The sequence below is a fragment of the Camponotus floridanus genome, unplaced genomic scaffold (genome assembly GCF_003227725.1).
Source record: "Camponotus floridanus strain SB8 unplaced genomic scaffold, Cflo_v7.5 scaffold1, whole genome shotgun sequence".
Classification (NCBI taxonomy): domain Eukaryota; kingdom Metazoa; phylum Arthropoda; class Insecta; order Hymenoptera; family Formicidae; genus Camponotus; species Camponotus floridanus.
Genome location: NW_020229214.1, coordinates 7,464,107 through 7,527,365, shown reverse-complemented (window position 1 = coordinate 7,527,365; position 63,259 = coordinate 7,464,107). Strand labels below are relative to the sequence as shown.

General features: G+C 31.2%; 7 protein-coding genes and 1 non-coding gene across 10 annotated transcripts; 3 read left to right on the top strand and 5 right to left on the bottom strand.

Moving 5' to 3' along the window:
• Nucleotides 1–14,278: 14,278 nt before the first annotated feature.
• Nucleotides 14,279–16,094, top strand: LOC105257618. The gene is made up of 3 exons (XM_020029481.2): nucleotides 14,279–14,626; nucleotides 15,006–15,274; nucleotides 15,852–16,094. The coding sequence occupies exons 1-3, from the start codon at nucleotides 14,416–14,418 to the stop codon at nucleotides 16,047–16,049; spliced, it is 678 nt and encodes a 225-aa protein (XP_019885040.2). The 5' UTR covers nucleotides 14,279–14,415; the 3' UTR covers nucleotides 16,050–16,094.
• A 258-nt stretch (nucleotides 16,095–16,352) lies between these two features.
• LOC105257619 (insulin-1) lies at nucleotides 16,353–20,698 on the bottom strand. Of its 3 annotated transcripts, none has more exons than XM_011268353.3 (3): nucleotides 19,947–20,698; nucleotides 18,194–18,443; nucleotides 16,353–17,360 (listed from the first exon to the last, which is right to left on the bottom strand). In XM_011268353.3, exons 1-3 carry the CDS (start codon nucleotides 20,276–20,278, stop codon nucleotides 17,271–17,273), a joined length of 672 nt encoding a protein of 223 aa, XP_011266655.1. In that variant the 5' UTR covers nucleotides 20,279–20,698; the 3' UTR covers nucleotides 16,353–17,270. The 3 variants fall into 3 exon arrangements, with proteins under 3 accessions (XP_011266655.1, XP_011266658.1, XP_011266656.1); XM_011268356.3 differs by having other exon boundaries at nucleotides 18,361–18,443; nucleotides 19,947–20,695; XM_011268354.3 differs by having other exon boundaries at nucleotides 18,349–18,443; nucleotides 19,947–20,693.
• A 10,955-nt stretch (nucleotides 20,699–31,653) lies between these two features.
• LOC105257620 (ras-related and estrogen-regulated growth inhibitor) lies at nucleotides 31,654–34,992 on the top strand. The gene is made up of 4 exons (XM_011268357.3): nucleotides 31,654–32,522; nucleotides 32,769–32,991; nucleotides 33,113–33,299; nucleotides 34,775–34,992. Exons 1-4 carry the CDS (start codon nucleotides 32,393–32,395, stop codon nucleotides 34,952–34,954), a joined length of 720 nt encoding a protein of 239 aa, XP_011266659.1. The 5' UTR covers nucleotides 31,654–32,392; the 3' UTR covers nucleotides 34,955–34,992.
• Nucleotides 34,993–35,074: 82 nt separating this feature from the next.
• LOC105257621 (Bardet-Biedl syndrome 2 protein homolog) lies at nucleotides 35,075–38,516 on the bottom strand. Its single transcript, XM_011268359.3, has 11 exons — nucleotides 38,267–38,516; nucleotides 38,058–38,177; nucleotides 37,803–37,991; nucleotides 37,520–37,702; nucleotides 37,012–37,234; nucleotides 36,702–36,913; nucleotides 36,366–36,536; nucleotides 36,196–36,300; nucleotides 35,805–36,117; nucleotides 35,418–35,672; nucleotides 35,075–35,341 (listed from the first exon to the last, which is right to left on the bottom strand). The coding sequence occupies exons 1-11, from the start codon at nucleotides 38,489–38,491 to the stop codon at nucleotides 35,247–35,249; spliced, it is 2,091 nt and encodes a 696-aa protein (XP_011266661.2). The 5' UTR covers nucleotides 38,492–38,516; the 3' UTR covers nucleotides 35,075–35,246.
• A 263-nt stretch (nucleotides 38,517–38,779) lies between these two features.
• Nucleotides 38,780–40,127, bottom strand: LOC105257622 (ER membrane protein complex subunit 10). The gene is made up of 4 exons (XM_011268360.3): nucleotides 39,874–40,127; nucleotides 39,529–39,792; nucleotides 39,039–39,305; nucleotides 38,780–38,961 (listed from the first exon to the last, which is right to left on the bottom strand). Exons 1-4 carry the CDS (start codon nucleotides 39,955–39,957, stop codon nucleotides 38,869–38,871), a joined length of 708 nt encoding a protein of 235 aa, XP_011266662.1. The 5' UTR covers nucleotides 39,958–40,127; the 3' UTR covers nucleotides 38,780–38,868.
• A 1,029-nt stretch (nucleotides 40,128–41,156) lies between these two features.
• LOC105257623 (soma ferritin) lies at nucleotides 41,157–44,164 on the bottom strand. The gene is made up of 3 exons (XM_011268361.3): nucleotides 43,708–44,164; nucleotides 43,136–43,360; nucleotides 41,157–42,439 (listed from the first exon to the last, which is right to left on the bottom strand). The coding sequence occupies exons 1-3, from the start codon at nucleotides 43,804–43,806 to the stop codon at nucleotides 42,248–42,250; spliced, it is 516 nt and encodes a 171-aa protein (XP_011266663.1). The 5' UTR covers nucleotides 43,807–44,164; the 3' UTR covers nucleotides 41,157–42,247.
• On the bottom strand, nucleotides 42,562–42,633 carry Trnaa-cgc. Its single transcript has one exon. It is a non-coding gene; the product is annotated as a tRNA-Ala (tRNA).
• A 1,401-nt stretch (nucleotides 44,165–45,565) lies between the features above and the next one.
• LOC105257624 (tetratricopeptide repeat protein 17) lies at nucleotides 45,566–51,997 on the top strand. Its single transcript, XM_020029482.2, has 16 exons — nucleotides 45,566–46,071; nucleotides 46,144–46,397; nucleotides 46,516–46,627; nucleotides 46,701–46,927; nucleotides 47,038–47,325; nucleotides 47,399–47,736; nucleotides 47,825–48,038; nucleotides 48,123–48,366; nucleotides 48,457–48,681; nucleotides 48,841–49,021; nucleotides 49,502–49,660; nucleotides 50,095–50,255; nucleotides 50,423–50,580; nucleotides 51,033–51,258; nucleotides 51,333–51,596; nucleotides 51,680–51,997. The coding sequence occupies exons 1-16, from the start codon at nucleotides 45,961–45,963 to the stop codon at nucleotides 51,833–51,835; spliced, it is 3,318 nt and encodes a 1,105-aa protein (XP_019885041.2). The 5' UTR covers nucleotides 45,566–45,960; the 3' UTR covers nucleotides 51,836–51,997.
• Nucleotides 51,998–63,259: the final 11,262 nt, after the last annotated feature.

Here is a 63,259-nt window from a genome sequence, read left to right as displayed (position 1 = left end):
ATATAGAGTATGACGCTACAACCTTATTCTGAAATATTTGCGTTGTGTTTAGAAATATATATATATATATATATATATATATATATATATATATATTATAATTTAAAACATTACATGAAATACACGCGCTGGAATTACATATATATATATATATATATATATATATATATATATATATTCTATGTGTACATAAATACAGATATATTATCTCTTTTCGAAAGATATGTTAACATTGAAAAATTTAAATATAATATATATTTAATTAATTGATTCATATCTATTTACGTCGTATCACAAAGTAAGAAGTTAAAATTTGACTTCAATCCCGAAAAATACTGTGATCTTCCAATGTAATGTTCAAAGATAAAATAAATATTTTTCTATACATTCAATGTCATATTTATATATTTTTATTTACAAAAAAACAAAATGTCTGGAAATGTTGTGGAATAAAAACCTTTTTAACCGTATTTCTATAAATCTTTTTAATTAGCAGTAAAATGATCTTTGATATTTATCAATCATTTTTTTTAATTATTTAAAAATTTAATTATTAATACATGTATAGAATTTGTTAAAGTAATCACTGTTTCTTCTGAAGCTTTTATAATTAAGCTTCGAAAAATATAGATGTTGCAAAATATTTTAAATATCTCTTCCTTTATATAAAATATAAAGAATTCATATGTTCTATTCTAATATAGTCAACATTATTTATATACTTTTATTATAATTTTCTTACCAGCATAATATTTTTATGCTTAATATTTTATATAATATAATGTACTAAATTATAAAATTTAATATAATTACAAAATAATATTATTATTAATAAATAGATTGCACACTGTCTTTTAGTTTCTAATTATTTCCAATCATTATGCATTTCTATCCAATATATTCTCTTCTTCGAGTTCTTGGATTATTATGGTTTATTGTATTCCTTTGTGTTAAAATTATAAGAATTATCATCATTTGTCATGTTTATTTCTTCCTATGGAGTCCATCGAAATACTTTCTATGGACATTTGTTCTCAGGTATAGATATTCAAATCACTGTAGTTGCCTTTTTCTCGATTATTGTCCCTTTTTCTTTTATTTTATTTAAAAATATTAATATAATTAATATAACAAATATTTATATAATTTTGGTATTTCTCTTAGTCTGATACTTCCCCTTCGACATGTCCGGCATGGATGACTCTATCAATAACTACGGTCGGTATTCATAACTTTTATATTTAGGATCATACTTAAAATTATCTTAAATATAAGAAAAGTCTATACGAATATCGGTGTATGTTACCGCCGGCATAGCTCTCAGACTCATTAGAGTACTCAAACCTCCTCAGCCAGCAAATGCCTTCGTTAAGGTGGAGATATCATCGAGAAGGCAAATTTTTTTATTTTCTTTCAATACAGAATTTAATACAAAAAGTTAATGTAAAATATAATATTATATAATTTGAAATGTAATACAAAATAATTTAACAATCCTTTTTTTTTTTTTTTTTTTTTACGTGGGGAAAATGCTCCTTATGCACACCCCGGCGGGACCTATTTAGCGGTCCCGTCGGGGTAGTGTTGGGCTCTCCCCGCCGCCATTCTAACGGCGAGGCCTACCAACTAAAAACCCCACGCACCTTTCCTTCGTCTTCCAACGCTCGAGTCCCCGGAACCATGTGCATAAGGAGCATTATATGGAGTAGCCTTAATAAACTACTATCCTATTTCTTAAAAGGAATATTTAAAAAATTTTAATGATTTATTTCATTTTACTTCTTTAATTTATCCAGTTTAATAATAAAACATTATATTTTTATTATAAAAACAATATATAATACATACAATTAAATTTCTATTCATATACAATATATATTCATAATATTCACTATATTCAATATTATATACATTCAATATATATTCACAAATATCTAAAAAAAATAATTTTCTTAATATCTTTGATATTAAATTTTAATAATATAAGCTGTTTAGATAAATTTATATAAATAAAATTAATGAAATACAATTAATGAAATTACTCTTAAAATATATATAAATATATAAATTTTATAAAAATTATTATTTAAATTAAAACTTTAAATACATAAATACACAAACATATATATATAAGTAAATAAACATATAAATTTTATATAAAAATTATTATTTAAACTAAAACCTTAAATATATATATAAGTATATAAATATATAAATTTTATAAAAATTATTATTTAAATTAAAACCATAAATATATAAATAAATAAATTTTCTAAAAGTTATTATTTAAACATATTATTTAAATTAAAATTTTTTTTAAATTTTAATAATAAATCTTTTTCTATAAATTCTACTCATTCCTTATTTTAAATCTTTCAATTCCTAAATTTAAAAATGACTTATAAATTCATAAATATACTAAATTTATTATCCATATTACTAAAAAAATAGCTTAATATATAAATTTGTATTTTAAATTTTTTATATACATAAAATTTCGTATTACATAAAAGTACATAAATTTCGTATTACATAAAATTTCGCAAAAAAATTCGTATACTATAAATATTATTCAGTGTTAACAATTTAATTTTCATCCTTATATAAATAAAATACTTATAAAAAAAAACGCTCAAAAAATATTGACCTCTTAAAAGTTCATAATATTAATAATATAATTATTGAAATATTTATTAATCTGTTTTCTCTAATATTATTTAAACTTACATTTCCTGATTCTTTAAAAGAGCATAATATAAAATCAGCTAAATTAATCACATAATAACCCTAACAATCCTCTACTTTTTGAATGGAAAATTAAAAAATCTTAATGATTACCTAATAGCCCTAACAATCCTATTTCTCGATTAAGTGAAATTATTCGAGGAAAGCCTATCTCTAATCACGTATATTTTAATTACGTGCCCTAATTACATTCTCTAACCGCATGCCCTAACCGCGTGAATAAATGTCCGACATTACGTACTATTGTACGTAAAGCTTTTCTTCAGGCCAGTTGAACTTACTTTTCGTTGATTCTGGCCACTTTCTCGCTCGATCTCTAATCAGAGATCGAAAAAGGAGATAAACACTCCTTCTTTTGCCGATTAATTACCGGCAAATGAGCGTAAATATTTCACGCTCATCGTAACGATCGCTCGATTTTACGATCGTTTCTTAAATATTTGAATATAACTTTATTTTAACTCAAATAAAGCCAAATTACTACAAATTTCTATATACTATATGTTCTAATAAAATATAAAATTCATGTATGTGTATAACTTTTATAATATTACAAACTATTTAATTAATTAATCGTTTGGCTTTATTTTAAGTTAAAGTAAAATTTAAAAACAATATCTACAAACAAATTCTACAATGGATGAGCTATGATATAAGAAATTAGAATAAAATAAGTGCGCGTTATAAGAATAAAGTAGTATCAAAAATTGATAAAATTGTTAAAATTATTAATGCGTGCTCTTGATTTAATAAACTAGTCAAGTCTTTACAAAAAAAAATTTTCTTTTCTTGATTCTCCTTTTTAAATTAATACTTCAATATATTTTCGCAATAGATGCAAAGCATTTCGAAAGAATTTATTAAAAGTTATTTAATTTAATCTATCCTAGCTCATCCATTTTAAGGCAACGGACTTACTCTACAATTCACAATCTACAATCTACAATCTACAATCTACAATCTACAATCTACAATCTACAATCTACAATCTACAATCTACAATCTACATCTACAATCTCTACGAATCCGTTACCTTAAAGTTAAATAAAAGTTTTTCTCACTCACCGACACTGATGCGCAACAGCGGAGTTGTTGTTATCGAAGCTAGTTGTCTGTAACATACAAATATAAAATTCATTTATATTAATGCTCACAAAATGCAATCAATATTTCAAAAAATTTTTATCACGCGGAATTTTATATCCGATGTGTAAAATAATAAGCAGAGATAAACACGTGTGGAAAAATTTTAAAACTGTTTTTTAAGAAAGTTTTTTAAAAAGTTTTATATAACTTTTATAAAAATCTTTCTTTCTAATTTTCTCTTTAATTCATTTAAATAATAAGATCGAATTATTATGCGTACGATTTATAACAATTGATATACAAATAATAAATATTCACCATCAGGTTGCTCCGCCGATGCAAGATGCCTCTCCCAGGCCTCCTCCTCCTCTCATGTTGTTGACGCGCGATACTTTCAACGGCACTCCCGCACTCACGAGCGATATTTTTATATCGCTATTTTCGTTATTTTACGCGCGATAACTAAACGGCACTCCCGCACTAATTCGGTATTCGGATTAAAAATTTGGTCGCGCGATGTATATATTTAATTTATATATACTTTGTCCGACACTCCCGGTTTCGGTACGAGCGAAAATCCCATTTCATTTCGCGAGAATCAATTTCGAGCCAACAGGTCGGGAATGCAACGATACAACGAGCAAAGATTAGGCCCGAACCGGAAAGAAGACGAAACGATTGACGGAATAGAGGAAAATAAAGTTCACCAGCTCTTTTTCGCGCATAATTATCCTATCTCGTATCGAACCTGGACCCGCTAAGCACGATTTCAGGTGACCCGCACGGATGCTATATCACTAGCGCAGTACACAAGGCTGATAGACGGTAAAAGAAGAGGATACCCACATTTTTTAAAAGCTAACATTCAGCAATTTAGAAAATGGGGAGGCAACCCCTTTTACCGAGCGAAAATCGCGCCTAGGGGAATCCACTCGACTCCTCGACAGGGTTAACACACGCTAGGCGTGTGGCTGTGTAGAGTAGACGAGCAAAGAGAAGGGACCCATTGACGACCATTTCGAACAATCGATGGAGTTCTAACCGATTCGGGCCAAATCAATTGACGAAGCAGAGCGTGTTCATCACTAAGCCGATCGAACGTGAAGCTCGAACCCGCGCGCCCATGTACATTTTGTACTGGACATACGTTCTGCGCGGCCGGCATCACCAAGTGCCACGTTGCACAAGGCGCGAGTACGTCGCAAAGCAACGACTCGATGAAACATCCCAGTTAGTTGGCGTCGGAAAGAGAAACTCGTTGACAAAAACGAAATTGGGATTTTGAAAACGCGAAAACGCGATAACGCGATAATACTATAACGCGAAAACGCGGTTACGAAGCGCAGCCGTCCGCAGCACGTTGACGGCACCGACGCGAAAGGGTACTTAGCTTCCCTTTCAAGCACCTTAAGATTTATCATAAGTAGAAAAATTTAAGATAAATCTCAAGACACCATCCAAGTACTAAGCCCTCCCACCGCGACAAGGTGTACCCCATGGGAGGGTTATATTATATATAATTTTTTTTATATATAATATAATATAATATAAGAATTGTAATTAATAAGCTCTCTATAAAAAATAATTAAATGGAGTGAGAGTAGAGGCTTTGAGAGCTTTTAGTATGAAATAAATCAGGGATAGTTATATATTAATCCAAAATAATTACATAACATGATATAAATTTAAGTAAAATAAAAGCGGTAAGTATAATATAAAAGTATATATAAACAGGCTTAAATGATAAACATGTGCAGACGACGTTTCGACTTGTTTTCAAGTCATCTTCTTCGCAAGAAAGTAGGTTCGCAATGAGGTTTAAGATAACTGTATCATTCATTGTTAATATCATACAATTATGTTGAAATATATTTAATTCTAATATTATATTCTAATATTATAAAGAAATTTTATAATAAGCATCGATGATCGAAATATCACAACATAATCTCTTATCCTCTTTTATGCATAATCTCTTGTTCCAATTTTTAATCGCGGTAATGAATGATTGCGATTCGATAAAGATTTATTGTTGCAATACAGTTTCATGTCGATAATTAATTTTTAATTAATTAACATTTATTAATATTCATAGCAAATTATGTTTCAAGACTAATCATAATCGCGTTTAACAAAAAAAATTATAATATACGAAGCGTTTCTCACCACTACTTTATTACTCGAGAGTCACTGTGCGAATGATGACAAAGCGGTAACGTATAGCGTCCTTGTTTATATTTTATATTGTTAAAGTCGAACGTCATGTTATCGATAATTAGCTGAAATATTTTATAAATTGTAAAATATACATTAACGCAGAATATTAAGCTAATCAAGTATTTTAATTTACTAAAATTGATTATTTATTAAACAATTTATCACGGAACCTTTGTTATGCTAATTATTTGCATCTATGAATCGATTGTTTTACTTCGCGTTCTCTCAAATCCCAAATTAAATTTAGATTATCAAGTAGAACGATAAAGTAACACGGATGAAATATATTTGTGATTCTAAATATTAAAATAATTATTGTCCGTAAAAATCGCAATTATCAAAGTGATTATTTAATATTTTAAATCCCTATAATTTCATCGATTTTCGATTAAATTGTATATTTGGAAAGATTGAGAAAACTTAAAGCATTGAATAGAAATAGATTTAATTCTAATATTATATTCTAATATTATAGAGAAATATTGTAATAAGTATCGATGATCGAAATATCACAACATAATCTTTTATCCTATTTTACGTATAACCTGTTTCAATTTTTAATCTGGGTAATAAATGATTGCAATTTGATAAAGATTTATCGTTGCGATACTGTTTCATGTAGTTAATTAATTTTTAATTAATTAATTTTTATTAAAATTTATAGTAAATTATGTTTCGATACTAATTGTAATCATGTTTAGTAAAAAAATTACAATATACAAGGCGTTTCTTACCAGTACTTTATTACTCAAGAGTCACCGTACGAATGATGACAAAGCGGCACCGTATAGCGCGCTACTGTTTATATTTTATATTGCCAAACTCGAACATCGTGTTATCGATAATTCGTTACCAAAATATTTTATATATTATAAAATATATCGTAAAATATTAAATTATGAAAGTATTTAATTTATTGATTAAAATTGATTATTTATCAAACAATTCACGCAGTCTTTTGTTATGCTAATTATTTGCGGCTATAAATCGATTGTTTTACTTCGCGTTCTCTCACATCCCAAATTATATTTAAATTATCAAGTAGAACGATAAAGTAACACGTATGAAATATATTTGTAATTCTAAATATTAAAATAATAATTATTGTGTAAAAATCGCAATTATCGAAATAATTATTTAATATTTTGGATCCTTATAATTTAATCGATTTTCGATTAAATTGTGTATTTAATTAACAAAGATTGAGAAAATTTAAAGCATTGGTCGAAATATATTTAATTCTAACATTATATTCTAATATTATAAAGAAATATTCTAATAAATATCGATGATCGAAATATCGCCACATAATCTCTTTTATGTATAACATGTTTTAATTTTTAATCGCGGCAATGAATGATTGCGATACGATAAAGATTTATCATTGCAATACAGTTTCATGTCGTTAGTTAATTTTTAATTAATTAACATTTATTAATATTCTTAGCAAATTATGTTTTAAGACTAATCATAATCTTATTTAACAAAAAAAATTATAATATACGAAGCGTTTCTCACCACAACTTTATTACTCGGGAGTCACTGTGTGAATGATGACAAAGCGATAACGTATAGAGCGCTACTGTTTATATTTTATATTGCTAAAGTCGAACGCCGTATTATCGATAATTTTGCTGAAATATTTTATAAATTGTAAAATATACATTAACGCAGAATCTTAAGTTAATGAAGTATTTTAATTTATTGATTAAAATTGATTATTTATTAAACAATTTATCACGGAGCCTTTCGTTATGCTAATTATTTGCATTTATAATTCGATTGATTTACTTCGCGTTCTCTCACATTCGAAATTATATTTAGATTATCAAGTAGAACGAAATATATTTAATTCTAACATTATATTCTAATATTATAAAGAAATATTCTAATAAGTATCGAAATATCGCCACATAATCTCTTTTATGTATAACATGTTTTAATTTTTAATCGCGGCAATGAATGATTGCGATACGATAAAGATTTATCATTGCAATACAGTTTCATGTCGTTAGTTAATTTTTAATTAATTAACATTTATTAATATTCTTAGCAAATTATGTTTTAAGACTAATCATAATCTTGTTTAACAAAAAAAATTATAATATACGAAGCGTTTCTCACCACAACTTTATTACTCGGGAGTCACTGTGCGAATGATGACAAAGCGGTAACGTATAGAGCGCTACTGTTTATATTTTATATTGCTAAAGTCGAACGCCGTATTATCGATAATTTGCTGAAATATTTTATAAATTGTAAAATATACATTAACGCAGAATCTTAAGTTAATGAAGTATTTTAATTTATTGATTAAAATTGATTATTTATTAAACAATTTATCACGGAGCCTTTCGTTATGCTAATTATTTGTATCTATAATTCGATTGTTTTACTTCGCGTTCTCTCACATCCTAAATTATATTTAGATTATCAAGTAGAACGATAAAGTAACACGGACGAAATATATTTGTGATTCTAAATATTAAAATAATAATTATTGTCCGTAAAAATCGCAATTATCAAAGTGATTATTTTATATTTCAGATCCCTATAATTTAATCAATTTTCGATTAAATTGTGTATATAATTAACAATGATTGAGAAAATTTAAAGCATTGGTCGAAATATATTTAATTCTAATATTATATTCTAATATTATAGAAATATTGTAATAAGTTTCGATGATCGAAATATCGCAACATAATCTCCTATCCTCTTTTATGTATAATCTGTTTCAATTTTTGTTCCCAGTAATGAATGATTGCGATACAATAAAGATTTATCGTTGCAATACAGTTTCATGTCGTTAATTAATTTTTAATTAATTAACATTTATTAATATTTATAGCAAATTATGTTTCAAGACTAATCATAATCGTGTTTAACAAGAAAAATTATAATATACGAAGCGTTTCTCACCACTACTTTATTACTCTAGAGTCACCGTGCAACTGATAACAAAGCGGTAACGTATAAAGCGCTACTGTTTATATTTTACATTGCCAAAATCGAATATCGTGTTATCGATAATTCGTTATCAAAATATTTTATATATTATAAAATATATTGTACATTAACGTGAAATATTAAATTATAGAAGCATTCTAAGTTATGGATTAAAATTGATTATTTATTAAACAATTTGTCACGGGGCCTTTCGTTATGCTAATTATTTGCATATATTATTCAATTGTTTTACTTCATGTTACTTCATTTTACTCCGTATGTTCCAAACTTCCTTTCTTCTCTTACGTATCTTTCGTTATTTCTTTTTGTGGCATTCACTCACTTACGAAAACACGATTTAATTATAATTAATCAAATACGTGGCGCACTTTGCACGAAACTCTCAATAATCATACAAAATAATCATACTTATATACGCACTTAAATGATAAAAGAGCAACATGAGATTTACCTTTACACGAGATTAAAATTTCATTCGCTACTTGCTACAGCAATGCGTATGCTACTGATACGCATATTATATGCTGTATAATATACGAATTATAAGAATGAAAATATTAAAATAATAAATAAAGTTGTGATAGCAGTCATTTAATTAATAATTAATTTATGTTCACATTTTAGAAAAATTTGAAGTTTAGTTGTTTGATTGTAACGCAAAATATTAAATTGTAGAAGTTTTTATATTTATAGATTAATTAAATGATTATTTATTATTTAAACAATTAATTAATATACGAAACGTTTCGTATCATTATTTATTGCTTGAATATCACCGAGCAAATGATAGCAAAACTGTAATATATAAACAACGCACTACTGTTGCCAAAGTCATGATTTTATTGATAATTCGTTGTCGAAATATTTTATGTACTATAAAATACACACGCGTAGAATATTGAATTATAGAAATATTTTAATTGATTGATTAAAATTGATTATTTATTAAACAATTTATTCATTATGGAATCCTTTATGCATAAAATATTTAAATATATTATTGTGAAGCAGTTTATGAAATATTACTATCTATGTAAAAGTGTTAAATAATATAAGAATATTTTATTATGGATATTTTAAGTATATTAAAATAAGATAATCCAGAATATTTTATATATATGTTATACTAATATAATTTAAAAACTTAAATAATTTAGATAATTTACAATGAGAGAGAGAGAGAGAGAGAGAGAGAGAGAGAGAGAGAGAGAGAGAAAGGGAGAGGGAAAGAGACAGAATTGTTATTGAGAATACATGCAATATATAATATGATCTGAATATAAATGACATATATATATATATATATATATATATATATATATATATAATCTGAATATAAATGATAAATAATTTATAAACTATTTACCGGATAATGTTGCTTAGTACGTGGCCAAGTGCTTTTTAGACTTGCTTTTCCTCTCCTTCGCTATTTATTCGTTGCACTCACTTTTACTTCTGAAAACGAGATTAATTAAGATTAGTTAATTAAGATTAGTGTACATAAAAATCGCGAGACATTTTGCACGGCATTCGCGTAGTAATTATAATTAAAAGTTTAGCAAGTACTAATTATAATTATCATAGCAAATTATGTTTTAATACTAGTCATAATTGTGTTTTATCGTTAGAGAAAAAATTTAATAATATACGAAGTATATTATTAAATTTTACGAAGTATATTCGCACCTTACTCTTCGAATGTTGCCGTGTGAATGATATCAAGACCGTACATGTAAACACAGCGCGTCATACGCCGCCAAGGCCGACTGTGTTATTATCCATTCACTGCTGATATATTTTACGTACTTTAACATATACACGAAATGTTAAAGTGTCTAAAAGTTTTATATTACATATTTTATATTGGATTAATTAAATAATATTTTATAAATAAAAATATATAATATAAATGTGGTAATGAATATAGAAAAATATTTATTTCATCTTTGAACATTACAGTATCTTTCGCGATTGAATAATTTATAATTTATAATTTATACATATAAATTGATAGTAAATAAATTATTCAATCGCGAAAGATACTGTAATGTTCAAAGATGAAATAAATGTCTTGTACTCTGGTGCTATCGGCATTTCGTGCACATAGCACGAAACCAGAAATTGTGCACATTATATATTATTTAATTATTTAATTATGCACATATATTACCCTCTAAGAACATTCATGGACATTGGCTTTATAGTTCATGTCCACGTTTTCAATGTCCATAGAGGGAGTATCGCTTTCAGAGATCACCTAAAAGCAGGCCATGACATCTCTCAGTCTTCTCTTTGATGTGTATTTGATATCAATATTATATGACCCACCCTGATCGGCGATATCTATTTGAACAGAGGTTTCATGCAGCTGGAATCTCTTCAAGTTGTCCGACAGAGATCTCCACAGTCTCGCTTACATAATTATGAATGAATGGATGAATGATGCATATACGTATGAATGAATATACGAATGACTTTTACAATACTATCAATATTTAACGATCCATATGGAAATTTAAGGATGCATTTTACACACAAATACATTATATTCACAAAAAACTACCGTACAAACCATACTGAAATTGCGAGATTATTATTCATGATTTAAAACTAAACTTTCTTGCTTCAGACTTGATTTTCTTTCGATGTCACAAACAAAGTACATATATATAAACATACAGAATATAAAGGGAAAGAAATATTTGATATGTACGATGTATTATGTTTTTACATTTAAAAATAATAATTAAATTATACATATATAAATTACATTAATAGAAGTATACATTTTTTTTTAAATACTAAATACTACAAGCGCGCTACGCGCCCCATTTATTATATATATATACAGGGTGTCGCAGACCATCCGTATCAGTAGTTTTTTGAGGAACTTAAACATTTTAGAGAAAAATGTTTCATACAAAAGTTGTAAGGCTTAAAATAATTTTTAATGATCATATCAGATTGACTTTGAATAGCCATCAAGTTCACATAAAAAATACTTTGAATTTTTTAAACGGAAAACCCTATTTTTTATTGCATATTCTTATAGCTTACATCGAGAGCTTTCCAAAACACTATAATAAAATATTTTTCTCTTTAGTATTTTTTGAGTTATAAGGCTTGAAATCAGACTACAATATCCTGTATGGATATTTTGATGTCGAAGCACTTGCGTGAATAAAATTTATATAATAGTGATACGTACAAGGAAAAATGAACAAGAGATAATCAGACATAGTTTTCAATCAGTTTTTTATCTAATTGTAAATATTATTGTATGATTAAATATTACAATTGTAAATATTATTGTGTGATTAAATATTACACGTGTATACGGTTCATTTCTTAAATTATTATTATTATTTTGTAATACAATTTATTGACTTTAATGACTTTATTATTCTATCTTATATAGTTTATCCTTTTCTATATATTCCATATATTTAATATATATACATTCTATATATTCTATATATATATATTCCATATAATATATAATATAGTACAAAAAATTTTTTTATACATATACATAATCATATACATATACATAATAATCTCAAACTACATATAATGTTTTCTAATTAAAATTATTATATACATAAAACTATTTTACAATTAGATATACTATATGTAATAATTTCTAATTTTATATACATATATAATTTAAGAAAAATTCTTTAAGACATTATATATATATGTACATATAATTTGTTTACGTAATTGTCTTAAAGAATTTTTCTTAAATTATATATATGTATATAAAATTAGAAATTATTACATGTAGTGTACCTAATTGTAAAATAGTTTTATGTATATAATAATTTTAAAAAATTCTTATATGTATATTATAATTTTAAGAATTATATATATATATATATATATTTAATTATATATATATATATATATATATATATAATAATTTTAATTAAAAAACATTATATGTAGTTTGTCTGAGATTATTATATATATATATATATATATATATATATATGTGTGTATAAAAAAGTTTTGTGTACTATATTGTATATTATATGGAATATATATTAAATATATAGAATATATAGAATATATATTAAATATATGGAACATATAGAAAAGGATAAACTATAGAATAATAAAGTTATTAAAGTCAATAAATTGTATTACAAAATAATAATAATAATTTAAGAAATGAACCGTATACGCGTGTAATATTTAATCACACAATAATATTTACAATTAGATAAAAAACTGATTGAAAACTATGTCTGATTATCTCTTGTTCATTTTTCCTTGTACGTATCACTATTATATAAATTTTATTCACGCAAGTGCTTCGACATCAAAATATCCATACAGGATATTGTAGTATCAATAACATTGATATGAGTATTAATCATGTTATAAAACATCATAATATGGATATTAATCATGTAAGCAATATGAGTATTAATTAGTAAGATTATTTATAATAATTATTAAGAATAATTAATAAATAATTAATAAGGTTACTTAATTAGTAAGATTATTTACTTTAATGCATAAATTAATTAATAAGATTATTTCGTAGTTAATATTTAGAAAAAATCTTAATTACAAAATTATCTTACAAACACATAACTTTAAATTATAACTTAACTTACTAATTTAAAGCTCCACAATTATTTATAGTAATACTATTTAAAAATTATTTAGTAGTAATTATCTATATTAACGTACAAATTATAAAAATAATAAAATTATAATAAAAATAAATTTTTTCTTTATTGTCTTTAATCCTTATCGTCTTTAATCATCAATCATTTAGAAAGTGATTACGCGCCTTCGCAAGCACGTGTCATTAAGCGCAAATCTCACAGATAATTTTCTGTAACGCGCGCAAGAATATGCAATTTCAACATCGTGCAGAACATTCCATCCTCGTATCAATTGACACCCACGCAGCAATGAAATAAGACCATTTATTACCCGCACGAAATTGCTGCACTATATAATAATTCTATGCTGAGAGCCACATTTAACTCCATTGTAATTAATAAATAATGTGTTATGTATCTTCTACGAATTTTGTTGCGAAATCTGTATTTCAAAAGAAATATATAATATACATATATGTATTGCTAAGAAAAAGATATGTATCTCGAAATTTTTCGTCTCATTATCTATGATTTCATTATGGATTCCTCGCGAAAATACTTCTCGACTATTATCGATTATGCGATAATAATTAACATTCACGTACGTGCATAGTAATATAAACAAAAGTATACAATACATGATTACACAAATATAATTTCGACACGTATATTCGGATAAGAACATTGTTAAAAGTGCGATGAATCTTAACTTCGGATTTTGTGTAGCGCGAGCAGTACCGGATAATCGAAGCCAGTCGGATCAAACTGCAATTTAAAAATGCCTCTACATCGTAGCGAAGTACATTGGATCGCGCTAATTCTCATAATTACGTGTGGGATTTCATGGGCTAGCACACAATGCAAGACAATCGTGATGGACGTACACATGAAGAAGTGCAGGCTCGGTGCTAGAGTCAAAAGAGGCATGGAAAAATTCGATCTCCAGAAATACGACGAAAAATACGAATCGAAGAGACAAGAGCAGTTTGGTGAGTGATCTCCCATCAAAGATATTTATAAATATGCATTTTATATATTTGTTAATAAAGTATGCAAAAAGAGAAATATTTATTGAAATAAACATGAGATGTAGATTGTTTTCTCATTTGATCAAGTTTTAAATTACCTGTAAACTTTTAAAGTATCTTTCTACAATCAAATAGACAACGAGAAGCCAATTATAAAATTGATAAGAATTGTCGAGCATTTAACATTTAAATCGTTTAGTAGAATAAATATTGTTGAACAAAAACTATGGTGTTGTAGAGTAGAAAATAGAACGCTTCGTCATCTCATCAGAGTGACTTTTCTTTCAACAAACTGTTGATCTATTCGAGATTGACGCACGACAATCGCGTTTTCTTCCAGACTACTACCCCTGGCCGAATGATTCAGTGCCTCACGGTGTTCCGCAGAAAAGACAGCTGTCATCCGGACTAATCACCGGCGATATCGCTCTGCCGATCGTGGCGGAGGCTATAAACGGCGCTGCCAAAGCCAGGGCGTACATCGTCTCCGGGACAGGATATTACGATCCCGGTTCAAGTCTGTTAAGACCTACTTTCGGTCGATCAGGATATTATTCCCTGATGCCTTATCCGCTTGACAGAAGGAGTGTTACACCCTTCCGCACCCCGGTAAGCCAATCGCTTCTGAAATCCATTCCGCTCTTTGGGAAACGGAATCCAGTCAATCCATCAAGATCAATATTGCGATCCATCATACTTCTGTGAAAATATCATAGCCTAAAAAACGCTTCATGACGTTATCCATTTCTGTATAATCCCTGGAAAGAGGAACGATAACGAAATAATAAAATCGATAACTCACAATGAAATAAAAACAATGGACAATAAAAATATTCTATAACGCCTTTACTTGTATAATTAACAAATGCAACTGTTTTCAATGCAAATTTTTCCGACGATAACATGCAGCGCTTCAGCATCTCCCATTTCCGACTTACAAAAATAAAATAAACGACTGAATCAATATATTATACAATTTTAATAATTTTGATAATGTCATACTTTACGTAACTAACATGATTAATATTATATGATTAATATTATATAATTATTAATATTATAATAAAAATGTATTAATAAATAATTAATCAACTTGAGAAATAAAGATAGTATCATAGATTAAATAAAACTATAATGATATAAAATTGAATATAAAAGCAATAAAAAGTGACATAATGTTTGACAGGCCTTTAACGACGATCTCGAGCTTAATGACGAAGAACTGGGCGAACTGTATAATGATATCTATGAAAGATCACCAAGAGCTTCAAAACAAGAGGCTTGGAGAATTTTTTTAGAAACAGCTTCGAAATGCTGTCAAAATGTCGATAAATGTCTTAAAGAAACGATGCGCATACCTTGTTTAGCAAGTCAAACGTCTTAAGATTAAGATTCGACAACTTTCGAAATTAGCGGTTCCTTAAAAGAGTACATAAATAAAACTTTACAAATGCATTGTCAAATTCATTCTTTTATATTCGTTAATTATTAAATTAGTTAATCAAATAAGTTTTTTTACTTCAATATAAGGTATTCCATAAAATAAGTAATAAATTGATTAGCTCGTATAAATGTTTATTGGTTGCTATTATTGATGCAGATATTAAGTGAAATATTCGGATGAAATATTCGCGAGTAAGATTCACGCTGTACTATGCGTCGTGATAAAATTCCTATCTATAACTAATGTGAATTCTGAATCTATGTCTTTATTAAAAACTACAATTCCATTTAAATCTCATCCATTCGCTGGTGGACTCGTTAATAAAGTACACGTTTATCGGGGATGTGTATTTCAAGTTGGAGTTTGTAACTTAAATCTTAAATCTACAACAAAACTTTTAATACTAATGAGATCATCAGTCGTCAATAAAACTAAGATCACTGGCGAATTATTCAAGTTGTTCGAGCGCTAAAAACGCTTACGTTGAAATCACTTATTTAAAGTCTTCTTTTTCTCTGCGAGATTACGACCCGATTGTCCTGAATTGCATTCCAACTCAAGTTCATCACAATTATATTCGATATAGTCCGTGATATAGTTCATCTCGAGTCGCCATCAAATTTCACTATTTCTTTAATGACATTGTTTTATTAAAAGAAAACGTCAGAAAAACCACATCCTTTCCCATCAATATCAAGCTGCTTTCCTCCATCGTGAATTTCTTCGTGTTCAAAATTGCGAGATTCAAGATTGGCGGATGACTCTCTCTTTGCGCCGCTGACACGTTTCATCGCTGATTTGATCTACTAAATGCGTGATGAGACATTCTACACTTGCTATGAATAATTTTCCTCCACGCAGATTTCCCTTCCTTCAGAAAGGAAAAAAAAATTTCCTTTCTTTTAGGAATTTCAATTTCCTTTTCCTCTTCGCAAAACATCTATCCCAAATTCTGTTTGTTTTCTTCTCTAGCGATCATCCGTGTGCAAACTTCATAATTGTTTTAGCGATGCGCCGAATGGAGTGACAGGTAGGAGAATGGCATGAAGAAAAAAATGAGTTCTAAGAGTACCGCTTCTCACAGAAATCGCATCTCCTGGAACGCCTCGTGTGTGAACGACCGGTTATTGATTGCATTGTTTTTAGTACCTCAACGTTGCATTATGATATAGTGGGAGACGACGTAGGCTTGTTTGTCGGCGACGATGTCACAAATTGATTAGCTAAAAGTTTTGCCTCACGGCGAGAAACCTGCAACGACAGAAATGCATATACGTTACGATCGTTTTTGTTTTCTTTTTGTTTTTTTCCATTAATATCAAAAATTTAGTCGAAAGCTTATTTTTTATTTCTAAACTATCTGCACTAACTAACGTACACTAAAAATGAAATAGATCTATATTTAGAAGTTGAAAGAAAGAATGGAGAAACAAAGAGTACGGTCAATTTAAGAATAATAAACAAACCTCGCAACAAAAGACAATGCAAAAGAGATTAATTATCTGAAGCTGCGTTGCAATCTCAATCTCAATGAAAAATGCCCAACATGCAATATTAAAAAAAAATACACACGATGTCATTTATCTGTAATTATTTTTGGATGCGAAGCGTAAGTTATTTTTATGATTGAAATGTACCGAGAGAAGCAGCAGAAACAGCAAAGCATGACACCGTAAACAAGAATATATCATATCAAGTATGTTTACAATTCTGAGAGTGCATTTCAGATATTTCTATAAATAACAGGAATTTAGACTAAATAAAGATAATTCACACAATCTGAAGCGTAAATCAAGAGCTTTGTTTTTTACTAAAATTTAAAAGAAAGATACTAATATTATAATAAAAATTCAGCCGTTAAATAAACATTTCAAAATTCTAGTTTCTCAAATTTAGCAGCTGTGTGTCGGATGATTATCGCATAAATATCCACAGTGCATGCATTACGCGTTTCGAAGCGCAGATTCGCAAATTTTTGTCGAAAAATGCCATTAATTCCAATGAGATTACGTGACGAGAAAACGGCAAAAATATTATAAGTGTTAATAGGCAAGCAATGACATCATGACGTTTTGTGAAAGCACCTTGCCAGCTCGCCGACACTCCAGACGCCGACGACGGCATCTGCAGTGCCTGCTGCGGTGTCGCTTTTTCACATCAGGTTTCCCCTTGCATTCATCATCAATATTGCGACCACCTTTCCCCCTGTGCCGTTCCCTTTTCAAATCATCGACCTTACGTTTTTTCGTACCGACGTGTTCCGTCCCCGATCTCTGCTCCGACGATGTCATCGAGAAAGGTAGATTCACTACACTTCCCATGTATGACTCTCCTCTGAAAAAAATAAAGAGAAGAAATAAATAAATAATTTCCGTAGAATAGGCACAAATATCGAAAAATTTTACACAACATATCCGTAATGCTTCATCTCTCTTAGATTAGTATCAAAGTCTTAGACTTATCAACCCCTATCGATTATCCTTGTTTACGATGGAATTTTTGATCTGCGAAATTCATATTAGATCGTCGACCCTAAAATCGAGTTTAACGAGCCGAGAATAACGCAATAAACGGGTCAGCCTTAAAAATGTGACAATAATATCGCTAGATACGAAAATACAGATTCTTATGGACAAAGAGTTTTGTAAACATTTGTGTACAGAGATTTGATTAAAATTTGAGGAAAAAAACAAGTTGAATAATTCGATAAATTCATAGGGCATTATCACGAAAACAACGAAAGGAGGACGAAAGAAAGAGAAGCTGATGGGAAAGAAGAAAAAACATTATATACGCATGATACGCGAGTTGTCCTAGTACTTCGGACTAATCTTCTATCTGTAAAAAAAGTTTATATAGAACCATGAACTTTAGGAGGTGCAGAGATTATCACTGAGGCCATGATAACACGCGGCTTCGCTCTATCTCTCTTTCTTTCTCTTCGATATTAGTGCTCACTCTCTCAGAAAGAGTACGATCTCCATTGCTCTAAGAGCTGACATTCGATGCAGATCACCTACTATTCAGACGTGCGAGAGAAATGATACAACATCGATAATAAATAATTACATAAGTTTGTTACATATTATATAATTATATATGATCGGCTATTTATACACGATCGTTTAATCGCCTCTCTGTTATAAATGAAATCTACTAATTGACGATGACAAAACGTGTGATAAGTGAGTATGCACTTTGCGATTATGCGAAAATTAATCGATGAGCGACAAAATTTACTGGATACTAAAATATCAGCTATCAGTACCAATATCTTTTTCTATTCGCATTTGAAATATCTAAATATCTTTTTAAAAATATATATTCACATATGACTTAAAGGGGTATATAATAAAATTCTTCTTAATTTATTAGTCTATTAATAAATTTACTAATTTATTAATATATTAATAATTAATAAATTAACTTACAAAGTTAATTAACTTACAAGATATAAAAATTCAACAAAATATTGTGTCAAAATTATGTGTAAACGCGCGCTCGGATTAGAGATCATCTTACTAATAAAAAACTTTTTATTTATAATTAGAAAAATTAATAAATACAATAGAATGACAAGAATTACGATCATACATAATAAAATATATAAATACAGAAAACAAAAAATAGAATACGTTTAATAAACAAACGATAAAAAGAAAAAGGAAAGAGAGAGAGAGAAAGTACAGAGACAAAAGTTGAAACGATTAGCGAAGAAGAAATGTGTGAAAAATGTAATTTTCTAAGAGGAATCGGAAATAGAATTAATTTAATTTAAAAAAAAAAGAAAAAAACAAATAACAAAAGAACATAAAAGACGCACTAACATCCACTCACATAACGTCGTGTCTCTCTTCGGGCAGAGGTTTGCAGTAACGCTCGAGTTGATAGTAGCTGCACGAGTGATAACAGCACTCTTCGACAAGACCTGGCCCGGGATCGACTCTTGGCTCGTCTTCGCCGCTATACGAAAACGGCTCGTTGTAGCCACGTTCCCGACACACGAGGTACAGGGCGTCGCTCAGGCTTCTGGAGCACAGTTTCTGCATCCGGATATGCGATTTTCTCAAGGTGACTTGGCTGTCGGCGATGTGCAGAATGCTCAGGAGAACCAACACGAATAGAAACACCGGTCTCGCTTTGCATGTTACACGATCGCCGTCTGTCATCTTAACGTTTCCCTCGACTCAAAGAATCACGATTAAAATCGTCAAGAAAAAACGTACAGAAAGACGTCTAAAGGTTCTAGGAGTCCCGATCCTTCAAGATCCGCCGCAGGCGCATTCGCCGATCGCGTACGAGCTTGTGATTTATTAATTCTATCCAATCGTGGACCGGAAAGCCTCCTCGAGCTTGCCTTCAGTCTCAATATGCAGTCTAACGTTTGGAAGTCTTTGTTCCAAGTCTGGTCTTCTCGAAGAGAAATTCTTTCTTCGTTCTCCTCTCGTTTCCCGCGATTGTCGTATTTGCGGAAGATCTTGCGGCGTGGACGATGCTGCGAGATCCCAAGTCTTGAAGAGACTTCCGTTGGTACCGAGTTCGTCGGTGCCACTGGTACCGGGCTGCCTCGCCACGCGGTTCTTGTTCCAGATTTCAGGGACCAGAGGGAGAGAGGTAGGATAAGGAGGGAGAAGTAGTGGAAGAGAAGTAGGAGAAGGAAGAGGGAGAGGAAAAGGAGGTGGAGGAATAGACAGCTCGGTGGTAGACAGATTCTTACCGGTCATGTGGCCGGCGACACAGGGGGAGGAGGGGGAGGTGGGGTCGTTAGCGGTCCAGACGCGCGCGTCCGATGGCACCAATTTGCTTTTTCGTGCCATCATCGGAGGGACCCCACATCCCTCGCCGAAAGAGAAATTAGATGCCGAGTGGTGGACGGACGAGACGTTAAAGACGGCGGCGATTCGCTCTCTCATTTTTGGGAAACGCCACCGTCTTGCAGTCGCGATCCCTCCGACAAAGTATCCCCCGAAATTATAATGTATTCTTTTGTGCCGGAGCGCGACGGGCCCAACCGTCTGACTGGCGAAGAGAGAAACGAGACTCGTTCTCCATATATATTCATTTGTCGCGCGCACCGCGCTTCATCCGCCATCCTTTCGTACCCCGACGAGGGGCGAACAAAGCGACCTTTTTTTTTTCTTTTTTATTAAGGATATGAAATACCGTCTCCTCGAGACACCCCCCGTGGTAGAGTCTCGAGCTCATCGCGCCAAGATTGAGAGCGCTAGACGGTTATACCGTACCACATTATTATGCTATTGTATCTCGCTAATGCACCATGGCACCGTCTCCGATGCAGCGGTAAATTGAAGAAATGTGAATAGAAAAAATTGCATATTACATTACGAGTTATTTTCGCCGTAGAAGAATAATAATCGTCGTTGCTTTTTTCATTTAATATATATAATTATATATATAATGAAAAAAATATTTATATGTATAATATTTATATTGATCAACATTTACGTTATTAAAATTGATAAATATATATACATAAATTATGTCATCATAACTGATAAATATATATAAATATTTTTTCTTATAAAATTTATCTTATTAATTTTTATTTCTCGAAAAATAACTGATAAATATATATAAATATTTTCTCTTACAAAATTTATCTTATTAATTAATATTTATTTCTTGAAAAATAATAGTATCGGATTGCACTTCGATGCACACATAAATGAAAATAAAGATTACACTTTACGAATTTAGCCGCTATCGATCACGTGTGCGATGCAAAACAGTATTTTAAACAAAAGTGGAGTAGCTGTTATTACTGTTCGATATCAATAAAGGCAAACGTTATTATCTCTGAATGATTGATAAAGACGTTATTATTTCTGATTGATCGAAGATATAAATTGGGGGAACCAACGGATGATCGGCCGGTTCAATTTGCGCGCAAAAACACGGAAAGATCGCGTCAAATCATCTCTGGCTCCGATCGGCGAGGACTAATTGCAAGTGTGGTCCATTAGTGGAGGCTTTAATTGCTCACCGCCTATTTTGTCCCAGCTTGATATGTCAGTCGTATTTTTCTACAGATAGAGAGGTCGCTCCTCACGACCTCCTACCCTCGTTTCTTCCTACCGATCTTGGTAATTTCGATATCTTTCAACGAGAAAATATAAATATCCCCCGCCCCATATCTTTCTTCTATTTATAGATTCAGCTACCACGGATATTATTTCACTATTTTCGTGGAATTCTGTTATTCTAAAACAACATCGATTTAGATATAAATACATGCATTCATATCTATATGTATATGTTATAAATATGCATAAATATTATAATTTTTCTATATAAAAATATATATGTATGTGTCATATTATTCGCTGGATGTGATACAACATATAGGAAGGAAACTGTTTTGGCATGCATATTATACAGAATATTGTATCGATTTTTTCTCATCAAAAATTTCGACGGGACACGATGATCGAGGCGATCATCGGTGGACTTTAATCGATTAAAATTAATTTTGATTTTTTTATATAAAAATATATATGTATGTGTCATATTATTCGCTAGATGTGATCGATTTTTTCTCATCAAAAATTTCGACGAGACACGATGATCAAGACGACCATCAATGGACTTTAATCGATTAAAATTAATTTTGATTGATCCAACGGATCGGATTAACGCGCTTAAGGATCGAATTCGCCGTCATTAACACGATGACTTTTAAATGGAGAAAAAGAGATAGCTGTCCAATCTATTCATAGATTCAATACAATAATAATCGCGCGAGTGTCCGTGGACCGTAGCCAGATGGTTTGACGTTTGTGTCACGTATTTAAAAAACACACAACAATCTCTCTCGCCTCTTACGTTACGCGCAAGGTGCCGATACGCCGAGTCGCGATCGCTTGAATTTCTTTCCGGATCGCACGTTCTTGCGTGACGGTGAAGGATGTCGATGAAGCGGGACCGCCAAGGACACACGCGCGCCACGTGCTGCTGCAACTACGTGGCGATGCACTCGTGCGAGTACACACACGTGTGATTCCTAAGTGCGCGCCGGTGTTGTAATAGCGGCCACTTACCGGCCTATTGAGCCTAAGTGAACCGCCTGTGCAAAGGAGAGGAGACGCGTCCACTTTAGAAAACTTATGGAAAACTAGCCTCAAGTGGTCGCACACGTGGATCGTTAGCTGTCAGGCTATCCCGCAGCCACGCGCAGCCAAGAGAGTTCGCGGACGAACTGATTCGCGGATGATGATTTGAGAACTTTACACGCAGAATTATTTCTGTAATATTAATACACAACGATGATTATTATTCATTTTAAACGAATTGAAAAATTTCTCTCTCAAATAATTATATTCTTAATGAATAATTTCTCCGATATGAGAAGCAGAATTTTAAGATGCGGCAGATGTATAGCTAATAGATAGCATTTTGAAAGATTTGCGTTTGTAAAAAATACGATTCTACGATCCTACACAGCCTTCATAAGGGCCTCCTGTAAAGGAGTTGGCAAACGTATGGAATAGGCATATAAAATAATTATTATATATTATTATTATAAAATTATTATTAATAAAGTAAATATTAATATAAAATAATTATTATATATTATTATATATTATTATTATACATAAAATAATTATTATATATTTTATTATAATAGGCGTATAATTATTTTCCATGTTTTCGATACATTAATAATATCTTACATTTTATTTTTAACAAGAATGTTGTTAAAAACCAACAAAGGATGCGATAAACGATGCAACCTTTACGTAAAAAGTTTGTAAGATACCAGTAAATTTATAAGATACCACATGATTCTCTTATTTATAACCCAAACGATGATCCAAATATAACTCGCGATTAAGAATCCTGCGACATTAAATTATCGTGTCACTCGTAAAATTCATGATCGTTCTTTATCGTATCCTCTATTGCGCTGTGTCCGAAAAATATTTGCCTTATCGACATTTCCATGGAAAGAATAATGAAATCAAAACATCCAAAATTAATAACATCGAAATAATTATTATCGCTTGTTATAGCCGGTTGCGCAAAAATATCTGTCACGGCTATCAGTGATTTTCCTCATTTTAAATCACTCCATGGTAAACTGACCGCATATTTGTCGAGGCCAAATTACATTTCATATCTGTATAATGTGTATACATATAATATTTTATAGATATGTATAATATTTTTAGAAGCGAATTATTAGCGAATGTGAATCATACAAGGAAAATGATTGTTTTATCTGCGCGCGCGATAAAGAATTCTCTTATAATACACTTATAGTAAGTCTCTCTGTCAGATATATTCCTTTATTAATAATCTGATAAAAATTCCCATTATTTATTATAATTTGTCAGTTGTATACAAATAGAAAATTAAGTAGATAACTGCATCTATTTCATCTTTCAACAGAGTTTCGCATGTTATTTGTGTATTAAAACTTCGTATAATTCATAATATAAATATATGATCACAGTTGATGCTGTAATTGCAAAAATATCCGGAAATATTTACGAGTCTATAAGACAAATATTCAGACATATAAGCGTCAATAACAATTAATTAGAAGATTAATAATGACAAGATATTAATTAATTAGAGGGAAATTGCATGCAATTTTAAACGCTAATTGACGCGTCTCGCGGCGATTATTATGTCGAAAGAGGGATGAAAATTCCGAGCTGGCACCCGATCGGCACCGCAGTCGAAAGAGAAACGATTCGATAAGTAATCGCAATGGAAAATAAGCGCGTTATGGGCGAACGGGCATCGGTCGTCTATTATTAACAACGAGCTATCGCCACACGAGCAACAATGTAATAACAATTAATATATATAACTAAAGCTTCTATCTTTCTCTCGCTCTCTTTCTCGTTAGCTTCTCTTTATCGGACACAATATGACATCTCATCAATTCTGATGATGTTTTCTACGCGAACGAGAAACACCGCGATAAGCGTATTGTCAAAAGCAAAGCAAATTCTTTTTATTATCAGCGAAAACTTTAATGGTATTAAATATTTTCAGCTATAACGCAATATATAAAAAACGCAATAGTGAAAAATTTGATTATAAGTTGGCTTATTCGTACCTAACTCAAGATCGTTCCTAGTTCTTAGAAGTTGAATCAATCGCTTTGAAACGAGAGCAACCATCTGGAAAGAATCAGTTTTCGTCTAACTGATGATGCGATCATGTTTCCTCGAATAGAATTCTCGGTCAAAAAGAATTACATTTTTTTTTTATGCGTGCATGAAAATAAGAACCGTTGAACAGTAACATTAAACCGTCTCAGCGTCGTAATGCTTCGTCGCGCCTTACTTCTGTAACTAATTGTGGATCAAAAGACGGACACGCATAAAGGCGTGTAGATGCGTAAAGACGACCGTTAAATCCCAACGCGATTTAACGGCGAACCGTTTTGTCGGAGTCAAAGTCGGCGGAAAAGTGACGGACGGACACGTGGAAGAGAACGCGAGAATCGAGATCAACGTCGGCGAAAAATCATCGTTGTTTATTGTTAGACTCTTAATGTCAGACTTTGCGCCGATAATCGATTAATCGATTTGTATAAGTCGGAGATATTGCTAATAAACGGGGTTAAGTTCGAGCGCGCGCGCCTGATGGTCGGTATCAGCTGTACGTCGATCATTCGCTGTTCTATCAGCTGTTTTCCTGCCGATTTTTCCTGCCTGAAACTCGGTCGTGCAGCTGTACCGAATCTAGATCCGATTTACGCGGCTATCACGTGCACGAATGTTGGCTGCACTTTGACATAGACTCTTGCTCGACGGTGGCAATCCATTCGCAGGGGATATCAAGTTATCGAGTTATCGTTATAAGTAATAAAGGCATCTATCTCTAGAGGGCAAATGTCTAGTAAAATTGTAGACTTATTAGTCTGACGTAAAAGATCCGCCTCATGTTTTTTTACTTAGTGTTGCTTTAGATAAGTTTAGATTGGAGCTTTTTTAGTAAGGAAAAAACTTGGTGTGAAAATTGAATATAATAACTCTTGCAAGAGTTGTTCTTATAAATGATTTAATTATTTAGAGATATACCCTATAAAAATGATTTAAGTATTTAGAGATATACCAGAGATAACGAGCGATATTATTTACACCTCATATATCTCTCTTCTCATGAATTATGTGAAACAGATTTCGATTTGTATAGGTATGTGAAATAGTTGACCGATTAGAGATCAGCAAAGGCAACGTACTATATTCGAGTACAGTCGAGATGCTTCTACAACGAGTGAATCAACGAACGGTAAGAAACGAGCGGTTATATTTGAAGCAATGACACTTATCGTACAGATGATTCAATCGGTTACATCTATCTTCCAATTACTCGCTGCACCGCTGATCTTTATCTACGAGGACAGAGCATCTCCTTCCGCCAACTTGATCGATACGGAATTAAAATCGCGTGTCCCTGTTTTTTTTTGCTGAAATTAAAAAACAGATTATTATTTATCGCAAGTATGTTCTAAAAAAAAATGATTTCGCAAGTTCTAATTTTTGCGAAAATAAAAATTGCCTTGATAATTTCGTAGTATTTGACAGAAATGTATTCTAATACAAATCACATATTTAATGCGTGACGTTTTTGACAGCATATGAATATTTTTATATCATTATTAAAAAATTATATCAACTGATTTATTGAATTTTTAATTCATAATCGCTGAAAGTCTAATTGAAATATCTAATTCCAGAATTAATATATTTCTCACAAGATAGTTGTTATTTCTAACTCAACTGAAGAGATAACGCGACTTTTAGAACGTTCGGGGTTAAGGGTTAATGAAGGAAAAGTGTGGCAATTTTTTCTCATCAAATTTTGCGCATGCGAAACAACTGAGAGTCCGCTTATCGTTATAACGACCATTAATGGATTTTACTGTTCATTAGATGTGATTCTCGGTACTGTCTTGTTCCGCAAATCGTCGGAACAAAAGTCACGAGTTCTCACGCTGATTTTATGGCGTCATTTTCGCGTGTTGATGTTGCGAAGACGCGTTAGGCCTTGCGTAAATCGAGATCATCGTACTAAGCGGCATAATTCCTCGTCGATACGTCGATAACGACACGAGTAGTATGAGATAACCGATACTACGTTTCACAAAATTAATCGAGATGTTTTGAAAAAAACAACGGGATAATCTTTATGTTAAGATTAAAGTTTTGCGTTAAAAATACGTCAAGAACGTTAAGAAGACGTTCTTAACGTAGACATAATAAATCAAATGACATTGATTTGAAAACATTTTAGTTGACATAATAATTTATTCTTATCATAACCTCTTCTAATTGGTGATGATATAATGTATTGCAAATCTAATACCTCATACTGAAATTTGTCTTCTTGTATTAGATCGAGACTTCAACGAGGAAAACATTTTTGTCTCGATATTGTCTCGATATTGTTGATTGAAATTATGTGGTTTTCCCAACAAGATCAATAACATATCAAATAAACATATATATATTATTTATTTTAACGATAAGAACTTGGTACATATGCACCAAATTTAACGAAAACATCACAGGACAAGTGATAACATGTTCTCGGAAAATTCCTTTCTGCCATTGATTAATTAAGAATGGCGCCGCTTCGTGTGGGAACAGACTGTTGTTTCGTTCGTTTGCGCCAAAGGGTCCAAGTTCAGTCGTCGCTCGACCTGGCTCTCATGTAATCGAGAGGAAGCAACAGAATTTTTTTTCTTCTCTCTGCTTTCTTATCGTCAGTAATAATTCAAGTATGTTTATTAAGGAGAGACTCTTGTCGCGAAATACGAGATAAATAAACGAAAGGGCTCGTGGCGTTTTCGTGCATCGAATTTACGATGCACGAAAACGCCACGATCCAAAAATTATTAAAAATACTGCTTAGCCATCAACAGAAATTAATTAAATGCCTTAAGCGCGATGCAAAAGTAATGTTAATGTAAATTATATAATTTTTTATTAAATCCATAATTAAATATTTTACAAATATTGAGAAAAGCTCTCTTAAATTTAACAATAAAATGGAAGATCATAGGCGATAGAGAGCATATAAATAAATAAATTATCATAGATAGAGTAAAAAAAATTATAATAATTTAATAAAATAAACCATAAGTGATAAAAACATATTAAGTACGATATAAATAGTTCGGAATAATAATAAAAATATACGATACGGACGTTTCTGGCTCTCGCTTCGAGCCTTCTTCAGCGCAATGATATAATAAAGTAAATATTTTACATTATATAATATGGATTTTATTTTATTTTCTTGTATATTTTCGTTGTGCATTGCAAGGTGTATAATAGCACGAAGACTAAATATTTTTACTGCTACTTTACGCATTAACATCGGAGTTGAAAACTGGAAAGAGAAGAGAAATAAAAATAACGACTTGATTATGCGATTGAGATCACAATTATGATTGTCCTATTCGTATTTACATTCTTGGTAGAATGTTGGATTCTTTTTCTGCAAATTCCAGATCGCGTGTTTATTAATAGAGGCCGAGGCCTGTTCGCACTCGCGTACATTTTCTCGTAATGCAGCTGCCAATAATCTTTTTATAACGGCAAAAATCGTGTCAGGTCAGAAACGAACATATTCCAAGAAATGATGTATGGTAGAATGTATTCCTCGCATTTTTAGATACGGTTCGCTCAGCGATTCACATTGGAAAATTTACCAATGAACTCTGCACTGAATCCGATATTTTGTCGCAGAATTGACTATAAAAGTGCTGATTAGAAAATATAACAGCATCCAATCACAACCGTAATCAATAAACAGGAAATCAAAGCTAATATTCAGATAAAAATAAGACGGATGTGTCAAGCTAATTAATTAGTTATAATATTTAATTATAACAATCTCATACATGATCCAACAACATTCGTTTCTGCATGTGCGTTGCACAAAAAATTCTTAAATAATGTTAAGCTATAAATATCATTTTTACATTTACATAGATATTATTTCAATTGCATTCAATATGTTTATTTAATTACTCGTCAATTCGTTAAGACTTCAAAGGAATTAAAATTGTAACAACATTCTTCCTTTTCTAGCCTCTTTTATTTCCTCTGCACAGAAAGCGCAATTAAACCTTTAATCGTGTAAAGAGTGACGTCAACTCGGATTCGCCGGGTTATTAAAACCGAAATGTAACTTGTCACGCTGTGGTGATTGAGAAATATGGCTTTCTCCATTACCGAGACTCGCCATTATAGCCCCGCAGGGCTATAAAACAATTTTACGTTCGGCGTGATTCAAAGGGACTAATAAAACAAACAGATTTTATCCATATATCAAAATATCCTGTCGCGTCACGCAGTCGAATCGATTTGCCGAAGAGGTTGACGTTATTAACATGTGCATGACGGTGTATTTTGCCTTTTATTATTTTGTAAACAATAGAATAGTATTTGCACAAAACTAAACTAGCTTCTTATTACTACTAAACTAGCTTTTTTATTTAAGCAAAATATTTCGATCCCTTCGTAATTACGTTATCATAATTTGAAGACCAGTCGCTCTTCCACTCAACCGTAGAGAGGATACTTCTTTGTCCTTTCCGTTCAATTGCCATTTCCGGAAGAGCAACTTTTGCGATATTTTTCATCGAGAACGCGATACTTTTTGCTACTCGAATCTTTTTATTAAATACGCAATTTCTTGTAGCGGAACACCCCTAACGTACCACACGGATTCACGCATCAGGAGTTGGCATCATTTGTCGACCCCGTGTATCGTAACGATGTCCGGTTACCAGGGAAATGTCTGCTACAAATAAAAAAAAAGAAAAGAGAAGAAAAACCGAATTAATGACCTGTCAACTTCCGTTTTTTTTTTTCTCTTTCCTTTGCAGAGCTCTAGCATTATCTTATCCGTATGTAATTGTGGTCTTTATTTTTTCTGTATTTTTTAGGACGCGACACGATCCGTTGGGCTTCTTTTTTTCGATATAAAAGATATGGTATTGTTTTTACAGATAAGCCATAAAAAAGAAAGAGAGAGAAGACTCGCGCTTAGCTGATAATGCTGATAACCCCGTGAAACTCACAGGAGGTCAATGAGCAGCGGCACGCTTTTCTCGATGGCGGCGTCGCCAGCCGCGCGCTCAAGTCGTCTATATTTAGATTATCAATCGAACTAGATATCTGGAAACGTGTGTAGATTTCCAGCAATTGTCGAGGGAATTCTAGGAAAACAGAGATGGGCTTTTCGTATGGGACACCTCGCGCGATTAAACTAACGATAAGAAATGAAATCATTGGCGAGAGTTTTATGAAGGAAATTTATGGAACATAAATAAAAACCAGTAAAAAAATTAATTAATGACATCCATTTATGAGCTGATATAAAGTGACAAGCTTATTATAGAAAATCTTTAAATAATTATGTTACACTATAAATGTCATTTCCAGACTTATTTTAAGATATAATTCTCCTATATATATTTACGTAATTATTCTCTCTCTTAATCCTTCATTAATAATTCAAAGAACTATAATTATATTTTCCCAAGAAAGCACATAAGAAAGTGTTTAAAAAATTTAAATTTAACGAAAAAATAGTCCCGTTTCATCATCTGAATATATCAATCGATCAATTTTATTAAATATCTTAAATATGTTACTTTAAATATCTTATTCCTCATTTATCGACCAATTGCAAGGAGGCTTTATTTCCGTAGGAGCTGTGTCAATGATCTAATATCAGAGGACATTTATTTGACATACAGAGAAGATCTATTTTTATTTTTGACGATTTAAATTCGTTATTAAATTTTAAATTTTTTTATTTTAAATTCGTCAACGCGTTATTCGTGAGTCTTTTCCAAGTATACGTGAATAAAATTACATTTTGTTACACATTACGTGAAAATAAAAAGAGAGATTGCGCGATTTATGCGCATATTTATAAGCATTAATAGATTACATACATTAATATGAAAAATTGACTTTTATACGGCATTCTTAAGTATAACCTCTGACCCTATTCTCACCTATATATAATAATCGATGAAACTTAACGCGGCTTGAAATTGCAAGGGTTAAATCGCCTTTAAAAGAAATAATGCGCACATTCCATTAATTATAGCACGTTATCATCCGGTCAAGTAACTTAAAGAAAAACATGTGCTGTGTATCGAGATTATGAAAAAATCAACTAGAGAAACAAATGAAAAAAATTAAGATTAAATTACAATTTTAAAAAGTAAAAATTAAGTTACAATTGTTTTGGAGCATCCTGTAACTCGAGAAAAAATACGTGTAACAAAAGACAAATTTCCGACACAGATCTCTTGTCAGATTATCATTAGCAATAATTTAAGTGAGTAAATAATGTATTAAAATTCTTACTTTATGTAGCTCTCTCTTTTTATACTAATTTTTCTTTTTCGTTTCTTTTACGGAGCGTCGATGAACTAGGTGCACAAACTAAATATAGCTCTCTTAGCACATCGTTTTTCACTTAAGGCTAAAGAAAAAGGGCGCGCATGTTCTGTAAACTAGCCTAGACAAGACCAGCGTGTCGAGATAAGTGTGCATGCAGCACTATTGGCGATACCTGATGTCGAGATAGCGTTTTTATTGGCGATACCTGGTCGAGATAATGTTTTATATCATCGTATTTCCGATCGTAGAAGGAGGGCAGAGTGAAAAGATAAGGAATATCGTATTAATGCAAACAACTGGTGCTAAATAGTTGGAAATTCGCGATACACAGACCTAAGTCGAGCCGAGTGAGAAGTGCATCGAACCGCAATGCAACTTGATGCAGCGAGACGATGAGTCAGCGACCGAGCCGCGACGCGGCTCGTATATCTGCGGAAGAAACGCGTCGTGAAACGCCGAGACGCGTAATAAAGTGATAAAAGAAACGTTAAAGTCTCATAAAATTAATAACAACCGCTCGTCGTCGCGTGATGGCACGCGGCAAATACGATGCATCAACAATTAATCCATAATTAATTAGCCTCGCGATATCCGAATGTTTTCTGAAATTGAAAGTAAGGGACATTTTATAACATTGACTACTATATCTACTTTTATAAGTTTGCAATAAAATCACACGCGATATATTATTCTAATAATAGTTAATGACGTAGTTAGTGACGTCGTTATATTGTTTATTACGTGCTCACCCTTTGAGAAGCGCGCGGCGACAGATCGCTATGAATAATGCATCCATTAAATATCATCGGACACGCGAGAGGGTTCATAATCGACGAGACACCCTGCGAAGGAAGCAGTGGCGATTAAGACATGGATAGTAATAGTCCACCGTTAGCATCCACCAAGAAGAGGATTAGTCCTCCGATCAGCTGGGGCCTCGGCCTTGCCAACAAGACAGTCAAAGTGATATTATTGGGTCAACCCGGTGTCGGCAAATCGGGTGAGTAATGATAAAAATTATTTCAGAAAAATAAAACGGACAAACATGCACATTTTCGATAAAATCATTAAATACTTGACTCATTCGATTGGATAAATAAAGGCCTGCGATGTAAGCAACAATTATTTCAAGTTTGCGAAATTTATATTACAGATTACACACTTCTTTTTTTAAATAAAATGTTTATATCACTTGAAGCTAATATATGTATGCGCATATTTCTGATATCACGCACGATTTGCTCAGCTTTAGCAGTGCGGTTCGCCACAAAACGCTTCATAGGCGAGTACGATTGCACTACAGATAGAATCTATCGGGTCGATAATCATCTGGGATCCTCGTGGGAAATAGCAGATCCTCCGGGATCTCCGCCTACCTCTGCTGAGCCGAAATTGCGATGGGCCGACGCAATAGTTCTCGTTTACTCGGTGACAGATCGTGTCAGCTTCGACGAGACTTCTCGTCTGAGGTATGCGATCTATTCGCGCACATTTTATTCAAATAGAAAAAAAATAAATTTCTTGTATTATAAACGACCGTCCAGAGAGAAATGAAGACCCATGAAATACATTCTACTATTCTACTTCTAGGTTTTTGGTATCGCATGCAAGAAAAGGCAGAAAGGTACCACCGGTTGTGCTGCTTGTGGGAAACAAGGCCGATCTCTCTTGCTCGCCGGGTGAGCGCATGGTATCTGCCATGGAAGGCCAGAAAAGGGCAAAAGAAATCGAGGCTCACGCTTTCCACGAGATTTCCGTAAGGGAATCAGTTGACCAGGTAATGATTCGCAATGTCCTCGATCAATTCGATGTAAAGTAAAAAATAAAATAAGAAAGATAAAGAAACAAGTCTCTCTACTTAGTTGCAGTAATAATCAAGTTCTGATTATAGTATCGGATATCACATTTCGATTATTTAAAAATAGAGTATTAATCTTTAAAAATTATTACTCTGAAAAAATCGATAGGCTATAAATGAACATAATGTCCGATAAATGTAGTTAGTCTATCAGTTAATCATAGGGTATTATCGAAGGTTATTATTCTAAATGATTGTTTACTTCACGATCACGCGTAAACACCATGATCATGAGCCGTAAACATATATCATTATATCTATATCACTCGTTTTCAAGGCATGCGATAAGGCAATACGAGTGACGGTTTTTGTGCATTATCTATGCATTATAATAATCACATGACAAAAAAGACAATGTATTTTATAATATTCAATATTTTAATATTCAATATTTTAATATTCAATAATCATAAAATTGAAATTGGGAGTAAAAGCGAATTAAATTTTGAATAATAAGAGATGTTATTATATTTATTTTAATGATTTCGTTTTTAATCAAAATTTTAATTAGAAATTCAATTATGAAAAATCATTAAATTATTTCAAAATTTGTAATTTTCAATAATAAATTCAATAATAATTCAATAATAAATTTATTCTACAGGGTGTTTCAGACCATCCGTACCACCCATTTAAAAACTAGAGAAGTGGTTATTTAAAAAAAGTAAAAACATTTTCTTTATAAATCGGGTGCACTCTATCGAATGGTGATATTTTCAACTTCTGGTTCCGGAATATGTAATGAGAAATAGGGGCTTCCATTTTAAAAAATGCACTTCCGGTCTGAATCGCCTATTTCCGGCCGGAATCAGAAGTTGAAAATACCACCATTCGATAGAGCGCATCCGATTTATAAAGAAAATGTTTTTACTTTTTTGAAATCACTTCTCTAGTTTTTAAATGGGTGGTACGGGTGCTCTGAACACCCTATATATATGTCTATTTATTCTGTATATTTCTGTATATTATATCTGTATCTATTTAATCTATACATATATATCACATTTGAATAATAATTTGATATCACTGCAATTAATAAATAAAGTATTATATTAAAATATTTTAAAAATATTTTATTAAAAATATTTGATTAAAAGTATGCAAAATGAGATACGTAAAAGATGAATTCAGTGGTGGAGACACGTATTCTTTGATTTATACATTACTGCTTTCCTAAAATAATATTTTATGATTTTAAATGACGCAAGAGCGCGAATGGGAGATATAAAGTAATTGATTTTACACGTGTCACGATAGAGAAAGAAAAAATATAAAGATATGACATGAATGATAATACTGACGCCAATATGATGATGCTTGTAAAAAAATATTTAAGATAATGCCTTTATATAATAGCACGATTATGACAATTTGCGATTATTTTCATTCGACAGGTCATGGCCGTCTTTGTGAACATATTAAAACTGTTGGCCGAATTGCCAGGACAGCAGCCGGCAACTTTCAGACTGAGAGCTTCCACAGATGGGACCATAAACACTCTTCGTCGAGAAAAAGAGTCACCTCCTTCATCAAGAAGAAGATTTAGCATTTCCGCGCGCGGAAATCTGTTATAATCGTTAAACTTATATTTTAAAATTCAATATTCTTTTTTTATTAAACATAAAAAACATGTATAAAAATTATATTTTAATCATTTTAATAAATATTTATATTTGTAAAAAAAACTTTGCGCATATAACGTACACAAAATTGAAGTTTTCATCTGTATCAATAATACAGATTTACATATGCACAGGATAATGCTATGGTTTTTAAAATATATTATAAAAGGAAAATCATTCTGCAGTTACAAAAATCAATGATTTTATTGCATAACGATTATCCTATGGCTTTTCTATATTTAAGCTACCCGTGCCTTATCGCGAGCGCAAGCGCTTTCGGATTTTCATCTTGTATCGCTGCTCTGCAACGAGACACCGCGTTGGAGGCAGCTTTCCCGACTGCAGGAATAAATATGAGAACGGCAAGATAAGAATAATAATGGAGGATGCAGTTTTGTAAGAATAAAATTTTTACCTCTGAGCCTCGCTACACGCTGCACACCGATATTCAATTCCTTCAGGCTAGCCGCGAGCTCTCGATGACTGTTCAGTCGAATCTCGTGTTCTCGAATTAAGTCGCCGTTGATGTTCTTCAATTGCATCAGTCTCTTTCGCATATCATCAATATTCTCGAGGATTCTAGCGTCTTCTAAACGAATGACGATACTCTTCAGGAGATTGACACCTCCCGCAGCTTCCGCCTGGAGTCGCGCATCGACTTCCTTCAAACCTAATAAGTGCATCAGAAAACAGTTTTTACGATATAATTCTTTTTTTTTTCAAAAAATAGCCATTAATCTGACCAAAAAAATTTAATAATAAAAAAATCAGCTTATATTTTACCCCTTTCTCCCCTGCGTACCCTTGACACGTTCCAACGCGTCCAGCATTCTGCTCTCTTCCGCTGGAAATGTGGCTTCTGAAGTCAGTTCTCTGACGCCTAAATACATGGCAAGAGACTGAATAATATCGCCGGCGAATGTCGAATCATCTGTCTGAATCGTCACCTTCCCATTGGCGTTTGATTTGAAACAGTGCGTTTTGTTGTCCCGCATTCCACGAAGCCACACTTCTATGCATCCGGCTTTCGGGCCACTTTCCGCGATCTCCAATTCCTCTCCCAAGATGAGACTCTGGTTTAACCAAATGGCGATGCGCTGCGATCTCTCTGCGACCTATAGAGGATCGCATATTTATTTTGAGATTATTCCAACTATTAGACATTATGTTTAAATTCGAATTCTAAAGTTTACATCTGTTATAACGCCATTATTCGATAATTCTTCCGGGATATGTTGCGGTTTTGGGATGAGCTCGTACATACAGAATTTTGGCAACTGTCGTGTTATCTCGAAAACCTATCGAATATTAAAAATGAATTAGAAATCCTTTGTAAGATATATATTGCGTGATTATCGAGTACCTGCAATAAGTCGGCACCAGGAGGACCAACATATACTTTAACGTGAATGTCTACGGGATCATTCTTGGCAGGATAAAGTGCGATCTCTAATTCCCCTTGTGGTCGATTAGGATGCGTTACCAGCGTTTCACCCTCAAAAACACCCTCGGCAAACACTATAGCGCAATGTACCTAAATATTATTTTAATATTATTTATGAAATTTCGTAATTTTTCAACTATATAAGATTTGTGTTAACGAAAAATCAATTTAAATGGAAGAAATAAAAAAAGATTGCAGCAAAAGGAAACTCGAATGTATAATTTTATAAAAAGAGATACTCAAATAATATATTACCATAAGCCCGGGTCCAGCAGCAAGCGCAACGCGGGCTGCACCTCTTTGTGTCAGCAGACTGATGGCTAATCTTGATCCATAATACATATTGGAACCAGTCGCAGCCCTTTGTCGCAATTCCATTTGGAGCGCTTGCTTTTTAGCTAATAATTCACGTATCATCTCTCCAGGTTCTGGAGTTTGTATTGCGGATCCAGCACTATACCCACGTACTATATAAATACAGCATAAATAGAAAAATACAATTTAAAAAATACAAAAATATAATTATTTGATTATAGTAAAAATAATAAATTTTATATTTTCATACCTTCACCAGTAGTTGAAACGACCACTAAATCAGGCTTGCCAGTTCTTCGATAATCAGCATCGACTATACCCGCTATACCAGATGACAATTGAATCTTAAACATGACTTCGCCAGTATTGTATGTTCTTGCATCCACTTTCCCGCTACTCCAACCAGTGATCAATTCTAATGTACCATCACTGTTTATATCAAAAGTTCCTACAGATACCACTTTATGCTTTGACTAAAATAAATTTTTTAAATTTGATTACACATTATTTTAATATGTAATTTACTTTAGACAAATTTCATAATTTCCAATTAAATCTAAGAAATTTATTTACAATTTTGTTCACATATCCTGATACATATACATATATATATATATATATATATATATATATATTTATATATATTTTGTTTTGTGTAAGATATGTTCTTTTTACATCATATGACATACATAATTATAAATAAATTTTCCCCTGAAATTTCATGCAAATTATAGATTTAAAATAACATTTTTTTTTACTTTAACTCTCCACAGTCGCTGCCCTGCTTCATAGACACCAATTGTTCCATTATCAACAGCATAAGCAAACTGTCTGTTTGAAAGATCAGTGAGAGCAACAATTGCTGCCGTTTCTTTAGTTTCCCAAAGCATGGTATCCTCTTTCTGCACTTTAATTTCATATTCTGTTGTACCAGTCAATAACTGCAGAAGACAAAATAGTTAATTTGCAAATTCACTATTTAAAAAAAAGAAAAAATATATATATAAAAAAATATATATATAGTTAATAAATAACATGTACTTCATTTTCACCATCTCCATCGAAATCAAATACTGCCAGTGAAGTGACAATGCCTCCCATCACTGTCCAAAAGATTTCTGTACCATGCGCATCTAAAACTGTGACAGAACAGTTGCCTCCTATTATTGCAACCTGATTGGGTAGCCATCCAACTTTAGCAACAATTATACAATTCGCACCGTCCGACATCTAAAATAGTTAATATAATCATCATTCATGAATTTTACAAACTTAACTTTAAGTTATAGTCAATACTTCTTTGTAGAAGACATCGGTATTATCTTCAACATGATAAGCAAGCACATGAGAAACAGTACCGATCAAAAGAACATCCCTTTCGTCCTCTCCGAGACGGCCAGTGCATAATGATTTGACCTAAATGTAGGCCATTATATATGAAATAAAAATACAGAATTTTCTTTCAATATAATTTATAGCATTTCAATTTTGTAATATTTTCGAACCTCGGTACCAATTTGGAGCTCCGCAAGTTCCCCGCTCCATGATAATCTTTTGTTAGATTGTTTGTGATCAGAATAATCGACCTGCGGTTGTCTATGAGGACTGTGCACTAAAATGTTCCCACCAGGTGTAGCAGCCGCAAGACACGCGTGCGATCCATCGAATTTTCCACTCACAACAAGACCTGCCTTAATATGTTTCTGGATATTTAAAGAAAATTCTGCCATCTCTTCTGCACAGTACACTTCACTAATGTTGTGCCTTCACCATTGGCATGGTGATCAAATATTGATTTTCTACGTAGCTATATTTATAGATGTCACAACTATTGTGTAATACTTTACATCAGAACATTATTTCATTTAAAATAATAACATAAGCAATATAATCATATAATTTAATAATTATATTTATTTTAGCAGAAAAATGTAATATTATACATATTTAGTAATACTTACAATTAGAGGATTATTATTAATGTATCAATTTTTATATTACTATTACATTATATGAAATTATATACTATATAAATTTAGACAAATTTCATAAGACCATCTTCTGGGACATAATGCACACACAGGTACAAATTATTTTCATTAGAAAATCATTGTCTTTGTGCACTTCCTCCTGCAGCAGCTTCTGGATTTGTCGCAGATGAAAGCAGTAGAAAGATCAATGCAGGGACAATATACATCCACTGTAACAAAAATATACAAAATGTACATTATCTAAAATCTATAATATATAAATGTCTTTTAATAGAAATATGCTTACGTATTTCGCAAGAAATGAACGATTATCTTTGGTTTCTCCTCTCTCCCTTGCTTCTCGTTCTCGTTCGAGTTTTTGAATATACATAGCAGTATCTGGAATAGGACCGCCGTCTGGATATCTGACTACGACATTAGTGGTCCACATATTTGTGAAGGGGTTGTCTAATATACAGGGACCTAAGGACGAAATGCTCACAGCTATTGGCTCTGCTGCACTGTCCAACCATATTGTTATGATATCTTCTAGATCGGAACCGAGCAAATAACACTGTAAATTGACAATATTTGTTGATCAACATCCAGATGTAATAAATTACAATATTCTACCAAGATAGAGATAAGAACCATCCGTATATGTTCTTTGCTCACAATACAAATGTTAAATAAATTCGAATGTTGTAAGCACCCTTACTAATGGATAATATTTATCGTTGATGAATCTGTATCAATGATATATGAACTGCTGTCAAAAGTTTATCCAATATTATTACCGCTGGCACTGAGCTGAGGAACGTGATCTCGCTGCCAGATGAGGTGCGTGCCAGAACCTTCAGCCTGTACTTGCCGTCGTGCTCGGCAAGATTCTTCAGCGCGCTTATCTGGGCCGGTAACAGGCCGTTCTGACCAACAACGGACGCGCCGCTACGTACGCTGGACACGGTGATGTTTCCTCGTTCCGTGAACACGGGCATCGGGTCGTCATTGAATGCTTGCCATAATCGCAATTGCAACCAGCCATCGTAGTCGAGCTCGCTCTAAAATTTCCAATTTTTGTCATTAGATTGTTTATACAATTTCGAGGTCAAAATTTCGAGGAAACCCCGTAGAATACTAACCTCGCGAACGAAATCCGCGTAAGATACGCAGAATAGTACGCCAACGATAACGTAGAATAAATACATTTTTGCAACGACGTACATGTTGTAATGGATTGGGATATACTGGGGAGATAATTATAAAGCCACTGACGAAAAGCCACGTTTCATTGTATGACGTTAGTTTCTAAAATCGTGCTGTTTGCTCTTACGATCATGTCAAATGCGGGCGCATAAACACAGCACTGTTAAGGTTATGGGCCTGTTCTTTTTATTTGCACTGCTATTTGCACTGCTGCACTAGTGCAATTAGTTAGAGTGAAAGAAAGTATGTTTGTCTCTTTTCAACTTATTGCACTAGTGTAGCAGTGCAGCTAAAAAGAACAGACCCTGTAACAGCTGTTCTGCTCCGTTTAAATGTCAGTGCGCGCGCATCGATCGAGCGCTGCGCGCCACATTCAAAATTAAGAGAAGAAAGAGAGGTGCTTTAGTCTAGCTTTTTCTCTCAACATAGGCATTTTCTCTAAAACAATTAAAAAAGATAAGAATTTTATTTTTAGAAATGCACATAAAATATATTTTTAATATACGTATTAGTTGACAGTCTTATTATATATTTAAGGATGTTTTGCACCTATTTTTAAAATATTGAGAATTTAATGAAAATTGTACAGAATGTTCTTACATATGTTTAGAATCTTCAGTATAATTTTTAAATCGATTCACTAAAGCGTTCACAAGTTATAAGTATTTTAATTTGCACCGAATTAACATGTGTTCTTATGGGAAACGTATAACCACGTCGATTCGAATGGCAAAAATACATAGAAATAATATTCAGAATTTGTTTAAGATTTGCAAAAGTTTAGATACAGAGGAAATATTTGATCAAATAATATTATACAAATACTAATTGGTTAAAAAGATATTAAATATAATTTAATGAAGTTAGCCATGTATCTGTCACAAAGCGAAATTCTCTGTCAAAAGTTAATCATTTCGATTAATAAAATTCGAAATATTTCAGTAAAAACGCAATAAATATTCCACATAATTTCTCATATACACCAAAATACATCAAAAGTGGAGATTCGTCAATATCGATTTTCAGCTATTTTTTGATGGGGGTTGTACATACAAACATCCTTAAAAATATAATGTAAACTCATATTCTTTTAACAGCAAAAACCTTTAAATTTGATCTCCAAAAGTAAGGAAGTGACAATTATGAGTATTTGTTATTTTTTTCTCATGATTTCTATAAAGTAACGAACATTTTATTTTGAGAATAAAGTGTACACACATTTGATTTGCAATAGTACGTTCTATTTCATTTAAACGCGATGTACAATTACAATTTACGATAGCATACATTGCACGCGAATACCTCCACCTCACTTGGTCAACAAACGGCCATTTTAAAAATCTATCCATCTCTGTAACAATCGGTATTGCATTGAGCGACTCCAACATCGCTCTGGAATCGTATTAAAGAGACTATTAAGTAAGACATCAGGTGTGAGGAAAGCTCAGTGCGGTCAAGAGCAATTATTCGGGAAACGAAAGACTTGGGTTCCCGATTCAGTCTCATATTTCTAGTACGCAAATATTGTATTAGTAATTATTTGTTGGGCTGAACAATGTGTGAATACTCTGCACACAGATGTATGTCAGTGTCGCAGATAGATTGTTGTTTTGCCGCTTGTTGACCGAATAAACGTAGACATGCCTGATCTCCTTCCTCATGTACATTTCTACCTAAATATATAGATATAGAATAAGCGAAAAAGCGTGTCTATATACATTGTTATTTGCATATGATAACACAATGATGTGAATTTTATGAATTTTCTGGAGATTACTCGGAGAAGCCCTTCCGACTTTCTCTAAATTCCTCATGTGATTGGATATTTTTTTTATCGCGCCCACTTGCCCTTGCAAAAATTCAGTCTCCAAAAAATTCGTCAAATTCATTGTCGTTGTGCTATCATATATGAGTAACAATATGCATATAGACATATGCTTTTTTTTGCTCTTGCAAGAATTCAGTCTCTAAAAGATCCATGAAATTTGCATCGTTGTGTCATCATATATAAATATATATATATGAATAACATATGTATATGAATAACAATGTATATATTTTAAAAACAGCTGCTCTAGATTATTAATTGCACGATAAATTGATTCGAATACAAATCGCATTAATTGTGTTTTCTCAAAATCACAATACGAATAATAATATGCATATAGACATATGCCTTTTTTGCTATTTACTCATCATATTATAGCATTTTTTTTCCATACGATATAATACGATTAATACGGCATTTCGCAATATTTATCTAAAATTCTATTAAAGTTTGACAGATTTCGCAGATACAATATTATTTTTTTAATCTTGTTCATTCAACTCCTTGTCAAAAATAAAAATGCCGAGGCCTTCTCCAACTCTTTCCAAATTTGTTACGTGATCAGAAATTTCTTTTATCGCGTCCACTTGTTCTTGCAAGAATTCAGTCTCCAAAAAGTCCATGAAATTCGCATCATCGTGCGTCGTAGCAATCCGGTGTAAATCGAGCAGATTCTGTAGAAATAAAAAAAATTAATCGCAGATAAACATTTTTTTTTGCAAGTTACATTACGCGAGATTGAAAACAAATATGTATTTATATTATAGTTGAAATACAAAAGAAAAAAAAAGATGCTTGGAGGAGCTGGGATTTGAACCCAGGACTTTCCGCATGCGAAGCGGACACTCTACCACTGAGTTACACCCCCAACTGTTACAACGTAGTTTAAAATCATGGTATTTCAATGGACATACGCGTACCCAGCAAATAACTGGTGATAATTAAATTAACGAACAGCGCGAGAAATCCTGGAAATTAATTATCAAGACACACAAACTTGTCTCGTCGGTCTTTCCTGTTAGCTATTAACTTATTTAAGATACTTATCAGTATCATAATATCGACTTTAATAATAATATTAGTAGTACATATATTAAACTAATAATATACATTATTATAAGCTTATTGTTTTTTTCTCTCTAGAGCATAGTATTTATAAATATTAATTATTATTATAAATTTTACCAGATAATTTTTATCGGAAATACTTTTATAAAATTATTTATGAAATATTGAGCGGAAATTTATAAAAAATTAGACTTGAAATAAAAATTCAATATCGTCAAGTGTGTAAATTTAAATATTGCTTTTTTTCCTTTTGACGCTATTCTCGACGATATCGATTGCGCGCAATGACACCGCGCACGCACCTGATTCACTTTCTTCTCCAGCTGCAGTGCCTCTGTCATAGCATCTTTCGCGCTGTTCCAGTCTCTCCTGGCCGGCGCCTGAATGTCCGTCAGCACGATATCACCGCCTCGTTTATTTTGATAAGTCAGAAACTTCATGGCATGCTCGCGTTCCTCGTCCGAGGCTTTCTTAAAGTACTTGTAGAGGCCCGTTAACGCGACGTCGCTTCTGTCAAAATAGTATGCCTGTAATGAAAATATGTACATAATGTAACAAGAGTGGAAGGATCTCGCGTGCGAGGGAAAAAAATGATATCGCGGGTTTTTAAATTCACCGAGGACGTATCTCTCTAAATCTCGATAAGCTCGTAAGCGCGTTTTTATTCAATCTCGTTTTATTCAATTTCATTATGACAGATCGTGGCACGTGAAAGATTAAAGGGGCAGTGCCGAGGGAAAAACACGTGTATACGCGATGACTCTCTCGGGGTGCATCGACATAATCGACGAGGCAAAGTTTCGCAGGATGTGTTGCGTTTGCCGAGGGCGAAACAGGTTAAAAAGCCCTCCGAGTCTGATCGATACCGACTGACCATGGACAAATAGACGTAACTGGCGTACAGCTCCAGGTTGATCTGCTTGTTGATCCCTTCCTCGCACTCCTCGTGGAAGTTTTGCCGTACCAAACTCATGACTATAAACGTGATCGCGCGTTCGACTATACGTGAGGAGGCACTGCGTTTTCGCGCTGGACTGTCAATAGTCCGCGAATCGATCGCGGCGATGCAACGATCGTTTGTTCGTAACGAGGAGTGACGCGGCGGCAGTTACGGTGTCGCGAGAGAGTCTCCGGCTCTTAAAATATTCCGCAATCGACGACGGAATAGTCGGTGCAGTCTACAAGCACTGTACGCAGGCGCGGCTTCCCGGTGGTATATCGGCAAGAAAAAAGCTCTTTCTTTCCCTCCCTAGCCTTGGCCAAGTTGGAACACTCGAGCGGAAACGGGTGACTCTGAAGGGCTGAACACCAGCTACCAGTAGATTAGACGCAAGAGACCGAGAGTAACGAATTTTATAGTGCGAGGAAAATGATGTTTCAGGCGCATTTTGTTTAAACTTATTAAGGATGTTTTGTATGTACAATCCCAGCAAAAAGTAGCTGAAAATCATTATTGACGAATATGTCCACTTTTGGTGTATTTTGAGTAAGAAATTGTGTGGAATATTACAATTTGATCTTAACTACGGTGCAGAGATGTATTTTTTAATATTTATTGCGTTTTTACTGAAATATTCCGAATTTTGTTAATCGAAATGATTAACTTTTGGCAGAGAATTTCGCCTTGTGACAGATACATGGCTAACTTCATTGAATTATATTTAATATCTTTTTAACCAGGTAGTACTTGTATAATATTATTTGATCAAATATTTCCTCTAAACTTTTGCAAATCTTAAACAAATTCTGAATATTATTTCCATGTGTTTTTGTCATTTGAATCAACGTGGTTATACGTTTCCCAAAAGAACACATGTTAATTCGATGCAAATTAAAATCCTTATAACTTGTGAACGCTTTAGTGAATCGATTTAAAAATTGTACTGAAGATTCTAAACATATGTAAGGACATTCTGTACAATTTTCATTAAATTCTCAATATTTTGAAAATAGATACAAAACATCCTTAAACAAAAAACGAGAATTACAAATGGGACTTTTCAGCAAACATGATAATGTCTAAAAACATTTTACACTTATTATACGTAATTAACGTTTTTACGCGTCATTATGTTTGCTGGGCTATTATAATGGATCTTACGACTATATTATATCAATATATATTTGTAGTAATTTTGAGCAATATATCCGATAAAAATGGTTCGGTTCGATCATTTAAATAATAAAATATTTATTTTACGATAAGAATAAAAGGACGTTGAAAATTTATCGTGAAGAAACGTTCAAATTTTTTTATCAGTCTCCTTTTTCTTTTTACAAGTTGTATTAATGTTTTTAACGAATCCTCTAAACTTAGAAACTATATATATTTCCTTTGAATTTTGTATTAAAAATCGGAATAAATCTAACTATAACAAATAGTTTTAATTTCTTTATATATTCGTTCTTTATTTTTTCATCTATTCCAAATTAATTTTTGTTCAATTTATTAATTTTTTTACGTAAGCAAAGAAAAATATAAAAAGATATGTGTCCTTCTCTTTAAATATGCAAATTATATGAATAGGATGCAAGTTTAAAAAAAAGAATAAAAAATACAAAAATTATAAAAAACGTTTTCATACTCAAAATAATCTTATACGAAATTGCTCAATTTTTTTTCTAAATTTAAAATCTACTCCATTTTGCTGTTCGAACATACACCTTCGTGTAATAAATTTGCAGCAAACTTATTCCATATATTTTTCAAGAATACTTTAAGAATCGTGGGATACAAAAAATTCTTTTGTTTTCCCTTCTAATTTGTGATAATCTAATAGTTTATATACATTTCGTACATATAAAATGTATTTAAAAGGTACAAACTCAACGATAAGTGACGATAACGATAGTCGATAATCAGCTGGCGACTCAGCTGATCGCTCTCGTTGACAGTCACTAATATCGCGTCATATATCGTATCGCGAGTCATCCTTCAAAGAAAGTACACGACGTAATAACGATCCATCATAGTTTTCATTATATTTCTTACGAATCTCACATCTCACGGTGTGTAAAAATGCGCTCGTTTTTACAGTCGTGATCCTTGTTGACGCGTTTCTCTCTCAACGAAAGTACAAAATTGATAAAGTCTGAGGATTCTTCGTATGGGGTTATATCGCGAAAAATGATCCGGAGCAGTGTATCTTATAGGATTATTACGATATGCGCGGTGATACTTGAAATTTCGGCTACTAGACATTGGTATGTCACGGAAAATGGGAGAATTCAGCCGCAGGTATTTTCTAGTTACACTTTTGTAAATATAAGATGCATTATTTCTTTTAATGATTCAGCGTACATGTTTCAGCATGACAGTGTTTTTGATATGCGTCGACCCTATGATCTTCTGGTATTTCTGGAACAGGAAAAACGCAGGGAAACTGCCAATACTATATATAAAAAGATATCAAGGAAGGAAGTGTCCATTCATAATCAGTTTGCCAGTTTAGGCATAGCCGATACAGAAAATTCCAATTCGGATTGTTTCCTGTGGGACAAATCATTGGCTGATATCAATGTACATGCTAGTATAGTGATCGATTACAGATTCAGAGGAATACAGTGAGTAATTGTTGATATTAAATGAATAATCACAAGTCATATATATATTTAAATATAAGTTATATAAGTTTAAAGAATTATTTGTGGCCAAGGATTAAAATAAGACTTTTTGTTGCAGCCAAAATGATTATATGTTATATAATGTAGCGGCTAACAGTGAACAAACAATTCCAGACTGTCAAAACACGTTTCCATTAGATTTTAGTATCTATACTTTTGAACATCTTAAAGTACGTGGCACATTTATTCTTTACAGAGAAGAATCGCATTGCACTATATCTATATGTTTTTATTTTCTATCAGGCGATGCAAAATCGAAAGAATCTTACCCAATATGAAGAACTCGATTTAATGAAGTATCTACCATCGAGTACTGATCTCAATGAATTTGGCCATCAACTCGCTTATAGCTTATCACGTAATAAGACTTCCTGGATATACTTGAATCTAGTGTCGATCTATTGGCGGATTAAGGGAAACGCTTACAATGCTTTAGAGTGCAGTCGTAGAGCGATTGTATGCGCTCCAAGGTAATATAATAAGAAACTCGCTCTTAGGGGATACTAGAGAAAAGTGTCGCCAGAAGACCACCGTATTATTTCATACTGATCTCGTAACAAAAGCATTGTACGTGATTAAGGCAATATCGCGATATTCCTCTTGTGACTACTGCCGGCATTTTACACGCTGCGAAATATTCTGGCGAAGCCGCGATTATTTTGCACGCGGCTATAGATCATAATCCGACAGAGAGCTACCATCATCTGGCGTTGGGCCATGTGTATACGTCTCTCGGTGACTTCGAACGATCCGCAGCATGTTATGATAATTGTTTGAAATTAGCACCTGAAACGACAGAGGCCGAACAGATGAAATACGCCATACTATGCCATCGGTTGTTGGAAACGACCTTATTATTATTCGATCAGTAAGTTAATGTTGTTGTTTCTAGTTTAGGAAAAATGTGTATTGTGTGTGTGATATTTATTATATGATTACAGCCGCTTACGGAATGTACTGTCAGAAATACACACGTATCATGATTGGAAGGAGGAGTGGTTCAAGCTTTACGAGCATATGCTATGGGAACAAAATATTAAATCCACCACGAGGGAAATTAAACTCGCCTTTGCACGAGAGCAAAATCTACATGTTCTCGCAATAAATCCAATCGAAAAGTCAATTCATCATATTGATAATAACATTGTACTGTCTTACATGGATTTGGGCGATAGAAAGAAAATAGCCGAGAACATGCTACAAAATGTTCACGGTAGCCTGCATTTGTTAAAAAATTTGCAAACTCAAGTAAAAGAACGCAGTAATCATATCACGAAAGGTATATTTGGAACAAATATAGATTAAAAACAAATATAGATTATAGAAATTTTGCATGCTACTGTTAAAATCCATTTAATATTCTATAGACATGATCATGGAAATAAACATGGAATATGATCATATGTTTGTGTCACCAACAAAATACCCAAAGTATCATAATGTAGAAATCAAGAAAGGAAATGAGGATTTTGAAGCTGATTATTGGCCAAGGATTTCTGATTGCGATGGTTCCATGTTAATTTTCGGAGATGGAAAACAATATTTACCTATTTATTTGTCGCCTGAAAACAAAGGTTATGCGTAAGTATATTTCCAATTGTACTTATATATTGTGCCACATCGTAATACATTAATAGCATATATATATTTTTTGTAAATTATTAGGATACGTTTGTTTGTGAATGAATTGATTGATATAGAACCATGGAAAAAGCATCCATTACCATGGCATCCACCAATTTGCCAAGCACCTAAATCATTTAATAAAAAATATATTACACGTACCTTGCTAGATGCAACTGTGCAGCAGCATTCGTCGGACGCTTCTCTGAAACCATTTTTACATAATTTAGTTCAAACTACAGAATTTGCAGAAATTGGTCAAAGGATTTTGACAGCAACTGAGGCGGTACAATTTACCTTTTTTATTATACATACATAGTATAAATAATTATATTTCTGATTAATAATACTTAACTGTGTGTCAATCCCAAATCAGAAAGTAGCAGCCCCATGGGTATTGTCAATACTTGCATCTCTTTATTGGAGAATAGTAGGGAAACCTCGTTTAGCTTTGGATTGCCTTCAGTTAGCATTGGATGATGTACCTAAGGAATTCAGAGATGTACCTTTTGTTAGTATAGCTTCGCTACATCATAAAGTAGGTTTAATTGATGATGCTATAAGAATTACAAATGAAGCCTTGGAAATTAACACTGTAGAGGTACGTACACAGAATATGATTAAATGTATAAAAGGAGCATTTTTACTATATAAACAATATTTCCACGATATTAAAAAAAAGACTATTTTGTTTTTATGTATTTACTGGATAAGGAAAAATTATTTGATAATAATTGATATATACATATATATTTTTCAGCCAATGACTAATTTTTTACTTGGTATATTATTGAATATAAAAGGAAATCATACAGGAGCTATACATTACTTAAAACAAGCATTAAGGGTGGATTCAAACTTATATGATGGTAGGGCTTTAATGTTATTAAAGACATTGACCTGTCGTGAAAAATTTAATGTTGTTACGGGTAATCATGCAGGTATGTTTAAGTGTATATTATTACTATTGTTTTATTACTATTATAAAAAAAAAATAAAAATTGTATTATTATTAGATTTCATACATTTTAAAATGCTTGATACAATCTTCTTTCTGTCACTTTTCTATTTTATATTATTTTATGTTATTTTGAGTATTGAATTATCTTGATTTATTTTGTTTTGCACAGATTTTTTTAAGCCACCTTTTCCTGTCATTAAACACAAATATTAGAACTAAAAACAACAAAAAATTAAAAAGGAAGAATATGAAAATATTTAAGTTTATTCAAGTAATTTTTTAATTATGTTTTTATGAAAAATTTACAATTAAAACTTTAATTTATCTTCCTTTTTATCATATGCATGACACATATTACTTTTTTTTCAGTTGATTAATTTTATTCACTGTGTCAATGGTACTGTGTTTTAAAAATGTAGGTTATTGTGATGAATAACGACAAATATTGTCATAATCATAGGCTGTGAAAAAGGAATTAATTTACCTAAACATTCTATGAACTTACCTTCTGTATTACTTACTAAGTACAATCTGCAAGCAAGTGATACACTTTTGCGCAAACGACAAGCTAAGAACTGTAAACATATTAAATATGCTTCAAAAAAGACTGAAGAAATAGGTGCGTATTTTCGCACATGTACCTTAAAACTAGATATTGTACTTTTTATACTATTATATTTTCTATTTGACACCAATTTAAGTTTATGTTTGTTTTTGCTTGAAGTAAATAAAATGTAAGTAATAGTAATTTTGAATTTCTGTTATGCACTTTTACGTTATCTCATAAGCTCGTCTTATTATTTGCCGCTTTTTTCTTTGTACACTAATAAGTAATAAAGATTACATTCTTATTTATATATGTCTTCTTTATTTTTTTACCTGCTGTAACATCATGTTTGATTTTAATGATTATACTTGATATTTTGCACAAATTTTGTTTTAATATTCAAATTTCTTAATTAAAAATAGATATTTTTTGTTTCTTTAATACAGATGATATATAAATTTTGTCTTACTATATTTTAGTCAATAAGCTAAAAAATGTTATTGTAGGAATATATTGCTGGAGTAATCATAAAATTGAATTAGTAGATACATTGTACTATAATAAGAAAGAAAATATACACCAAGTTCTTATATCTTCATTATTACTTCCCAATAGTGCAACTAAACTACATGAATCACATATAAATATGAACCAAATTCCAGATGATGTAAGCAAATGATGCAAACAGTAGATAATGTTAACAGTAGATAATATATATAATATATATGTTTCATTTTATGCACATATATTTAATTTACAATTTTTACACGTGAATTTAATACTCACATGAACAATCTTGAAATAAAGTTTATATAAATAATTTTTATATCAAAGAACATGCTACACTCATATACCGATTGGACGTTTGGTAAAATGTCTGACAATAAAAAAGAATCGTATTACCCGAATAAGGATGAATGTGATGAACTAAAGTATGAGGACTGGGCTGCTTCTCTATTTGTATTTCATGAATTTATACGACGAAATATGACGTATGTAGTCGGAAAATTATAAAAAAATTCATTCATAGATATAATAAACCGCTATATAGGAATATAATATTGTACAAATTCACTATAATATTATATTAAAAATTGTGACAGTATTTAAATAAATTAAAAATTTTTGAAATAAAATTCTAAATTTTACTTTAATTATATTCTAATTATACTTTAATTATATTTTTAATTATACCTTGAATTAAAAAATTCTCTTAAATCTTTTTTGTGTTGTTTTGAAATAAATATTTTATTTTTATAATGTTAGAGAAAAATTTTATGTTTATTTTAAACAATGTATTTCTTTCAAATCTTATATAGTCTTATTTAATATTTACAAGGTCAATGTATCTCGGCGCATTATGCGGGAATCTGTACTCTGAATACTGTATATATATATATATTGCATACAAATTATTTCTAAATTGACATTGTTTTTATTTCAGTGCTGAAAATGAGGTTGAATCATTGGTAGATGATATTCCGACTTTACAACCGACATGCGATAAAGGTAACTCTGAAATTAATCGTGTGAACGAAATGGTACAATTTTCACAATCACTACAAGACAAAACTGAATTCGATATGGCCGAATGGCTAATGATGATGACTGGAACGCAGAATGACACTTTGCAAGGACTTGGGACCAAAATTGCATTTGCACTGCAAAAGGTAATTTATCCAGTATTATAGTCATTCTTGTTTTAGTATTTGTGTATAATATCATGTGTATTGCCTCAAATTAGCATTCTACTTCTTGGACTTTGGCGATAGCCGCATCATTTTATTGGCGCGCGGCAGGTGACAGTCGCAAAGCACTGGATTGTATGTGGCAAAGCCTAGAAAACACTCCGAAAGATATGCAAGACATACTTCTCGTAAATCTAGCGTCTTTTCTCAATTCGCAGAATTATTTCTACGAAGCCCTCGAAGTCACTCAGATAGCACTTTCAATTAGCCCGGACTTTATAATAAATCATTATGTTCTCGCTAATCTTTATGCCTCTTTAGTAAGTTAAATATGTATTTCACTAGATGTAAATTATATTTAAACAATGGAATAAAAGATCAATTGATATATTTATTTTTACAGGGTGATTTTGAGACTGCTGCAAGTTTTTACAAGTCCTCTCTTGAGCTCGATCCGAATTTCGAACCAGCTATTACGAAGTTGCGAGTGATGTTATGCTTCTTATTATACGAAGATAAAAGATCCGAGATGGAGGAAATACTGCGAAATATTTTGTGAAGCCATCTCCTGCAAAAATTAATTAATTATTATCACAGACGAATTGTTAAAAGTGCCTTTGTTCATTGCAATATGAAACATACAAAAGCAATGTCATAGATTTTTATGTGTACTTTAATTTTCTAATTTAAAACTAAAAATACAATACTTTTAAGTAATACAAACATGTTAAACTATTCAAAAAATTTAAAATTGAAAAATAAACTAATATAAATTTTCAGTGAGTCTCTTTAAATGAATCATTAAACTTTCAAGTTTAGCATTATGTACATTTCGGTATATAGAACAGGAAAATACGAGCACATTTTAGTTTTTAGATATATTAATTATTTATAATTATTTTACAAATGTATAATTTTTATAAATGTTGTATTTATTCTTATTGTTGCCATAATTTCTTTTTATTCGTTAAATAAAATTAATGTGAAGAGTCTAAATAAAATAAAAATAATTTTCGCAGTAATTTTAATACTTTTTAATTGATTTATATCTTAGAATTGTCCGATTACGTGTAAGTAGACGTAGAAGAATAATAGTGAACAACTATTTAATTTTAAGATAATTTTAACTTGCATTTAGTTCACCAACAATCGGTCACATCAGTAGTCTAACTTGTTCCGCGAATAACCTACGGACTTCATTTACTAGACGAATATTCAGTTGCGAACCTTTTATGTACAGTATCTCATCGATGCAGAATCGCCATTAATATAAACACTGTCACAGATAAGTTATCGGCGGAATGTGATGAAAGAATCGAATAGATCTATAACAAAAATAACGATAAAATATATGTTCCAATTAATTATTAATACTTTTTTACATTTTTTATATATTTACATTAATAATAAATATTATTAATATTATAAATATATTTTTATTAGTTAATATAATAAATTAATATAATTAATATAATAAATACATTAAAAATAAATACAAAAAATATTCTTTTTTAAAACAAAAATAAATCCATTTTTTAGTTACCTTTTTGATTGCTTTTTTTCTGACATATATTCATTGACTATTTCAAACACTAACAATAAATATATTATTTACAAAAATATATCCGTCATATTACACAATTGATGAATATTATAAAAATACATATCAATATTATTTATATAGGTATTATATAGTATTATATAAGTATTATATAGGTATTATATAGTATTATATAGGTAGTCAATATTATATAGGTATAATATTATATAGGTATATATTACAAATTTGAATAAGATTTGATAAAGATATTTCCATATTTTTCTATATTAAATAAAATTAATTTCTACATAGATATTTATAATATTAATATATAATATTTGTTAATTAATGTAAATATAACATTTATCAATTTTTATAAATATATATATATATATATATATATATATATATATACAATATATAATTGTCACATTTAAGTTTCAAAACAAATAAAGAAAATTTACTTGCAAATATAATTAACTGAGAAGAAATATACTATAATTAACTGAGAAGAAATATACTATATTAAAATAATACACAATAATACACAAAAATTTTGTTATATATTATATATTATATATTATATTACATACTACATTATAACAAAAGTTTTAAAAAGTTTTAAAAAAATAAGAAGTTTGTCTTCCTAAAAATCTCTTATCAATTGGAAATTTTTTTGCTTATTGTTAATTAAAAAAACAATTATTGCATCAACAGCATACAATATCTTATTTTTACAATACAACTATTTACATAATATATTTTTTATGTGTCATATTTCATTTTTATTACAACTACTTGCTTAACAATTATGAAGAGAAACAAATAATATATCATCTCGATAATTGCGAATAATTTATAATGATATCTTGATATCTCGATACACATATACAAACTTAATGTTTATTCATTGCAAGACAGCACTTTCGTTTCAGGGTTTCTTTTTTGCGATGATTTCCAGTCGAAAGGTGCTGTATCATGGAAGCCCCATAATAGTCGCTGTCACACGCACAAGAGTGTTATCTCTAATCTTGTGCAGTGGCCAGCAGCTGCACTGGGGTCCAACATTACCCCGCTTTGCATCTTACAATTATTCTGGTCACTCGCGTTTAAACCCAGGTCGATGCCTAGACTTATACAAATTCTTTCGCACATTATTCGTCTTGCTGTCTCTTATATAAAAGAATGTGAAAACACGAGCAATTTAGTTAGCAATTAACAATGTTTTTCTATTGATGAAGATTGAGAAAAAATTATGTTTTTCCACTAAAATATGACTTATTAAAATTTATATTCTATTAAAACTGACTATTTGCTAAATAAATGATAAAATAGACAAGATTTAGAAAACATATTGATTTCTCTTATTTAGAATTAGTTTACTGAATTACATCTATTTTTTCTATAAGATAATAAAATGCGTAGGTTTCTTTCGTGGAAAACGATTTTATCTTGAAATTTTTTAAATAATTTTTGTTTAATCTTTATTTTTACTTTACTTCTACATATAAATAATTTATGTCAATTTATAATTAACATAGAAGTCACAGAAAAAAATTGATGTATATTATATTATATTAAATGAAACAAAATGTATATAAAAAATGTTTCTTTCTGATAAGATTCGAAAAATATATCTAGGTCTAAGTAATCATTTATTTGCCTTCACTTATTTTAACAGACCGTTTATTTTAACATTGCAAGCCGTTTAACATTTGATTAAATCTTTTATTGATGTACATAATGCGACGCTACTATCGTAAATATTTCCCATTTAGCATTTAATATGTTTAAGACTTTTTGGTCTTATTTAATGCTAGTTTAATGCATGTTTGTCACGTCATTTCCGTCATCGTGTATAATCGTTAGGAAGATTGAATAGTATTCAAGGATGTATAAGCGTCACGGATGAATAAATGAAACATGTGAAAGTTCAACATTACAGGACACTTTTTTCGTCTGCATTTGTTTGGACACAATTTTACTGATTAAAAAATAATCTTATAAACTTATTTTTTAATTATTCTTCTTTTGATGCAATTCTTTGAAATATCACATTAATGTATGAACTCGTTATATATAAAATATTCTAAAATGCAATTTCATTTCAAATTCCTGTCGATCGACCGATCTTCCTTTTACGGTTTTGAAAATAATTTAAATGAGAGAAAGTACTTTGGACCAGATTTGAAAATAAGTCACACAGAATTGAGAATGTCAATGAAAAACGCGTTTCTGCAGTAAAATAAGCTGTGGGGACTGGACATCTGGCGATTCTATAAGCCGGTAGGACAGTTCAACTCAAATATAAAATTCATCGCGTTCGATCTTCTTAACTGTGCACGCTTACGACAGACCTACTGCCGTTTGCGGAGTGTTACGCTAAAAACCATTTCCCGTCGATTTAATATCACCCCATGAGGAAAAATCGAACTGTTCTTAAGGCAATCGATGTCAATGAAAATTATCGATGCTATAGTGCTAAAAATAATTTCTAGACCTTAATATCGGGTCGTAATGTTGGCCTCGTTAAAGAACCAAGAATTGCATGAATTGCATAAATTGTTAGTAAGCGAATTTAGAAAATTCACCATGAAAATTACTCACGTGTCCTGCGAATGTCATGCATCGGTGTTCCTAAACCTGTAAGTGATTTTATACTAGTATCGAATATTTCAATTAGTATTCCTTCGCAACCAAAGATCAAAAAATCAAATCTTTGTATAGGATTTAAAATAAATTATAGATTCGCTAAGATCAGATTCGTAGAATCACAACCAACTGATGACGCGTTCATCATTGCTTCATTCATTCAGTATTACATCGTCTTCGCCGAAAAATGTCAAAATGATATTTTTTTAAATAATAATTTCTTGCGATGGTGAGACACTTTATCAAGATATTCTTCGTCGTGGAATCGACGAAAGGGCAGAAATCGTGGAGTTTGCGAATCGCACTGTCAAAGGAATTTTCTCCGATGGTAGTCGGTGATGATACTATTTCACAAACGCAAAATTCACGCAAATTGTCGATCGGAAAACGTTCACATTTCATCCGCCACCGGTCGAGCACAACTGCCGATACCTTGCTAGTTCACCCTTGGTTATATAGCACGACACCACGTGGTCATCTAATCCATCGACCAATGATAGGATTGCTTTAGACAGGCGGAACCAATAGACGTTCCGCTTTAAGGCTACAAGACACGTGTTTCTTGGGAAATAAGGACATAAGAATTACGGGCAAAATCGTATTTGCGTTGACCGAAGTTGACCGATCGAATGATAGCCCGTGTGCTATCCGTGCACGTCAGATTCTCGTCTCTGCCCTCAATCCGGACAAGTCGCGTCTATCATTTCAACTTCTGAAGAATTTAAAGTGAGAATCGCCGTATCTTTCTTCTTGTCATCGAATATGCGGAGACTATATATTGTCGCGTTGAGACAACAAAAATTGCTGATATAATTATAATTTCTCATCTTTTCTTATATTATTTTTTTTTTGTGAAAATATTTATTGTTTGCTGCTCGATGAGTAGAGACATGTTTCTACATAACTCGAGGAGTATCAAGAAGTTTGTTTCCGAAGCAGAACCTTTTCCGCGAAGACGACTTGAATCCAAATAGAGAAGAAGAATCCAGATACATGGAGCATCAGTGTTTTTGTAGAGCGCTGCAAAAACTCTTCTACGGATTTCTGTAAGAATTAAGCTTTGACCTGGCCGTTGCAGTTTCTCATATTCGCCGGTGGTGTCAGTTAGTAGTGGTAGTGTTTAATGATATTGTGAAGAGGTGAATCCCTAAAACGTACCCCACATACATACCGACGTGAAGCAAGTACTCCGTTCGGTAAATAGTGGGATCCGGCATTAAGGGACTAATATTAGATCGACCCAATTTGCATCTTTTAACGCGACTGTTGTGACAGTATCCTCGTTGCGGACGATAAAATTGATAACGTGAGCGATTTTGTGCATTTGGTATTTTTTTCAGCACGAATTAACTTTCGTTCAAGTCCAAGTTTTCACTATGCGTGCTTACACATTATTCATGCTCGTACAATTAAAAATTAGTACAACGGATATACATTTTTAATACATGCATTTCGTATAAATAGCGTATGTGCAAAAAAACCGCAATTATTTAATTTTATTATTGATCAGAAACTATTTTCCTAATGTTTATTAAATTATCAAGGCGTATTAAAAATTCATCATCAATTTCAATAAATTTCCTATTTCTACATGCATTTGGTATTAAGGAAGAAATTAAAAGCATCGCATTTAAAGAGAGAAAGTGATACACAAATTTATCTTTTTTTCATCTACTCTTAAATGCTATATAGTTGTGTTACAGTCATAATTTTGCTAATACTTTGCAGAGAAAATGTAAATTAATTACGCATCGAATTAATAATTCAAATAGAACACTCAAATAAACTGTTATGTAAATATATTATATAACAATTTATACATATAATTATATAATATAATGATCCAATAAAAATATTGACGAGGATTACGAGAAATTTTGCTGCTTTTCGTATATGATACATAAAGATTAAGGCTGTATGCTATTCTTAGACAAAGCATTGCAATCTTATAATCAATGCAAATCGGTGATTTTTAATAAAGAATGAAAATTTTCGTGAATCTGCCCAGAGACATTAAACCGTAGCCAGAGACGTGCGCAAGGAACATCGATGCAAGGTAGGGACAGCAAGGGCCTCGACCGCTCTGACTATATTCGGCATGCAACAGTGTCCTGCATAATTTTCATGTCTAAACATTCATAAGAATAGTTAACATTTTTCGTGCTTTGTGGCAAAGGGACATAAAACAAAATTTTAATGAAATAGAATTGAATATTTTGTTTCATCAATTTCTCTGAGTTAATTAAAAGAACATTTGTTTTGTAAGATTATCATATAAGATAAGTAAATCATCCATCAAAATCATATCAAACATTTTGCTTAATTTAATTTAACCCATTATAAAATTTTTAATGGGCTAAATTTAATTAAAATAATATGAAAACTATCTGCGATATCATAATATTTATCTTCTACAGAACATAAGATATAATTTGTGATAATCTGTGACTTGTTTTTTATTACTATGGTGCAGATTCATAATTTTTTTCAAATTTAAATATTCGGTTTTTCATACGCACAAGAGATTTTCGCGCTCGCAAGAAAAATTTGGTGGACGGATGAATAAACAAGAGAGCAATGAGAGTGATACGTGCATTGTGGAAGACATGGGACTAGGAAACCGACTTTACGCCCTTGTACCGGGGCAGTGCATCCTTCGTACGAAGAGGGTGTAACGTCGAGGTGAGGAAGGAACGTCGCGCGGGTAACACTAGCCGAGTAAGCTCCGGACACTTTTTAGGATTCACGGCTTAGCACCCCGGCTTCACGTCTGCCTGGCCTGAGTTGGGCCTCGACCACTGACTCTCGGACAACCGTCTCGTTATTCTATGCCAGGAACTTCTTAGCTTACACCTTGCTGTGCTCCTCACGTTACCTTGAATCGGTGTGATTTTGTTCTATACAACGGCTATTTCCCGTTTCGGCGATAATTCGCTGTGTATTTTATAACAGAGATTGCCTCTGATAAAATATCCATTTAAAACATTCTACGCATAAAATATTACGCATAGCTCGATAACTAAGATAAAAATTCAAGGGAGGAATATATTGCGTCGAAAATATACGCTATAATTTTGATTTAAAAAAAGAAAATTATGAGAGTTTTTAATTATCAAGTCAAAATTTTTTTAAACTCCAATTTTTAATCTAACATCTATTTTTATATTTTCAGATTTGTAGTCAAATCATCTTCTTTTGAAGTTATTAATTTATGATTTTGTTTCTTTTTCATTGTAATTGAAAAACTGTATACTTTATTGCCTATTTAAATATAAAGTATATAAGGGTTCGGTTCCCATATAAATTGAGCTTATCAAAATTTCCTAAAATCCATAAACATGAGAAAATGAGAGTAAAACTTTGACTCGATTTTTGGTTCGAAAAATAGGTAATTATTTCTTTGCTATTACTTATGTATATTGCTTCATATTTCTATAATATTTCGTATAGAAATCTTTGATGGCCTGGATATAGTAACATAATCAAATAATAAGCAATATATAGCTAAATATTAGAATATCAATATATAGCTAAATATTAGAATATCAATATATAGCAATATATAGCTAAATATTAGAATATCAATATATAGCTAAATATTAGAATTGCAACGAATATTCTTTTAACTATTCAATATTTTGCAATATTTTTTGGTATTCTGTAATTCTATTCGGCAATATTATTATTATTATTAATATTAATATACCAATCCACTATTTATTCGAATACCGAATATTTTTAAATAACCAAATTGAAAGAAATAGTAAAATTATAGAGTTGCAATGAATAATATATTCAGTATCTAACCAAATATTCGGTCAAGTCATGCTATTATTATTTCCTTCATATTGAACATTTAAAAATATTCGGTATTCGGACAAATAGTAAAAATATTGCCAAATATACAGAATACCGAATAGTTAGCTGAATATTCGTTGCAATTCTACTAAATATGATTTTCACATTTTTTTTCATTCTTTTTGCGAAAAATATGCAACAAATAAAAAATCTTATTTTTTTTCAAGAAAAATATTTTCGTTGAACCTAAATATCCTATATAAAGTCACGATTTGAACATTTTTCAATAAATAATATCATTTTCTTACAATTCTGCTAAAATTTTTGGTTAGAAATTTAATATTAAAATTACAAATTGTAGAACAGAATTTTTGAAAATATATCAACTAGTGATTTATACACAGTAAAAAATAAAATGTTAATTATAACATTTTTCACATGTCCCAGAAAGTCCACTCTAAATTTTACATTAAAATAACTCATTCGTATTAAGCCTGCGGCACACCGTACGATTTTTCGTATTAAATCGCATGTGAGAGTCTTAATTGACCAATCATAATTTCGATATTAAAGAATTGTCAAATCATCGTAATGCTCGCATGCAATCCAGCACGAAAACAAGCATGTGCCGCTGGCTTTATTTATTGACAAACTAAAAATGTTAAATAATTGACACAATATTTTACATTTATTTTTATTATCGTGACTTTAAGTGTAATGTAAAAATAACATACAAATTAATTAAAAATTGCGTGAAAAAATAGTTACAATAACTCCTAAGAAATGTTGAGAACATTAACATATAATAGTAATTATTTTAACTTAAATTATTTATAATAGAAACATTTGATTTTAGTAAAGTTGATCATTTTTGTATGTCAAAGTTAAAATTATTTGAAGATTCACTTTAACTTTTCTTAGAATGCTAAATTGACTTTGAGAGATGTTGTTTAAAATGGTTATGTTAAAAATACTCAAAATAATATTCCATTTCTAAGACATGTACAAGTGTTAAGTTATGAAGTTGACATAAATATAACGCATGAAAACATTAATACAAATAATAACATATAAAACGTATAAATATAAATGTATAAAAATAATATCATATAAGTTGTATATAAATGTATAAAAATAATAACATATAAGTTGTATGTCAATTTTACATTAAAGTATTAATTAAAACATGATAACACAAAAATATTTTACAAAAATATTTACAAAAATATGGACGCACAATTTTTTACTGTTTACGATCTCTTGAATGATGTATGAATTGTGTATGAATTTTTGTTTATTAAAATTATAAGCCAAAGAATATAAAATTATATATAGAAAAATGCAAAATTACTCTTTGACTGTCTCATCTTAAATTTTTTCTTCTCGATAATTTGCTGACACTTAAATAATACATGTATAATAACATATTATTATAAATCCTATATAATTGTGATTTGTGTGTGAACATTTTTCGATAAATGATATCATTTATTTAAAATATTGCTGTAACCTTTTCATTAGAAATTTAACATTGAAATTAAGATTACAATTTGCAGGAATTTTAGAAGCAGAGGATATGTCATGTGTCTGGAGATCACAATTTATGTAACATTTTGTATCAATTTTTGTACATTAAAATTGTTTCAAAATATATATCAATAATGTAAAATTATATACTAAAAAATGTAAAATCATCTTCTGACCGTCTCATCTTAAACTTTCTGTTCTCAATAATTTATTGATTTTTAAATGATACACGTCTATAATAATACAGTATTATAAATCCTACGTAATGTCGCAATTTAAATATTTTTCGATAAATGACATCATTTCCTTAAAATTTTGTTATTTTTGAAGATATGTTAACTCGAGATTACAATTTTACACGATATTTTATGTACTTTTAATCTATTTTTATTAAAATTATAATTGAAGAGTAAAAAATCATCCTTTCTACATTATAATTGTTTTATCTACGTTATAATAGCTTAAAATGAGTATAAGAAGCACATGCAGATGACAGATAGATCTAATCTATCTATTGTTTTAAGATTGACAATAAATATCTCTAGCGTCTTTCGATTTTTTATCATAGTTGCTTACGACGTTTGTAAATATCCATCGTAGTTCAGTTCGTCGATCATATAAGCACCCACCTTAAGTTTATGTCATATTTCATCTCGCAAATTAACAATGAAATAAGACAGAAACATAAGACGGTTTGCTTATGTTATACTTTCTTCTAGCTTTATCAGTCGTCGATTCCTTTTTGATGTCGCATATTATGATGGTTTTTAACTTATAAAATAATAGTGTATATGATCATTTCATAATATAATTACAAACGAAAATTATTAAATATTATAAATATAAAATATTATATATTATATATTAAATATTATATATTAAATATTATAAATATAAAATATTATAAATATTATATGTCTATACTTTTAGCAATGATTGAGAGAGAGAGAGAGAGAGAGAGAGAGAGAGAGAGAGATTTGTAGTAAAAATATATAAAATTTTGAAAGATAAATAATCGTATATTTAGAGATTCTTCTTTCATTCGTTTGTGATGTCATTATATTATACTTATTAATATGGAAATAATAAATATTAGCGTGGTATGTCGATTGCAATGTATTGGAAATTTCTAGAAAGCCTTTCTGTATATTGCAGCTAATAACTTAAAATTAACAAAAGTTTAAATTTAAACAAGCTTATTCATATTTCTTAATCACATATGTCCCAAGTTTGATATTTTGTAAGGCGGAAGTATGATAAAAAATACATTATTTTCAATTATATTGTTTATCAATTATATTCGTACACTCATGTTGAGATCAAACATACTTTTTTAATATCGGGATGCATTTTTTGGTGTTCCTATTGACCAATTTATTATATATTATTTTACTAAACTCCATAAAACTTATTAAACAAAAAATTGTGAGAAATTGAATAAAAAATTTAAAACATACACGTTACCAAACATATATGTGTGTGTATATTATATTTATCAACTATAAAAGTCATCAGTTATGTTGCTTTGAATGACCTATTATAAATTATCACATGAGAGTTAACAATATATCGAGCTAGGGACATTTACATTATCTATATGTAACATGTTATCTAATGTAACTTATAGAAGACGTAGGATGAAAGTAAGGCTCTTATACCATATATGCAGTCTTGCGTAACGAATTTATGACATTTCACATATAGTCAATGATGAACTTACTTTCATCATATACTTGATATTATTCGTTCATAGTTGTATTAAAGACGTTTAACATTTGATTTTACATCTAAAACTTTTTACTAACCCAAATTATAATCAGAAAGATTGACGATGGAATGAAATACAGATTTGTTTCGAGTAAAGATAAAAAAATTTGCCGCACATCTTATATGACTCAATACAATATATGACTCAATATGTTGTAATACAATAAATACGAATATTTAGTAATGAAAATACTTCTGTCACTTTTTGTCATCAATCTAAATACAAAGAAATATTTCGTCCATTGTCCGAATACTGATCTTTTCCGATTTGATATTTTTAATAGATTTGCTACATAATTGTATCGCACTAAATTAGCGTTCACGAGTACATACTAGCAAATAAGTGAGAAAGATTGTCTCCAAGACTGTCATGAAATCCGTCTTAAAAGGGACAAATTTATTTCAGTGATTGTGTGTATAGGCGTATACATGACGGCCACATGCATGCGTAGGTACGAAGAGTTGCATAAGAAGCCTTAAATCTGCCCGAGGTAAACGGGATTAATTCTGTCAAACCCATGCGAGAAGCCTTGTCAATCTCATTGGCGTAGGAATTGTCTTGTCTTAGGAAGCTAATATATTATATATATATGTATATTTTTGCACTAATAGCGTTTATTTCCCACGTTTGACCTTGATGGTGAACGTGCTATCGTCAAGAATCGCGATGCACCTCAAGACATTGATCGTTTAATGATA

Bases quoted from the DNA above. Each gene is read 5' to 3' on its own strand.
- LOC105257624 (XM_020029482.2), top strand. From the start codon at position 45,961: ATGATCCGGAGCAGTGTATCTTATAGGATTATTACGATATGCGCGGTG. The intron at 48,039-48,122 runs GTAAGTATATTT...GTAAATTATTAG, and splicing joins CCTGAAAACAAAGGTTATGC to GATACGTTTGTTTGTGAATG. The intron at 49,661-50,094 runs GTGCGTATTTTC...ATGTTATTGTAG, and splicing joins AAAAAAGACTGAAGAAATAG to GAATATATTGCTGGAGTAAT.
- LOC105257623 (XM_011268361.3), bottom strand. From the start codon at position 43,806: ATGAGTTTGGTACGGCAAAACTTCCACGAGGAGTGCGAGGAAGGGATC. The intron at 43,361-43,707 runs GTCAGTCGGTAT...TTTTCATTACAG, and splicing joins GTTACGTCTATTTGTCCATG to GCATACTATTTTGACAGAAG. The intron at 42,440-43,135 runs GTGCGTGCGCGG...TTATTTCTACAG, and splicing joins TGGAGAAGAAAGTGAATCAG to AATCTGCTCGATTTACACCG.
- LOC105257619 (XM_011268353.3), bottom strand. From the start codon at position 20,278: ATGACAGACGGCGATCGTGTAACATGCAAAGCGAGACCGGTGTTTCTA. The intron at 18,444-19,946 runs GTGAGTGGATGT...TATTTTTTTCAG, and splicing joins GAAGAGAGACACGACGTTAT to AGGAGAGTCATACATGGGAA. The intron at 17,361-18,193 runs GTGCTTTCACAA...CTGTCGTTGCAG, and splicing joins AGTGTCGGCGAGCTGGCAAG to GTTTCTCGCCGTGAGGCAAA.
- LOC105257622 (XM_011268360.3), bottom strand. From the start codon at position 39,957: ATGTACGTCGTTGCAAAAATGTATTTATTCTACGTTATCGTTGGCGTA. The intron at 39,793-39,873 runs GTTAGTATTCTA...TGGAAATTTTAG, and splicing joins ACGCGGATTTCGTTCGCGAG to AGCGAGCTCGACTACGATGG. The intron at 38,962-39,038 runs GTAAGCATATTT...TTTTTGTTACAG, and splicing joins GTTCATTTCTTGCGAAATAC to TGGATGTATATTGTCCCTGC.
- LOC105257620 (XM_011268357.3), top strand. From the start codon at position 32,393: ATGGATAGTAATAGTCCACCGTTAGCATCCACCAAGAAGAGGATTAGT. The intron at 32,523-32,768 runs GTGAGTAATGAT...CGATTTGCTCAG, and splicing joins ACCCGGTGTCGGCAAATCGG to CTTTAGCAGTGCGGTTCGCC. The intron at 33,300-34,774 runs GTAATGATTCGC...TTCATTCGACAG, and splicing joins TAAGGGAATCAGTTGACCAG to GTCATGGCCGTCTTTGTGAA.
- LOC105257621 (XM_011268359.3), bottom strand. From the start codon at position 38,491: ATGGCAGAATTTTCTTTAAATATCCAGAAACATATTAAGGCAGGTCTT. The intron at 38,178-38,266 runs GTTCGAAAATAT...GCCTACATTTAG, and splicing joins AGCTCCAAATTGGTACCGAG to GTCAAATCATTATGCACTGG. The intron at 36,914-37,011 runs GTATGAAAATAT...GTATTTATATAG, and splicing joins CGTTTCAACTACTGGTGAAG to TACGTGGGTATAGTGCTGGA.
- LOC105257618 (XM_020029481.2), top strand. From the start codon at position 14,416: ATGCCTCTACATCGTAGCGAAGTACATTGGATCGCGCTAATTCTCATA. The intron at 14,627-15,005 runs GTGAGTGATCTC...GTTTTCTTCCAG, and splicing joins GAAGAGACAAGAGCAGTTTG to ACTACTACCCCTGGCCGAAT. The intron at 15,275-15,851 runs GTAAGCCAATCG...AATGTTTGACAG, and splicing joins TTACACCCTTCCGCACCCCG to GCCTTTAACGACGATCTCGA.